This window comes from Macrobrachium nipponense, chromosome 42 (assembly GCF_015104395.2).
Source record: "Macrobrachium nipponense isolate FS-2020 chromosome 42, ASM1510439v2, whole genome shotgun sequence".
In the NCBI taxonomy this organism is placed as follows: domain Eukaryota; kingdom Metazoa; phylum Arthropoda; class Malacostraca; order Decapoda; family Palaemonidae; genus Macrobrachium; species Macrobrachium nipponense.
In genome coordinates this window covers 30,102,437-30,165,716 of record NC_061103.1, presented here as the reverse complement: position 1 = coordinate 30,165,716, position 63,280 = coordinate 30,102,437, and the positions used below count along the sequence as shown (strand labels likewise).

The 63,280-nt window shown below is 37.1% G+C and overlaps 1 protein-coding gene across 1 annotated transcript; it reads left to right on the top strand.

Moving 5' to 3' along the window:
• The first annotated feature begins 8,069 nt into the window (after window positions 1-8,069).
• LOC135213426 (techylectin-5B-like) lies at window positions 8,070-42,862 on the top strand. The gene is made up of 9 exons (XM_064247385.1): window positions 8,070-8,560; window positions 27,849-28,041; window positions 29,823-29,980; window positions 32,156-32,249; window positions 35,504-35,680; window positions 37,072-37,178; window positions 39,251-39,396; window positions 40,945-41,053; window positions 41,190-42,862. The coding sequence occupies exons 1-9, from the start codon at window positions 8,501-8,503 to the stop codon at window positions 41,265-41,267; spliced, it is 1,122 nt and encodes a 373-aa protein (XP_064103455.1). The 5' UTR covers window positions 8,070-8,500; the 3' UTR covers window positions 41,268-42,862.
• The last annotated feature ends 20,418 nt before the right edge of the window (window positions 42,863-63,280 follow it).

Below are 63,280 nucleotides of genomic sequence, written 5' to 3'. Positions count from 1 at the left end.
GATGATTCGGCAATGATGTGAGGTTCTAGTAGAAAACACGAAGTATAAAAAATACTTATATTCTCTGAGATTACATGTTGAAGTTCAGAGGAAATTTGTACAGGTCTTCTAATGACGATGGCTTGATCGCTTCTGCCAACGATGATGGCTAATTCCACTCTGTTCCCACTACCATCTCGGTTACAAGTCATAAAGGAAGCAGACAGTAGCTCGAACATACGAACATACATACAAATGAGACACATTACTAATCACGTAGGCCGTTTGAATTATAGGTCGCGGTAGTTGTCTCAAGCAGGGAGCTTGGACTAATGTTTCAAAGCAAATGAATGACCACAGGTGACGGCACATCACCTTAGCCTACTTTATTGTATACGTCATCTTAGCGTCTCTGGTCTGATCACATTCCTGCAAGCAATCTGGTTGACCTCTTTAGTTTTAGTCTTTTATATATATGGAATAACACTCCATATTTTTATTATGTAACTCTTACACATATCCGACACGGTGTGGCATGGTGCATGTGCAACAATCATGCAGCGTTCCATGTCGTCTCGTGCACATGTGCGTGGCTTCTGCAACAACACCACAAGCCACCCGCAACACACCGCTACACTGAGTAACAAAGCCGCAAGAGGGTGTGCCATGGCATATGAACCTGCACCATAAAACTGCACAACGCTGTAACACTGCGCCAGACACCTCAAAAACACGCCGTAACATGCCCTAACACACTGCACGGGTCTGCGGCACGCCACCCATAACGGCCATTTTGACTCACACCATGTCAATTTTCTGGCGGTTTTTCTTGTGGACCCACTCCACTAACTGCCTGTAACACAAAAGTGCGTAGGTGTAAACCCACCTTAAGTTTTTCGTGACTACGAGAATATCACTTCTGTAAATTTCATGACTACGAGAATCTTCACTGCAGTAAGTTTCCTGACTACGAGAATCACACTGTTGTAGTTTTCGTGGATATGAGAATCAGCACTGCTGTAAGTTTGTGATTATGAGAATCTTCACTGTTGTAATTTGTTTTTGTGATTACGAGAATTACGAGAATCATCACTGCTGTAAGTTTCGTGATTACGAGAATCATCACTGTTGCATGTTTCGTGATTACGAGAATTATCACTGTTATAAGTCTCGGGATTACGAGAATCGTCACTTTTATTTTTCGTGATTACGAGAATCTTCACTGTTATAATGTGATGGTAAAAATAGTTTCTAGCAGAAAAAAAATAGGCAGTAAGATGTATGACGGAAAGAGAATGTTATAAAGACGCAACGAAACGCCTTCAATACAATAGGGTGGGTAGGAGAAAAAATGGTCTATATTGGAACCCGGTTTATTTCTCAATGGTTTCGAAATGTGTAAGAAACTGAGTCTGTAAGGGCCAGTCCATTCAGCGTGTAGGTACCCAGAATCTCGTATTTTGAAGTAGACTTTGTATTTCCGTTTTGTTCTATGGATAATTCTGAAATTAGCACATAATGCCGCCGTGCAAATCTTTTATTGTTATTATTATTATTTGTTTAAGCAGCCATTTCCGACTAAGTCCAATCGGCTGCTTAATGCAGATAAAATCTGTTAATATTATATATTAAATAAATAAATATATTTTTAGTCATTTAGTTTTTAAAAAAAATAAATAAATTGATAAAACATTTGTATGATAAATTTTTACATATATTTTAATATAATCTGTATCTAATAAATTATTTATATATGCTTTATCTGTTGAAAATTTTAAAATCTTGCAAATATTTGAGTCGTCATCTCCTAGAATGTCCTGCATTCTAGCAGATGAGCCAAAGTATTTAAGTCTAATATGTGAATACTTAGAGCATTCAATTAAAATGTGTTTTACAGTTACTCTGGTTTGACAGGTATCACATTCTGGAGGTGGCTAATTAGACATAAGAAAGCCGAGTTAACCTTGTGTGTCCATTACGCAGCCTGCACAAAGCGACCTCATGGTTTTTCTCTGCTTCTGTAAAGAATTTTTAAAGGAATGATAGTGGTCTTTACCACTCTAAGTTTGTTATTTTCAAGTGATAACCATTGGTCTTCCCAGATTTTTTCTAAAATAAATTTAAAATAATTTTTAGAGTCTTTATAATATGTTTTGTACATTTTATATCTATCATTTAATGCTGCTCCTTGCATTTTTATCTGCAATTTCATTGCCCTCCATTTTCCAACATGACCTGGTGTCCAGCACAAGGATATCTTGATATTTTGAAGGCTTAAAAAATGAATATTTTCTTGTATTGCTCTAATAGCAGGGTGGTGATGATTAAAAGGATCTATTGCTTGAATAGCACTTTTTGAATCACTAATATAGTGTAATGTTTGCTGGAGTTTCTAGGGATTTTATACAGAGCCAATGAAATTCCTGCCAATTCAGCGAATATATGGAGCTATAAATTGGCATTCTTCCATGATAGTATTTGTCGTCTGTAATAACTGCGAACCCCACAGCAGCATCAGTTTTTGAGCCATCTTTATAAATGGAGAGAGTATTTGCATGGATTTCTTGGTGTTCCAAAAAGATTTGTTTGACAGCTTAACTTGGAATTTCATCTTTTTTTAAATTGAATAACTCATGGCATACATGAGGCTTATTCCATTTCCAAAAAGGTGTTGAATTTGGTAAATGGTTCAGGAATTTTAATGGTGGAATATTATATTTCTCTATGTATATTTTCAGTCGTATAACAAATGGGTAAAATGATCGTGGTCCAATTCTTTTCGGATGATGGTATTATTTATAATTCTACTCATTTTGATGGGTATCTAATGTCCGCGAATAGAAGTTTAAACTATATTCAATTCAATTCTCTGATCAAGTAAGACACACACCTGTTTCACTATACAGAGAAATAACAGGTGTAGATTTAAATCACCCGTAGCATATCTCAAACCTGCATTATGAAAGAGGATCTAATTTTTCCAATGTACTGGCAGATGCAGAAGCGTATAGATGCGACCCATAATCAATTTTACTCAGTATCAAAGTCTTGTGTAAATAGAGTAATGTCTTCTATCTGAGCCCCACTTAGTATGTGACAAGTATGTGACAATTTCTTCTATAGATGAAGTACTTACTACAGCTTTGCACGTAGGTAATTCATGTGAAATTTCCAAGTCATCTGTTGGTCAAAATACCAACCCAAGAAATTTCGTATGCGTAACAAATTAACTGGTTTATCATACAGTAGCAATTTCATTTTCGGTACATTTTTTCTTATTTGATAAAGTAGTGGCTACAGTTTTACTTGCCGATATAGTGAATCCATGTGCAGTAGTCCACGATACAATAAGATAAAGAGATTTTTGTTGTATGATTTTCCTGTATAAATATCAGAGTGGATGATCCAAATGGCAAAATCATCTACATATAATGAACTCTGTACACCAGTTTGGTAGTTGTTTTGTAACTATCATTAATAGCCATGATAAAAAGGGTGGTGCTCAAAAACACTACTGTGGAACTCCTTCATATTGTGGATACTCCTTAGATAAAACACCATTTATCTTTAACTTCAAAGTTCTCTCCTTTAAAATTGTACTATGTTTGAGGGTAAAAATCTTCTCATCCAGAATAATGCATTTCTTTTAAAATCTGATGATTTCCATGTCTTGTCATAGGCCTTCTCCATATCAAAGAAGATAAACTGTGGCATAGCTGTTGAAGCAAATGCTTTCCCGTGTCAAGTAAAGCTAAAGGATCTAGGGTAGATCTTCGTTTCCTATATCCATATTGTGAAACGGAAAAGTATCCTGTTTTTTCAAGATACCAGATTAACCTGTTGTTTAATCATTTTCTCAAACAATTTACATAAACAGCTTGTTAATGCTATTGGTCTGTAGCTATCTGTGTCATAAGGATCTTTGCCTGGCTTCAAGATGGAAGTCCAGTCGCTTTCCGCCAATCTTGTGGGAAATATATTCAATCCATATTTTTGTTATATAGCTTTAATAATATTATTGTAAACTGTTTTTATAATCTTATGTAATCTGAATCGTTTCTTCTCGACTTCTTAAATTTTCTTTGGGCTTTACTACGGGCCTTCTTTGCTTTTTTTAACACTCCTCGTTCCACCAAGGAACTGGACATTTAATCTTACTTGTGCTACAAATGGTATAGATGACCTCTGCAGCATCAATTACCAGAACTAAAAACATAACCAGAATAGTTTCTATGTCCAAATTATTATCCCATAATGGAACATTCTTCGTGCATTCACTAAAAATCTCCCAATTGGCTTTATGAACATTAAATTTATTAATTGATATCTCTTCAGTGAAACTTTTAGAATACTAATTAAAACAGGAAAATGATCGCTACCACACAAATCATCATAAAGTATTCCAAAATATTTGTCTTGCTAGATTCTTGTGAGCACGAGGACAAATCTTATGTGAGAGTAAATTTTTGTTTGTTGGTCAAAATGAGTTGGTTTGTCTTTATCTAATATATGGAGTTGATTTTCTATAACAAAATCAAGTATGATGTTGCCTCTGGAGTTTGATTTTACATCGCCATGATAAATGTCTTGCGTTGATATCTCCTAGAAAGTAGCATTGGTTGGGGAAGCTTCTTGACCAAGTCTATTCAACTTTTCTAAATCTTATATTATTATTATTTGGACTTAGATATACCGAGCAAATCGTTATAATTTCCTCTAGTTGTATCTGAACTGCTAAGGCATTTAATTTCAGATGAAGATCATTATTGTGAAAGGTACATCTTTTCTAATGAGAATCATATTACCTTGCTGATTAGCAGAATGAGGTTGATAACATGTGTAAAATTTATTTGTAAAACTGGAGGAAATAGGTAAAAATGTTTCATTGAGGCAGATACAAATTGGGCTATATTCATCAATTAATTCAAGTAACTCTAACTGTTTTGTTAATGCTTCGAAATGCTCCATTGCAATATGAATGAGGGAGTGTCCTTATTATTTGTAGAAGTGAATTTTACTTATTTTCGTCGGTCTTACGAACCTGAGCTGAAAGAACTGTGTCCACTTTAGTTTTTAAATTGGAACTTTTGGTAATATTTTTGTTGCTGTACATAGGAATTTTGCTTCTAGCACCTTTTCTATAATCTGGTGGCATAGCATAGTCTCGTACTAGTGACTTATATTGTTTGGTGTTTGGTTTTCTTATTGTTTCTTTAGATTTCTGTAAAGCTATTTCGGAGGAGTAATTTTCTGAAGGTTCTTTACTATCGATGGTATAAACAATGGTTTCTTTTGAGCTGGTAGTTTTTCAAACACTTTACTATTTAGACTGTGAAGATTTTTCTCGTTCTTAGGTGAGGATGGTTCACTGTATGTTCTAGGTCTCTTTCATCTCTGCTGGTCCATCTAGTTCTCTCAATATTTCCTCAATTTCTTTAGTATTTGTAGTGTGTTTTTTTTAGTTACGAATATCCTTGGAGATATATTTTCTTCTTTCTTTTTGCATTTGTTAACAGTGATATCCTCTCTCTGTTCATCAAGACGATCATCTACTGCAATGTTGGTCAGTGCTTTGAACTTATTACTTATCTCGATAGTATTGTTTTTATCTGATTTTTCTACAGTTATTTGATTTCTGGTATTAGAAGATTGGGTAGCTTGTGAAATATCGCTGGATATGATTTTGCTTTGGTGTTTGAGCGTATCTGCAAATGTTTTCCGGGGAAGCTGTATTCCTTCTTCTTTCATGTCTTCCTTAGCCTCCTTTACTGTTATACCAAATTTTCTTGATCTGGTAAGGGCTTCTTGGAAATATCTGAAATATACACATTCCCTTACATAAGCATGGTGTAAACCATTACAGTTAAAGCATTTTTTAGGGTTGGTGCACTCTTCACTACTATGCTCCAAGGAGCCACATAAGCATCTAGGCGAGCCCAAAGACTTGCACGTTTTTGCGGTATTGGTTCAAATTTCAAGCAAATCTTACATTGCATAGGTTTTGGGATGTTCTTCTTTAATTGCTATCTTTTGTTTGTTTCCTATTTTGTTCACATGTTGGTTGGAATTGTTTTTCTGTGAAAAAATAATTTTTAGCTATTTTTAGACTTTCTTCCAGTTTTAGCACTTTTCCTCTCATAAACAATTTGATTTAGCGTTATGTTTTTTGATCTTCCAGGACTTCTTTTAACGTTTTCACGCACAGATGCATTGGTGTGTCATTTTCAATTCTAAGTTTTATCGAGCAACAGTTTTCCAATTCTAGTGTTATAATGGGCCTCGTCAGAAGCATTTACATGGTGAATTCCAAGTTTTGTAGTTTCAAAGTAGTTTCTTCGATTCTGTTCAATATTTTAGCCTTTACCGATGATTTTGTTTTTTTCGGCTGAGAATCGGGGATTGTCACAACCAAGAATTTTCTTCAGTGAACGGTATATAACCAAGTCACTTAGAGGGGTTACTTCTTCGTTAATTTTGAGTGTGATATACTGAGACCACTGGAGGAGAAAAAATATCTTCCATGGTTATTCTTTTAAATGTTCTTCTCTTTTGAGACAGTGTTTTGGTATGTATGGCTCTAAAGTAGCCATACTAGAGTTTTGGAGGGATTCCACGGACAAGTCCTTTGAAGGAAGCATAGGGTCGTCAACAGAAATAGGGGGGGTTCCAAAACCATATAATGTGAAAAACTTATTTCATCCAGATATTCCCCATACCCACCATGGAGTCACACTTAGAGGACGGGTCATCCCTTTAATGAGGGTCGTCTTAGGGGTATTTACCAGATATACACCCTATCTCCAGTGCTTAGGCGTCGTGATGTCCGTCGAGATCAGACCCGGCACTGAGGAGAGGGTTTGACATTAAACTTTCCCCTCGTTTTTCGGACCATGGTCAGGTACTCGAGTTCAATGGGAGAGGTGGCATGCTGTCCATCCTCACCCTCCTTCAAATCCCAAGAATAATCCTAAATCATGTCCAAAACCAAGCCGAAAGTCATCAATATAAAATCCATATCTTATAGGGGGAGGAAGCAGAAAGATGAAAAGTTTTTAGTATAAGGAAAAGGGCTGACTTATTTAGTTGGATCAACAGCTGGGCACCAAGGCCCAGCGAGAAAGCAGTTCCTACCGGGCATCAGTACCCAGCTGCTGAACCCTAAGCCCCCCATCCTCGACGAGGCTTCAGCATCTGGGGGGCCGTCTTGCACAGCTAATGTAATATAACGTAAATTCTTGGCATAGAAAATAGTGAAGCTGTGAGTGAAGATTGTATAAATGCTGATCAGAGTCGCCATAGCAGGGCCGTTTTTAGCTTTGTGGGGGCCCTAGATAGATGGGTAGGTGGGTATTTCATTTATCCCCGAGGGGTTTGTCAAACTGTGATGAAAGGATTTCTAGCCATTTAGATGGTCTACTAAGTTGCAAGAAACTATTACACTTCACATTAATTCATTTCACATCTATTTTAAAGCACAAAGATAATAAAAAAACCAACACTTAAAATAATGCTTAATTAACATCACAGCCACACACTTACCAGAAAAACAACTAATAATTCACATTATTTCAACTTTTCTTCGGGAGCCCCAGGGAGCTTGGGAAATTTAAATTTTCCAAGCTACCCTGGGGGCACCCGGTGGCTTGGGGACCCCAGGCAATCGCCTTGTCCGCCTATAGGTAGAAATGGCTGCGCCATATTGATACTGGGCATGAATTAAAACTAATTTGCAGTACTAGAAGTTTTAGTAAATAAAAAATGTTTAAAATCTGTCTATAAAAAAAGAGACCAGAGCAAAATTTATGAGAAGCAGAATTCCTGAGATTTAGAATATGACTTTGATAAGCACGGAGGTTCAGTCGTCTGAAGAATTTGCGCGATTCAGGTAATGCCTCTTCTGGCGCTGCAGTACCTAAATGCATCAAAATCTTATTACTGGGATTTTATTTTATTTCTTATTTATTTATTTATTTTTTTGTTCCTGGCTGGCAGCAACTGAGAATGGCAACTGAACGACAGATGAGGGAGGTAAAAGTGACCCTTCCGGCGATTTCACGCTAGAATACAACACTGTCTTGTTTACATTTTCTCCAGCGCGACGTGCGCCTCTCAGCAAGACCATCCTCCCAGCCACTGGGTGTGTTCAGCTGCTCACTCGAGAAGATTTATTTCCCTCATCTGCCAGGGAATGAAAACGAGAGTGGCGGCCTCAATGTTCCGCAGGTGAAACGTGTGAGTGGCGGTGGAGTGCTCAAAGGCGTGACGAGGCCGATTTCGCCCGAGTCGAGAAGTTCGGGCGGGAGTCGATCTCCTGACACGGGAGGCCGAAGGTATAAGATCGCTCTTCCACGGCCGAGAACTTTGCAATTGGATAAAACACTGATGTTTGTGGGAATGTGAAGTGTGCCAGGACGCTGTGGAATTGTCATATTGAATTGCGTAATCTATAGGCGATAGAACTCCAAAGCAAGAGAGATATATAAACAAAATTAAACGATCTTCAGAAGGACTAGACTTAGAAATGCTCTTCGGGACGTTTTTTCTGGTTGTCTCTTCTGTTGCAGTACAAGCTATTCGACATGTAAGTATACTGATAAGTGCATTGTTGTGTTAGCATATATATATTAAGCCACAAAATTGTTCTTTAATATCCAATTTGCTCTACCTCGAAATTAATATATTTTCAAATATGTGTTAACCGAAGGGGGATTTTTTAGTTGGCAATAATTTCGTCCCCTCGACTAGAAAATGACCCCTTCGGTCAACATATATGAAAATATATCGATTGCGAGGTAAAGCGAATTGGATATTATATTAGAGGCCAATTGTAGGTTAGTGGATGTATATAAATCATGATGAGATAAAAATTCATATATATATATATATATATATAAGTAAAACTGGTTAATGGTGCTTACAACTGTTACAGAATAATATATAAATGGTCTAGGTACATAGTTCGCCCAACAGACAATGAGGCTAAATAGGTAATTAAGTGAAACACAAGTCAATATAGACCATAATTTGTACTAATTTTTCATGATATGTAGACGACATATTTGGAAACTTCACTTGGACATAGAACTTATTAGCACATTTGAATGGATTTGTACCTTCGATGCAATTGACTATTGAGAATTAAGAAAATAAGCGTATAGCTTTCTTGAATATTAAAGTCGTTAGAAATAACATTAAAGTTTGAAGTACATCGACAAGGTAGCAACAATAATCTGATTATCAATGCGAGATATATCCAGGAATAAGATCGATGTTTTTAAGAGCTCTTCATCCAGTCAGACCTGAATTCCTTGATGACGAGATAGAATATTCATATATGGATTAGGTCTTAAGCACAATTTTACTCTACATGATAACAATGAGTGTTTCTTGCCAAAAAAATCTTAGTTATTCTACTAGTGGAAAAAGTTATTTTAATAGCACCATACTGTGGTTGCCATATCTGCCATCTTTCGATCATATTACCCACCCACTTACATTACTAAATGTGAATTTTGTATGTTCATGTCGCAATGACATTGACGGAACATTAATAAGAAACAGTCCTACATACGACAGCGGGATAATATACACAATTCCTTGTAGTTGCAATCATTTTTATAAAGGACAATCAGCAAAAACTGTTGAGAAACGGATTGCACAACATAGGTCTAGTATCACTACTGATCAGAGAAACGGTGCGATGAGTTAACGGGTTAGAGAGTTATTTTTATCCACTTCACTTCAGTGGTCTTAAGCAAGAATCTTGTTCAGAAATAATAATTTTATTGCGCGGTTGAAATCTAACAAACGGTCAAAAGTCTAAACGAAACAACATGTATTCGATATAGCGAGAACAATAACTTGAATGGCCGTACTAAAGGTTTATTCAAGACAGACCCGCTCTTTGTACATATCATGAAAAATCATTATAAATGATGTAATATATTGACTTCGTGAGACTGTTAACCTTTTCTGTTGGGCGGATTATGACGAGACCATTTATATTTCATATTACCCTGTAACAGTTGTAAGCACCGCTAACCATTTTTGCTTGTTTGTGTTTTATGGAAATCTTGAAGCCAAATGTAAACGTAAGTCTGGCGTATGTTTTTCTTTTTCTGAAATTGATTAGTCAATAAAGTTTTACACACACACACACACACACACACACACACACACACACACACACACACACATATATATATCTGATATATATATATATATATATATATATATATATATATATATTATAATCACACAGTTTTACTACGTTATGTCAGAATTTCACGTAACCAATCATGGGAAATTGACCACAGGAATCCATTACAATCTTCCCCGGTGAAATACTGAAGAAATTCGGCGCACTGTAAGACGAATGACACCTTATTACTAGATGTTAGACTACACAAAAAATAATAATGATTATAATAAAATAAAATAAATAAATATACAAAAAAGCCAAATTGCGCGGGCACATGACCACTTGATATTCATCGTACAGTGCAGCTTCTCTCTCTCTCTCTCTCTCTCTCTCTCTCTCTCTCTGTTTACCTTCGTTAAAAACTGTTTGTTCGTGCATATATTGTCTTTTGCGGCTTCGTCTGATTTCATATTCTTGTTGATTTCGTTATTTGTTACTTCCCGTGCTCTTAATATCCTGGTATTTCCATTTTATGTATAGAAGATTTTCTGCCAAGATATTTTTCTTTCGCTATATGTTGTGTACGTCACATCACCTCGTAATGATGATGGTAATACTAAGGAACTTGCAGGGACTATTCCCGAATGCAGTATTTTCGAGAGAGAGAGAGAGAGAGAGAGAGAGAGAGAGGAATCAGCGCTCTCGCCTGAATAGCTGAGATAGGAAACGTAAGCTGACGCAATTGTATCAATTGTTAGTTCAGGCCTTCGGCTGTCCTTACAGTTTTGAGATGACAATATTTGGACATTTTTCATTAAATGGTTTATTAGAAGACCTTTTTTTTTTCGACTACAAATCAGTCGAGACGACTGTTTTTCATCTTTTAGAGGCGTGTTTTGTCCACATGAGAATTCGTGGGATAGATTCCAGGGCATGGTGGCCTGTTTCCTGCCAGATCGGGCTGTACAGGAATGATCAAATACGCAGTAATCCTCAGGCATGTCTTCCTCTGTCAGTGTTGCTGCAGAGAATAATTATCATCGGAGAAAATGGTTGGACCAAGTGGCTATAAAGTTTTCACTCGTAAATCATTAACAGCATCAGTTCATTCATGTGCTGCGCACTGAGTAGGACTAGTGTTGCGTCTAACCATTCTGACCCACTTTGTTGCCAAAGTAGTAATGATTTCTAAAAGCTTGTGGAGCCGATTACATCTACTATATCTCTGGGTTTTTATACATGAAAGCATTTAAGTAGTCTTTCGCAGCCATTTTAGATACGTTACGGAAACGACGAGGACCTTCCATCTTCTCTGGAAATTGATGTGCTTGGCTCACTAACATCTCAAATTCCACGTGAATCAGTGAGCCTAAGACGTTCAAGTAGAGTTTTGAAAGGAATGCCATGTCCTCTGATGTCGATTCTCGCAGGTTGAATTCCCTGAGAGCATTTTCCACAGAAGGCCAAGCCGTTTTCTTCTAATGATGATGTGGCATTATAAAACTGCTATATCAGACCAAACAACATTATCAAAGTGTCAGCTATTCTCATTAAAAGAAAATTGGGCCTAAAGTCTACCGTACCAGTGGAGTGGAAAGCTTAGCGCAGAGCATTGTAGTACCATAGAAACCAAAGGACCTTTGAACCTGCAGTCCTTGTTTAAATGAACAAACGGGGCTTCTATGAATATGTAAATAAAAACCAACTTTAAACATATATTCAAGACCACAAAGTTTCAGTATTATTTTCCTAGAACAACTTTCACTTATGTCACTTAGTATGTGATACTTAGCTCCTTAAATAATGTGATTACTGGCCACAAATACTATACTTAGAAGAGCTTGCCTCTCCAACCCTATCCTACCTGTCGGAAATAGCGTCAAGGACAGCCGTTTTCTCACTGTAGACCTATATTCACGAAAGTACGATGCCTTGATATTTAGGTAGTATTAATTAACTGGCAGCTGCCCTTCACACCGACATATAATCTCATTCAACTTAGTGGCGGATTTAAGGAGTTGCCAATCATCAAACGTAGCAAAAAAATGGTTTAGTTAATGATTACTCCAACAACAAATACAATAACAACAACTACTGCTACTATGTGTACTATATATTTGAGTGTGCATACATTATATAAATACTGATATGTACCGTATGTGCGTACACGTTTTATATATTATGTATGTAATCATATGTGATATATACGTATATATATATATATATATAATATAATATATATAATATATATAATATATATATATGTATATATACGTATATATATAATATATATATATATATATATATATATATATATATAAAATACTCCTAGATGGCCCCGCCCCACCCACAATGAAAGGTTTGTGGATCAGCCAGTGGATTTTGACGGTATCTTTTGGTGGTCTTCACTCTTCAGTATTGTTTGAGTAGGGTTAAAACTCCAGTTTTAATTGACTCATATTTCGCTTGACACTGACAAGTTGCGCGATTAGAGTAGTATATGGCGGGAGATCAAGACACGGTTCATCATGCGCTGATTCACATCGATGTTATACTTCCTTTGGGGAACTGCTGGTTTAACGCTTGGCTGGAATCACATGTAAGTTCACGCACGCACTACGAGAGAGAGAGAGAGAGAGAGGGAGAGATTCATCACAATTACGGAAATAGCGACTTTGAAACAAACAATAATTTGTTGAACCACACAAAATCCATTACAGGCCCAGTTCAACTTGCTAATTTGTAACACTGGTCATTAGGCCTACATGTGGTTTGGAAGTCCTTATTCAGTAATGACATGACTTGACAGGGTACGGTTACAAATCAATTTAAGACCCTAATTGTCCTCCGGAAGGAAAGGTAAGGCTTGGAAGGGGATAAACAAAGGAGGGTTGTGATAGGAAGGTATTAGGGGAAGGGAAAAAGAATGGGGCAGATATTTGTCTTTTAATAAACAATTTAGTGAGTGTTTTGTAGTTGTTCTGTAGTTTCAGGTTACTAATGTGTAGGTAAGGGACGGCATAGGGCACGCAAAACTAGGCTGAACATCGTATATTCACTGATATTATTCGTTTAATTTTATCTATGATGATTTTACTTATCTTACCACATTTCATTCTTTTTCGTGGAGACGCGATGACCAAGTAAATTGTATTTCATACAAAAATGCCAAGTTTCATGAATTATAAACATTAGAATGGCTGGCAGCCGTCATTATTGTGGCATTACTTTTGTTCTTTCTTCTTGTTTCTGCGGTATAAACATCCTATTTGATGATAATTATAGTCTCAGTATTGTACCCTCACTGTTGACTCCAATCTGTCAACTGCTCTATCAGGATTAGTAGATTTAATCCTGTAGTAGTCTCCATACCTTAGGAATGGTGGCGCCAGAAGTTCCTCACGGGAAAATGAAAATAATACACGGATGAGCACTGTATTTTATGCGGTAAGATATACTTTATATCTATAACTGCTTCCTGTAGAGTGTTATATTTCTGTAGCTTTGTTTTTATGTGCTGTATTATGGCTATCAAGGTCGTGAGATCTTCGATTTGAATTTGATGTTTTGAAAAAATAGTCTCACAACCGATTACTTGTGTGTGTGTGAGTGTGTGAACGCGCTATAAAGGACAGACACTTTGCTGAGACCCTTTGAATTTATCTCGGGTTGAAATTGCGAGACGAACACGTAGTTACTATAGAGCTCTTCAATTTGTGCCTCGACTTTCAAACTGTGAGGTAATAATCTTGCACCTTTCAGGATGCTGATGCCCTTAGCTCTAACGCTTCTGTCACATGCACTTTGCATTTCATAGATGTCCTTTCGTTCAAAATATTATTGTTAATAATCAAAAGGTCCTAGGTTATTACTATATAGGGACTTTCTTATAGATGGCTCATTCCTGCTCGTCACCTTTTTATCGCTATAGTAGTACATGTTACCCAAAGAAAAACCGAGAGGCGGATGTAGTACCATTCAGATGGTAAGACCATGGCTGAAATTATAGTCGACAACATTGACGTTGGTCCTGTTTGGAGTGTTTTTAAATGCTTGTGATTTTTTACGAAAATATCTTATAATTTTATATAAATACTCTTATGTCTTTTTTAAATCTTATATTTGGCAGTTTTAATTCCATTAGAAATAAAATTCTAAAATTTTACCCAATTTAACATTGACCTTTAGGATGTCTGTAATAAACTCACTGATTATATTACTCCCATTTTCATTCATTCTCATCATGGCGCTGAATGACCCTCTGGGTACCAGCTGCTTGGCTTTATGCCTAATGCACCCTCGGAGGAATATTATTTCTACAAGAATGCACCCATTCCATTCCATTCCATTCATGCCTTATGCGCTGCTGCCAGAACATTAACGTCTGATCATTCGACTTCATTCATTTTTATCTTCTCCCTCAACATGCTTGTTTATCCACCACTGACCTCATCTCTGAAGAATAACTGGAAACTTTTTCCTGGCCTTTGACATGTTCTGTTAAAAAAGCTCACTTTACACTTCGGCCACACTTCCCTTCGAACTCGTTTCGAATTACGATCGGCTGTGTGCTACATTGGGTTCGTTCAATGACCTCTTTCATACTCCACAATGTCCTCTTCAAGGTCTATATAATATTCTATAGAAGGTCCTTTCCTTCTCAAGTTCTCAGTCGTCTTTCTGAGTTCCTCAGCGTCGAACACTCAGTCTTGTGGGGCGCTGTTATTTACGCATGGTTAATATCTGCTAGAGATCTCGACTAACTACGAAACTTGACTACTACTAATTTCATGATCTAGTTCTCTCCTTCGTTCCAGTAATATATTCAATAACCTGATAACTGAACTCTTCTATCATGCTTTTCGGATAAGAAGTAATAATAAGAATTTTTTGGAAGGATCACATTGTACTCTTTAGGCCTGGTGCTTATTACTCACTCCTGGCTTGGTCCTTCTGATATATATGTGGAAGGATCACATCAGATGAGACCCTGGAACCTGGGTATACTTTTTAGGTCTAGTGCTTATTACTCATTTCTGGCTTGGTCCTTCTGATATATATGTGGAATATTGCTCTAATGTCTGAGAGGCGCTCTTCACATTGCTTGTAGATTTCGGCAGATTCAAGTGAAAGGCTTTCCCATGGTGACTCATCCGTCTTTACCTCCAAGGGCTGCTTCTCTGTAGATACTTTTGGTAATGGTCTTGAATATTTCTTTCTGCAATATAAACATCAAGCTTTTCTTTTTCATATATGTCGCTTATGAGCAGGGAAGGTCGTGAGAGTTTGTATTTTGATCAGTTTATCAGTTTATTACACAGTAAATATCTGATTTTCTCTGTTTTCGGCATCGATAGGCCTATAATCATGTTTTTTTTAAATGTTTCAGTTTGTGCAAGAGACGAATCGCATACCTTCATTTCACATGCGCTGACTTTATTTCTGTGATAAAGAAGGCTAGCTACTTTATGCTTACTTGCAGTTTTCCGTAGAGAGAGAGAGAGAGAGAGAGAGAGAGAGAGAGAGAGAGAGAGAGAGAGAGAGTTTCTCTTCATATAAAAGTAAGTATAGCCTAGACCTAGTCATCATAACTCTGTGGAGAGAAGCGACCCAGTTGCTCTTGGGCCTTCATAGTGTCTCTTTCCCCAAAGTGAACCAATTGAATGTCAGTATACTAATCCACGATCATTTCAAATTGAATATTTAATTACTTCTAGTATTCCTGCATGTTTTGGTTATGGAGTTACCCTGCGCTGTTATTGGTCATGTAGGACTTCAAGGTTAACGTCCTTTTACCTTTTTTGTGTACATAATATATAGCTATATATATATATATTAATATATATATAGTATATATTATATATATCTATATATATTATATCTATATATATATATATATATATATGTGTGTGTGTGTGTGTGTGTGTGTGTGTGGTGTGTATGCATGCATAGCTGTAATTGATTATCAAGATTCTCTCTCTTTCTCGGTGCCTGCATTGGTGTATTACATGAACATTCTCCTTCAACATTGCATATCGAGTTCAAATCGTATTACAGTTGGTATTTGATGAGTGCAGGAGGCAATGAATATGCCTGGAAGTGAATAAGGACAGGTAGTTGCCGGGACTCACAACACACAAACAAACTAAGAGAAAGGCAAGAATAGAGAGAGGAGAGAGAGAGAGAGAGAGAGAGAAGGAGAGGGAGAGAGAGAGAGAGAGAGAGAGAAGCATATCCTTCTTCCTCCACCGATACCAACGTTACCATAGAAGTTTGCCTACAGAGGCTCTCAGGATGAGTAGTATATATACTGTATTTAGTCATTTGGTTGTGTAATTTTTGCATATCGAATAAGAACATTTAGAATTCTGTGACGTGAAACCAGATTTTGAAACTGATCTTTGAACATCATAGTTCACCTTTTCATTCTCATGATCCATTTTGTAATATTCTCAAACAGCGGTACTGACAAATTTTTCTTATAGTCTATTGTTGCAAAGTAACTGACTGTTCTCCCGTTGAAAGGAGGGGCGTCTCTATGTAGGTGTGTGGTCTCTGTCGTCGCTGATCCCAAATAGAAAAATAGTTACAAAAATTGCAAAAGATTAAGGAAAAATTTCCCGTAAGTTTTGCTGTCAGTGACCAAAGCTAACTCATTAGTAGCATAGATCCAATTCCTAGTCAGAAGATCGTAAAAGTGATAATGTTTGGAATGAGCACAAATTTGCGACTGTTCAGGTGCAAGACTTTTTTTTTTTCTTTTTTTTTTTAGATAGTGGGGGGGGGGAGTTAACGGAAATGCACACTCAATTGTACACTAGTTCGTTGTCTAGGACTAATATTTCTAGGTGTCATTATCTTTATGATATTTAGTCGTCTTTATGTTTACACACACACACACACACACACACACACACACCACACACACATATATATATATTGATATATATATATATATATAATATATATATATATATATAATATAAATTTGGTGTGGTAGTGTTGTGGAAAAGTGTGAAAAAAGAGCAAGAATTTGAGAAGTTAAGAGGGCATTGTGGCTATTACAATATATGTATATATATATAGTATATATATATATATATAATATATATATATACTATATATATATATATATATATATATATGTGTGTGTATTGTGTGTGTGTGTCTGTCTGTCTGTGTCTGTGTGGGGGGTGGGTGGGTTGTTTATACGTATGCTTGTATATTAATGATCTCTACCACATTCACACTTCAACTGGTGATTTAAGATTAATCTCATATGCAGAAAACCTCCACAATATTAACGGCTGTAAGGTCTTCGGTTGCAAACCTCATAACCCCAGCCATTTGGTGACTGTCACCCCACGAAGGGTACTTGGCGACAATTTGCCAGAATTTCACAGACACGAGAAAATAACTGCTATTGGCCTGATGTGGAAAGGCTATACACTGCCATTTGACACTATTTCCTTCCAACAAGGAATCCACAATCCTTCAAGAGGCGCACCACCAGTCACCGCTGCCTTGGTACAGTATAACTGTAATCCAGCGCTGTAGCATTTCTCATCAAAGGGACCGATGTGACATCGTCGGAAATCAGCTCATTCACCATTTATGTGGTATTTCCTTCCCCAAGGGATTTACCTAGAACTTACATACATACAAATGTATGTTTGTAAGTAAGTATGTGTAGCGAGTTGTGTGATTGTTGTTTGACATATGAACTTCACAAGGACCATGTCCATAAGTAGGCCTGCAGAGTAACAAGAGAACCATCTCGGTCTCTCTCAATGACAAGTAGGTGGACCTCTGCAGGATAATGATTTCGAGTTAGCACGAAGTCTTGTTTTCTATTCGAAGTACAAGTAAACACCCTGTCATAGTTTGATATCCTTAAAAATACTCCTTTGTGAGTCTGTCACCTTAAACTGCCACTGAATACTTGCAGCTTACCATCCAAAAGTCACGCATCTCTTATTTGCGGAGGAAGCGCTGCTTTCTGTAGACGGGTTATCAGCTCGACTTTCCTTTCTGCGGCGTCGAAATCGACGGTCATTGGCGCCTCTGGCGGGAGGCTTGGACAAGCTGCGTGGAGAAATCTCGATTTGGGATGGAGGCCGCCTGCGAAGCATATGTGGCTGAGGTTTTGTAGAAATCAGCTCAGTGTGTTCAGGCTCAACATATCTCTCGTTCTTAATTGGGCCAGGGCCTAGTTATCTTCTCTTTTCTTGGACGTGCGCATGGGGATTATTATTATTATTATTATTATTATTATTATTATTATTATTATTATTATTATTATTATACCATCCTATTCGGCTGGGTAGTATTTATAGTGCGGGGGTCCGGGTTGCATCCTGCAACCTTAGGAGTCCATCACGTGTCTCGCTATGTGCGCTGTTTCTAGTCATACTCTCTGCATGAGTACTACTACTACTACTACTACTACTACTACTACTACTACTACTACTTACCTATTATATTATTATTATTATTATTATTATTATTATTATTATTATTATTGTACACATATCAGAGGGTGGAGGGGCATATAGGCTTTTGGACAAAGCAAAATTTGAATGCCTTGTCACATGACAATTCTAGCTGAAACTGTAAAATTAATTCAAGTCTAGGCCTTGTTGAGTGATATCATGATAATAATGATTATTCTCGCACTTCATAACAAATAATATCTCAAGGCGTTACAACTACTATTATTTTGTTTTAGTATCGATTCATTTTTCAAACGGGTTGTAACAACAATTTTTTTTTTTGTTTGTTTTATCTTACAAGATCTGAGATGTTCATTGGTATGTATGTGTGATATGTTATTGGTTGATAATGTAATTCTCTCTCTCTCTCTCTCTCTCTCTCTTCTCATATGATGTGGGTTACGGATGATGCTGCCATTAGTAAGGCTAAGATTGCAGTCATATTTTAGACTTAGGGATTAAAATGGAATTCCTGTAGGCATTACTTAAGGTTCTTTGCAACGTGCCCTAGCTGTAACCCCAACCTCTCTCGTTCCTTTTACTGTACCTCCTTTCCTATTCTCTTTCTTCCATCTTCCTTTCCACCCTCTCCTAACAACTCATTCATAGTGCAACTGCTTTTAGGTTTTCCTCCTGTTACACCTTTCAGAGCCTTTAGTGTCAATTTCCGTTTCAGCGCTGCATGACCTCATAGGTCCCAGTGCTTTGGTCTTTGGCCTAAATTCCATATTTAATTCAACGGCAATTTAACTTAATGATGATGGTTCAATTTTGTGCCTAAAATGATAATTAAATCTTTGATTCCTTTGTCAGGTTGTATCGACTCGGCTAGGAACAGAAAGTCAGTTAAGACTCTTTCTCTTTCTCTCTGTTTTTTGCTCATGATTTCTGACCAGCAGGAGCTTACAAATATTCTGTCTATATAGTATCAAGACTAGCTGTTAAAAATTCTTATTTATCTATATCCACGAATTTGTTTTTCCATGTGTGAAGGTATCAACAATGGCCATTACACAGATAAGCGTGTCATGTGTGTGTGTGTGTGTGTGTGTGCATGTGAAAGTGTGTGTGTTTTCAACTGAGAGCTCTGTCAAATAGTGAAAACAAATCCAATAATGGCCGTCTTTCCCTTTCTCTTGTAAATATCAGGAGAGGGCTCCTATGGTGTCTGGTAAACCGCAACAACTTTCTTCCGTTTCTATGGCGCTCAGTACAGTCCGCTTTTCGACCCGATGTATTAGGCCCTACACTTAAAAAAAATAGTCTGTTAATTATTAGTAGTGTAGGGGGATCTTTACATATAATGAACCAATTCTCTCAACCCTGTGTTGCTATGTGTGCTAAGTGTGTCCTTGCGTGCAAGTTAGTGACAGAAAGGCATTCATTCCGCATTTTGAGAAATCGTTGAACAGTATACGCAGAAAGACCCACAAAACACTAGGAAATTTGGTACAGTTGATTTAATTGCTGGAAACAGGAAACAGTTTTTGTTGAGAGAAACATTGTTTAAAAAAAAAACACACACCCACACAAAACAAATGTCAGCTGTGGTGTCAAAATGTTTTCCGTGAGCAGTTGCACAACGACGTACGTAGACGGTCTAGGCAACTTCCAGTCGTCACCGAAGTTGATGGAACAGTAAACCTCACAGGGTAAAATCCATTGCGTTAAGAGCTGGACTTTTCGTTAGGTTCAGTGAAGTCAAGGAGGATTGGCTCTGTGCCAGGCAACAGCGTGTAAAATATACAATGTTAATTTAATTAGGGGGGGGGTTATTTTTTTTTTTACCCTGTAGAAAGCCACCCTGTAAACAGCAGTAAACATGCAGTGCTTTCTGGTTTTCCCATTTCGCTGCGGAAACTATTAGCATTGCATGGCAATGAAGAGGATTCACGCAACTCAAATGTGAAGTTTCTATTTGTTCACCGACCATATGCAGCAGCACGAACCCTCGCAAGTACGCACGAGAACATCCACGTTCTCTCTCCCTCCTGTATCTTGCGACCAAACTTGGTCAAATATCAAGACTACTGATGATAAAGTGACTTTAGTGCCAATATTCAGGAGGCAAATTAATTTCTCTCGTTTCAGGAATCCTTTTGAACTCCGTCACAAGCCTTGGAAACATCAAAAGTGATCCCGTCTTCAGTTGTGTGGTTTATGCAAGATTTTGTTATGTTTCTGATTTTGTTAGCAGTTTTTCCTGCTTATTTCCTGCAATGATCTGTTCTGTGTATATAATACCGATCACAGCAGCTGCTGCCATTTCAGGATATTTCTTCAGCAGTTTCGTATTTTTTCCTGCGTCATATTATCTAGCTTTCTGCTTCGTTCCCCATACATGAAGCGTCCAAGTATATATGAATGAACACAAATCAGCCGGTTCTAAAATAGTTACACGCTTCGTACCCTACGTATGTTATCGGAGTAAAAATAAACAGATGCAGTTCAAGTTATTCCGTAAAATTCGAACTTTGAAGTCAGACGTAATTTGACGCAACTTATGAACGCAGCTTTTGATTGATAGAAAATACGAATAAAACAGAGGTTTAATGAAACAAAATTGATCGAATGGGCATAATATATCTTTCCGACAAATCATTTGCAACTTAGGTAAACTTATTCCTCCAACCTAGGCCTAGACCTTGCCTCAAGACGTTGGCTGCAGCAGCCAGACCTCTTCTGAGAAAGATGATAAGAGAGAGCCGAGAAAGAGCCATTAAAGTAAAAGAGAGACACTTTCCTCCGTTCTCGGCTTTCACTTCCTTTGCCTCAGGGGAGGGTCTATTACTCCATACGGTGCGAGGGAGGAAGGAATCATTGGAAAGGAAGGCGGCCATGCGCGCAGATCGTATGCGGTGGGAGGGAACTGTAGTACTACGAGTAGAAAATGGCAAGACGAAGAGAACTGCGATTGGTCTTGGGGGAGGAAGCATGACGGCTTAAAAATCAGAGAGGTGTTTAAGCTTAAACAGGTCGTTGCTCCTCTATGTGCTACATTTGACGGGGCGGGATGCAGGAATTAGGCGATGTCTCTTTTTCTCATTGTAATGGTTTAAGTGACCTGGAATTGCTTGCGTTATGTAATGAACGCGCGGATAACACGCCCATCAGCAAGTTGACACACACTATATATATATATATATATATATATATATATATATATATATATATATATCTATATATACACACACATATACGTATATATAAATTATATATATATATATATATATATATATATATATACTATATATATACACATATAAGTATATATATATTATATATATATGAATATATATACACAAATATATGTATATAAAGACAAAATATTGAGCCAAAAATTTGGTTTCATATCGAATTAATTATACTTGGGACTAACGTACACCCAAGAGAAATTATATTCGATAAGTATCTGCGCTGGCCTGGAATTCGAACTGTGGCAGTGGTTTCGAAATGACAGTACCTTTATCAATACAGTTCGAGAATTATTAATTATAATTCCTCGTCTGTAAGTTATTCCCAAGGTATGATGAATTCCGTATCAATTATTCCAAATAAAGTTTCTCTCTAGAAAAGAAGAAAACAACACACAGATCTTTCAAGTACTAAATCATCAGCATATATATATATATATATATATATATATATATATATTATATATATATACTATATATATATATATATATAATATATATATATATATATATATATATATATATATATATATATATATATATATCTATGCGCACTCGCAAATATACTATTAAGAAAAAACAGCAATATGCAGTATAGATACTGCTTGGTTTTTGTCTGTAGTTTTTGTAATGAGAGTTTTGTATTATACATAGACTTGGGTCACAGTAAAAAATCCTCTCTTTCTTTGGATGGTTTGTTGTGCACTGGTTTCAGTCTGTCTACATTTCAAGTTATATTAATTTACATTTAAAAAAACAAAAAATATTTTCCTTTCTCTCGACTTTATTTTGAAATTGTTTTTTGTCAATTCTAATGGAACCTTTATGTTGTAATTTGCAGGTTGAGATGCACACAGCACCTGTGCAAAACTCTTCTTGTGAATCAATGATGGTCTTTTTGGTGTGTTTGTTTGGACTCAGCTATATATATATATTATATATTATATATATATATATATATATATATATATTATTATATATATAATATAATATATATATATATTATATATATATATATATATATATATATATACGTATGGTATACTTAGAAATTCGCTGTAGATTCACGTGACTTCATTATATATGACAGGCATTGTCGAGCGCAAAAAAAAAAAAAAAAAAAAAAAAAAGCCTCAGTAAAAAAGGCGAAAGCGCTTGGTACAGACTTTCTGCCTGTCATTTTCCTGTGATATTCAAACACACACATACACACACACACACACACACACATATATATATATCTATATATATATTATATATGTATAAATATATATATATATATATATATATATATATATCTAGTATATATATATATATATTTTTTTTTTTTTCTTTAAATGCAGGGATGGAGTTTATACAGTCCTTAGCTGATATTCACATTCATACAGAGCTTTTTCTTTTAAGAAACTACTTTGATGGATATTTATCCCCCAAATAAAAATAATATTTGAATGAAAAAATGACTTTTTTAGTCCTCGGTCCAGTTTACCTGGATGAATTTTTCACTAACGTGAAAAGCAAATGGCTTAGTTCTCGTTTAACATATCATTAACGTTTTTTCTGATGCCGCTCCATTTTCTTTCTAAAGATGTTCTAGTTTTGACCAATATAAAAGTTATCATGACTTATTCATGGGATTCGATATGAAGAATTTTTTATTTATATTTCTCTATTGTTTTTGAATACCACATGAACTACAGTCGCTAAAGCAAATGGGGAATGTCTTTGAAAATTAATATCGTGATAGAAGGAGCAGTTTCTTATTTTTGATTTGTACCTCTCTGTTATCAGAAAAAGTCCTTTTTTGTCACTCAGTCTTTTGCTAAAGCCGAATGATATATTTTGATTTCTGGCCAGTATTCCTCATTACATATTCCCCCGTCAACATACTCGGCGCTGCTTAAATGTAATGCTCGTTCAAACACGAATGTGAGACTTTTTGGTAGGTTTTCTGTCAACATATCTAAACCTATTCATTACTGATCCCGTGCATTAGCGATCCATCTAATTTATCAAAACAAGTGCTTACATTCCTTGCCAAATTACACATAAGGCCGTCATACCTGACTCAAAACTGGACTGCTGCGCTTTTTTTTCTTTAACCCTTAAAACGCCCGACTGGACGTATTTTTTACGTCGACAATTTTCATCTCGGGTGCCGACTGGACGTATTTTAACGTCGACATACAAAAGTTTTTTAAAAATTCGCAAAAAAGGAAAATACTTTTAGGCCTACCAGCCGAAAACTCTTGAATCACGCGCCTTGGGGGATGCTGGGAGTTCACGGATCAAGGTGTTGTTTTGTTTACAATCGTTACGCAGGCGCGCAAGCGCGAATTTCTTTCTTGCCGCACTAAAAAGTATCTGTGACACATCTCTGAAATTATTTCGTCACTTTGACATAATTTTTGTACCGTTTTAAAAATTAGCCGTTACATAGAGTATTATATATGAAATGTGCGCATTTTTTATGTAGAATACAACAAAAAAATATTCATGATTGTAGCTTTTATCAGTTTTTAAGATATTTTCATATAAATAACGATAAGTGCCAAAATTTCAACCTTCGGTCAACTTTGACTCTACCGAAATGGTCGAAAAACGCAATTGTAAGCTAAAACTCCTTATATTTTAGTATATTCATCATTTAAACTTTAATTTTTGCAACTAATTGGAAGTCTCTAGCACAATATTTCGATTTATGGTGAATTTATGAAAAACTTTCCTTACGTCCGCGGCGGTAACTCTTCCGAAAATAATCATACATGCGATTGTGGTAATGTTTGCACCATTTTAAATTAGCCGTTACATAAAGTTTTTATATATGAAAATGTGCGCAATTTCATGCACAATACAACTAAAACAACCCATGGTTGTAGCTTTTATCAATTTTGAAATATTTTCATATAAAAAACATGATAAGTGACAAATTTTCAACCTTCGGTCAATTTTGACTCTACCGAAATGGTCGAAAAAAAAAACGCAATTGTAAGCTAAAACGCCTATATTCTAGTAATATTCAAGCATTTACCTTCATTTTGCAACAAATTGGAAGTCTCTAGCACAATATTTCGATTTATGGTGAATTTATGAAAAAATAACATTTCTTTACGTCCGCGCGGTAACTCTTCCGAAAAGAAAAAATCATACGTGCGATTGTGGTAATGTTTGCACCATTTTAAATTAGCCGTTACATAACGTTTTATATATGAATGTGCGCAATTTCATGTATAATACAACAATAAATAGTTGAAGGTTGTAGCTATTCTCCATTTTCGAATATTTTTTGCATATAAATCACGATAAATAAAAAAAAACCACGTTCGGGTCAAATTTGACTACCGAAATGGTCGAAAACGCAATTGTAAGCTATAAAACTCTTACAGTCTATTTAATATTTTCAGTCATTTATCTTCATCGTGAAACAAATTCGAAGTCTCTAGCACAATATTAAATTTTATGGTGAATTTAAAAAAAACTTTCCTTCCCTCCGCGCGCGGATTCTCCGCCACAAATCTCCGAAATGCGTAAGTCCCATTCTCGGAATATTTGCTCCGTTTCATATTAGGCATTTCATAGAGTTTTATATATGAAAATGTGCACAATTTCATGTAGAATAAAACGAAAAAATATTTGAAAGTTGTAGCTTTTCTTATTTCCGAAATAATTGCATATAAAAAAATAAAATATATTATAAAAAATTCGACATTCGGTCAACTTTAGCTCGTCATATATGTCGAAAACTGCATTTTTAAGCTAATATTCTTACAGTATAGTAATATTCAATCATTTGTCTTCATTCTGAAACATATTGGAAGTCTCTAGGACAATATTTAGATTTATGTGATTTTTGAAATGGAAAAAAAATATGTGTTTACCGTAAGCGCGTTACGAATTCATGCATTATTTTGTTTGATAATTTTTCTCTGTGTTGCTTTTATCGTTTTACAATGTGGTTATATATCAAAATGATCGCAATTTAGTGCACATTACACGAAAAAAAAGTAACTTGTTACCTTTCACCGTTTTGCGCACAGCGCTATTTGAATACAATTAATATATGAAATTTAGTTTTTGCGCTATCATATATCGCATTATTTATATGTGATAAGATAATTTTTTTGTTTTTTCATTTCTGATGGTTGCATACTAAACTTCAAGCAATGACAAAAAAAGGAGCCAAAAATGATCTCTTAATCTTGAAAACTAAGCGCGCTGTGTTTTTTTGAAAAAATATTTTTTCTGCTTACGCGCTCACTCTCAAACCCCTCCGGCATACGGGAGTCATTTTTTTATTTACCGCTCCGGCGTTTAAGGGTTAATAGCCTGCTTTCAAAAACTCAATTGAGAGCAAATTATCCCGTTGAATTCAAATATAAACTCTTTTATACACATTTTAATCAAATGTGGTTTTGGAGTAACTTGCATCCAGTTTCTGCTCTCTAAGTTATCAGTTAAAATGATACCACATCAAAACTCACAAGCCTGGACTTTTTAATTTGCATAATATATATTAAACTTATTCATTCAACCCACCTTGGTCTTTATATTGCCATCACAGATAGTACCAACCTGTGGGTTTCGCTGGCGGGAGAATTTAGTCTTTGCGATTTTTTTCTTTTTATTTAACTTTACAAATGTTGATGCATTCTTCTAACATTGCATTTACTTTTCAAGCAGTTCATCTAAACAACTACAGCAGTTTTCCCTTCATCCATACATTATATAAATGTATACGTATATTATAAAGCGAAAGATATCATTAAGCACTGCTTAGGCTCATTCTCAAGGTTACAATGCAATCGTACGCGTGACACCCAGACGTAGGAAAACATAATATGGATGTAGTTTTTGTGTCTGTCTGATCCAGAATGCTCTACCTCCCATGTACAAAATTGTAGTTGTTGTAGTGTGTTTTACAATTGACACTGATGATTCCACTGCATCGATGATTGACGTCGGGGAAACAGGAGGGGAAAAAACAAAGCTGCATAAATGGTACTCCCATGAGGTACTTGTGGTCGTGTAAAGGGGCGGGAAAACTTTCACTCGTTAAAAATTGCGGCGAATAACCGTGATACCGGGAGAAAGCGGTAAACACCACTGCTGCTGTTTTTCAAGAGACATAATGTACTACATTGAGAGAGTACACGCGACTTCTGTTTACACGTGAGAAACAGTGTCGTAGATTGCATTTACAAGATGTTAAAACCGTTCGCTTTTTTTTTCTCTCTTTGACTGTTTCGTTTGATCACAAAATAATTTAGTTTAGCTAATATACAGTCTTAAGAGTATCAAATTCTCTTTCAGCGTTTAGTCACCAAGTGTTCTCGTCAATCAACATTATTGCCATTTTTTTTTTTTTTTTTATTTAACCGTGACCCGGTGAACATTATGTTGTTCTCAGACCACAATCTTGATTTTCAAGAACCATAATCTCAAAATTATATAAAAATCCCTTATTTCTTGGCAAGAGAAGACGACATTTCTCAGAGTTGCTCTCGAAGGATTCATCACAATTTTTGTCAGTACATTTTGAAAACCTCTACAAGAAGCCAACCAAAGACCCGATCTGAAGTCGTGAATAAATGGCTCTTGTTAAAGATCTAGGTTAGCAGTGTCTTGGAAAAGGAGGTTGGCTTAATCTGCTGATTTCTTCGCAATTAAAAAGAGTTCTTGGCATCATACGTCCGGGTTCCTTGTTTCATACATGCGAGGAACTATTTAGATCAAATTTCTGTTCCGTGCTGAAGTAGAGGAACAACGGGCAAATCTGAAATGATAACTTTTTTCGAAATTCAGACATAAATGATTACTCACTGCGTATCAGAAATAGTTCGAAAGGTAGACCAACCCCACACTATTTGGGCATAGCTATTGAGAACCACGAAATAACTTATCATAGTACCACTAGCATCAGAATTTGTTATACAACCGAGCCATAAAGCTTTTATTAAAGCGTACGATTGCATATATGTCCTTCTCAGTTGATTCTTCCAAGATTCTCATGAAGTTTTACCATTGCTGATTTTTCGTAACCAGGACGGACTTGGAACTGACGCTTTCGGGATGGATGGCGCCACTGGAGTTGCCAGAGACGATATGGCGACTGCCATGGACCCGGTGGTGATGTCTCAGCTCCGACGGACCGTGAAGCAGATCATATCCGAACAGAGCGATGTCAGGCCTGCCAACTCCTCAGGGTCCAGGACCAGAGAAGTCTACGATTTCACGAGTGAGTTGAAAGGCGACAGGTGGGAAATTCTCTCTCTCTCTCTCTCTCTCTCTCTCTCTCTCTCTCTCTCTCTCTCTCTCTCTCTCTCTCTCTCTGAGAAGAAACCAACTGTTTTAATCAAGGTATTCGGTTTCGTATTAATATTCTGTTACAAATATCAGCATGTTCAACGTCGTTGAAAATATTTAAGGCATTCAACAAAAGCCAGTCATGTTATGTCACGAAATAAGAGGAGATTTGATGAGTGGTGAGTTCATGGTCTAGACAAGGTACCTTGGTCTAAGAAGGCCTTCATTAGGCCATGGATGAGGTCATGACGAATAATTCAGTATTCATATGCGTGTGTACTATACGTGAGCGCGTATGCGTCTCTGTGATCATTCATAGTCATACATGCTTCTCATTCGTTGAATGATGTACTACAGCATTCGAAGTTCGTGAACCATTAAAAGTGGGTTTTTAATCATCAAAAAGTCGATTTATTTTTATTTGAAGTCTCACTTGCTTTCAGTTTCTTGGACGAAACTAAAATAAAGTAAGACTTCAAAATAAGTCGATTTTTTTTAAATACATCATACAAAGAATGAGAAACATGTATGACTATGAATGATCACAGAGATGCATACGCGCTCACGTATACATGCATATGAATTGGAAATATAACTTATAAGATTTTCGCTCGGGGTGAGCTAAGTTTAATAATGAAGAGGACAGCGAGAAGACTGATAAATAGAATTTATTTTTTACAATATTAAAAACTATGCTAAAATAAGCTAATAATTATGAGAAATATAGTTTTGTCATTAAGCTAAAAGAAAATTGGAAATATTCACCATGACGATTTGCTCAGCAGTTTTCTGGACTCCTCACCCAATGACGCCCCTGACACCAGGAGAGTTCGCATTATCTCCATCTTTTGAAAATTTCACGTTCTAGCAACAGATTTAATTTTATTTAGACAGCTTAGATTTCTTTAGGAAAACTTGGAGTTGAAAATAAATAACTGATCAGACATATACATTTATACACACACTCACACACACACACACACACACACACACACACACACACACACACATATATATATATATATATATATATATATATATATATATATATATATATGTATGTGATGTGTGTGTGTGAGTGTGTGTGTGTGTATATAGGGCCGGTGCTAGGAATTGCAGGGTCCAATTGGAAAATTATAGATGACGAATTTTTTGTAATGTCTAATGTAAGAATGACTTTCCAAGTTCAAATTTTCTGTTAATAAAGCATACATAATAATGAGAGGAATGTTAAAAAATCCACAATTATATATTAAAATAATATATTTCTATGTAAAAATAGAACAAAGACTTTCGAACACATGAACGGTGTTCCTTATCAGTGTAACGTTAAAAAGTAAATGGAAAGGATAGTTTCCTCCCGAAGAGCGTTCATATGTCCGAAAGTCTTTGTTCTATTTTTACGTAGAAATATATTTTTTAATATATAATTGTGGATTTTTTAACAATTTGTTTTCACGAGACTGCGAGTTTCTCAACAATGAGAGGAATAATATATACGTCCTCATTCATCATTTCATGTAGCGGTTTATTCCTCTTAGAAAACAGAAAAGGCTTCAAACAGTAACTGGCGCGGGGCCCAGTTTGATCGATCAAATTGGTAAAAAAAAAAAAAAAAAAAAAACTTGAAACCAGCGCTGTACAGAGGGACAATCTTCTGATTTGTAACACGCTGACGTATTCACTTGCAATCCTCTTTTTCTCCCGCCGGAGGATCGTTCCACGTGGGGACGAGTTGCCACGACATCCGGGCGACGCAGGGAGCGACGCGCAGCGGCGTCTACCTCATCCATCCGCCCAACCTCGTCCAGGGTCCCTGGAAAGTCTTCTGCGACATGGAGAACGAGCAGGGAGGCTGGACCGTTTTCCAGGTGAGCACAATTCATTATTCTCGTGGTCTCGGCTTCTGGTGACTTTGCGGTTGTTAGTGATTGCCAGTTTTATCATACCCGTATTTGCTATATTTAGCAGCCAGTGGCAGATTTAGACATCTTTCATTGCGGGGTGGGGGCACTTTGGGTTATCAAATGTATGATATATATGTGTGTGTGTGTGTGTAAATAACTGTGATGCCTCCTTGTTTTTCAAAATGTATTGTCCTCTGACTAAATCATCTGTTGACCACGTGTGGGTGGCTGCTTTAAAATCTCTAATCTTGCCCATGGGCGTTTTTTCGTTTCTTTAGAGTGAATTGGACCTTATGCTAATCCTGTAATGTCAGTTTGGATACTAAGCTTACTTGTACTATGTTTTTACTCTGTTCTGATCAGTTGTGCCTCAAGTTAAAGGGTCGTGTAGGCCGAAAGATCTTGGCAATTCTCTTCTTTTCATTTTCCTCTGTGGCATCACCTTTATCTATACATTGCATCACGTTTTATGTATTTCGTGATCAAGTTATTCACATATATATGTGTGTGGGGGGTAAGAATTTTTATCACTTCATTTGTTGGCTGAGTCGATAACATCACTGAAGTCCTGATTACTCCTCTGTCCGCTGGGCACTGGTTCGAACCCACGAGAGGACGAAATTATTATCAATCAAAAATTCCCCTTTGGTTAACATATATGAAAATATGCAATTCCGAGGTAGAGTGAATTGGATATTGAAGATTATTTGTAGCTTAATGCACATATATATGTGTGTGTGTAAAATGTACACACATACAGTGCATATATATCAATATTTATATATGTATGTACAAGCATCAACACACAGTATTAGCTGCAGTTGTTATTGTTTTTGTTGTACAGTTGTTGTTGAAATAAGCTTGATCTAAGCACATTTTGCTACAAATAACTATTTCTTGAAAGAAAACAATGTTCTATTATTCACATCTGTGGGGCTGGGGGTAACCCCCCCCCCCCCCCATCCCTTAAATCCGCCACTGTTTGCTGGTGAGTTTTCTTCTGACTAACATAGGAGCGAGTGACGTATGACAGATGTCTCGTGATAAAGTAACTTAATACTAGAAATCTGGGAATAAACAGGACTGATGTAAAGGTCAACTAGTATTCCGTAAGCGTGGAAGGCCCAGAAAATAAAGGATTATCATTCAACTGGGATAAAGTACACAAAGGTATAGATACCTTGGTGTACACGTCCCATGGTATATCATTCGTAGAGCAGACCTCGAAGAGCTTCAGAAAAACAGCATGAAAGACACAGCTGAATCACTATAGTAGATTCACATCAACCGTGCATTTGATGTCTAAGCCAGTCCCTTACGACGCACCTGATTGGCTGTTGATAAGCCAATCACAGGGCTGGAAACTCTCAGTCTCTCTCAAGAATTCACATGGGTAGGATCTATGTTCCACATCTCCTGAGGGATACGTCTGTCATAAGTATCCCTCAGGAGAGGTGGGACTTACCTCCTGCCTATGTAAACTCTCGAGAGAGATTCAAAGAGTTTCCAGCCCTGTGATTGACTTATCAACAGCCAATCAGGAACGTCGTAAGGGACTGGCCTAGACATCAAATGCACGGTTGATGTGAATCTACTATAGTCAGAGGGATTCTATTAGATAAGGAGTCCAGTGAATGGAGAAGATGAGATCGAGAAATTGAAGACCCAGCAATTCGAAATAAGTTACGTTATGGAGGAAAGAAAATAGTAACCTTGACATTCGGGGGCGTCATATGATCAGAGGTTTGGTTACAGTTTTCTGATTCAATATTCCAAGGATCATTCAAGCGCAATGTTAAACCAGAAATGTTTTCGAATACTTAGGCCAGTGCTAAACCACCTTATGTAACGCAGAATTATTTATGTTGGAATGGAATATAGAATGTTGACCAAAAGGCCAAGCGCTGGGACCTATGAAGTCATTCAGCGCTGAAATGGAATGTGGTACAAAGATTTGAAAGGCGTAACGGGCGGGAAACTTCGCAGTTGCACTGTGAAATACTTGTTAGGAGAGGGAGGGTGGAAAGTAAGAGGGAACAAAGAGAATATGAACGGAGGTAGAGTAAAAGGAATGAAAGGGACTTTGCGAAGACCCTAAAGCACAGCTCCAGTTCATCTGTATATTATTTTACTCCGTAGGTTCGAGACGACGTGGAGCCGCACGAAAACTTCATGAGAGGCTGGGAAGATTATAAAGTTGGCTTCGGAGACTTCGACAGGGAATTCTGGCTGGGTGAGTCATACCAATAGACCTACAATCTTTCTTTCTTTCTTTCTTTCTTTCTTTTTTTTTTTTTTTGATCCCCTATGCTTATCGATCGAACAATATCTGTTTCATCAAGTTTGTTTCCTAGAATATCATGTGCATTTTCCTCTCTTGCCACTAAAGAAATCATCAAGTCACACATGAATGTCCCTCGTAGACAGGAATTATCATCTCGCAATTGGAGCTTGGTCACTAGTTATTTACAGACATAAGTAACAAGGTATTGCAATTCGTAGAACTGGCCACGAATTATCTTGCTAGAAACAGGACGTGGTAAATTAGATCCCAATACCGTGCGCTAAACAGAAATTTTATGACCAGCAGTGGTAGGTGGATATTTGTAACCTCCTTAGTGAGAAACTTTAGTTATTGTTGTTACTCTGAGGCAAGAGAAAGTCGTAGGATAAACAAATGTGAAAAAGACTTTCTCCGGGACACCTGTTTACCCAACCGCAAACAGTGCTAAGGAAGGTGTGTGTCTCAGTGAGCGGTTTCGGTCAGTGATTTGTCGACGAGGTTGTCAACTCAGTTTGAGTGTTAAAGTAACAAGTCGACCACAAAGAAGTTCTTCGCCTAAAATTTACCTTGAAAGCCCCGAAATAATTGTTTAAGCAGTGATAAAATGAGTGACAATGCTTCTATTAGTCAGTATGATGCGTGTGTACATTTGTAAACATTATGCATGGTTATACTCTCTCTCTCTCTCTCTCTCTCTCTCTCTCTCTCTCTCTCACAATTTCGTTTCATTCTGGAAAGTTTTTGACATGATAATTACTCTGCAACGCTTTCTCAAACAGCCATTAATGTAAGAAATTCGAATGCCTTTGATATCGACCGGTGTCAGCACCAGGGGACATCTAGATTTTGAAGATGGCGTGGTTCCTTCTCATCATCTTATGAATTCATGCTGTCATTGCTCATTCGCATCTCTTTGAGATTTCGCTGCCATTTTTCTGTCTATTCCTTGAGATAGTGTTTCACAAGCACATCTGAAAATATCGTGGGACAATTGAAGTCGAAGTGATACTACGCGAGCACGAACTTTTCAATGCTTGGGGCAAACTTTGTCATAGTTGTTACCTGTTAGTGTCATCGGTACTGGCTACAGCTATAGGTGAGATTTTTGTCATGGTAACTGGATCTAGATGCAAACTTTTTCGTGATAACCTCCATATATATCGGTTACTTGGTGAAGACTTCTTGACCTCCGAGTTTGGTGTTGACAAGTTGAAAGATGCCACAATAGATGCTCTCTCCCGGTGGTCACTCTCACGATCACTTCACTGATCATGCTTTCTCTTTTTAGCCAAAATGACCGACCGTTCACATTTCTATTTCCCGTGCTTACGCATTTAATTTATAACTTTCTTCCTGGCATAGGCTGATATCTTATCTGAGATAACTAGACCCATGCAATACTGTTTTTCATAAACAACTTTTAAACGGACGTATGGATTTCCATGCTACTAAAGCACCGATTGTTTCTATCATTGTCCTGATTTATGGTAGTACGTACACTGAATTGACTGATATGCTTAAATAAAAGAAGAAGAAGAATTAGAACAACGTCTTGCCTTTTCTCAGACCGTTTCGAACGAATGGTGCTTTTTGATATTGTGACGCATAACCATCTATCTCCCTCACCTAATTGTTTATAAAAATTATATCATCATAGAATATATTGATTTGCTTTAAGAAAGTCGTATGGCCGAGGACAGGTAAAATGACATTTAACCACAGGTCAAACAGCCAATTGATAAGGTATATATTGGAGCGTGATTGGACCATACGCTGTATACCGGATGGCTGTGTTGCTAAGCGCAAGTTCGCAACCTTAGCTTCATTTTCTCAAGTAAAAAAGTTCATGGAACACATATGGCGATGCACAGTGCTTCCGAAAAATTTGGACGAAGTTTGAAGCACCCAGTGCTTTAGTGGCATGGAATTCCATAAGTCGGTATAAAAGTTGTTATCGAATGCATAGTAATAGACATCAACATGAACGGAGTCGCCTGTATGTGAAGAAACACGGCAGCACAGGTTTACATTGTTACTTCTTACATCATATTTTCTCCCGTTACAGCTGAAGCAAATCTGTAATGACACTTCCCTTTCTTGATACAAAGCGTAAAATATAGTTTCATATTCTCGTGTGCTATGTGGATTTGGAGTAATAAATTTATGAATTTTTTTTTTATGTCTGCAGGGATCGAAAATAGACTGCGGCCATAGCGACAGGACTAATATTTACGCTTGTGTGAAAACTAGTAAACAAGTCATGAATCTGAAGTCCTCCGAAAAAATAAGAAAGAGGAAGCCTTCAGAAAGAGAATTGTGAGCTTTCTAGTGTGCGAATTCGTGGAAATGACTTAATTAGTGATAGTAGCTACACGTCATCCATCAAACAGTTAGCCACAATCCCTTAAGGTGCTTTGATTAGAGCGGGTAAGGGGGAGAAAGCCATTAGGTTATTCGGCAGAATGGCTGTGAGATTGTTGTCGAGACAAACAGAGAAAGCGCACTATGACAGTTTTTGAAAGTGACAACAAATTACTGCCGAGAGAGAATTGCTTCATTTACTTTCTTTTCGGTGAAGTCTGTATTTCTTGTGAGAGGAGGTGTCGTACTATCTATAAATTGATGTCATGAACCTGCACAGAAATATTGTTGTCGACAACAATGGTCTTAATACGACCAATGAATTATATATTCCTAACTCTAGGAGGGATGTGAATCAAGAATTTTTATCTGTTAAATACAATTATTCGTCGTTTTATGATACATAAGCCCTTCAGTTAGCAGGACCCAGTAACCTATTTAGGAATTGTCTACGAGGGACGTGATTCAGATACTGCATGTGACTGTTAATATATTTTTTGTTAAAAAAATAGGCTTACTGGAATATAATTTTTTTTCATTTGATCTAATCATGTTTCCTTTTGTTTAGTCCTAATTTCTTTCGATAAATATGGTGATGAAGAGTATTGTGCAGTAATGTTACGGTTGTGTGTGCAATCTTTTGCTGAAAGCAGAACACTTTCTCTTCACTTCCAGTAATCCTGGACTATTCCCAGCTTCCGCTGTTCACCCTCCAACCTCCAGTCATTTGACACAGGACCAGATTCTTGAAATAAAACTCTGTCTACCTCTTGCTCCTCTGCCACCTTGTTCTTCCAACTTCAACTTTGACTCGAGACCGACATCAAACCAACTGTTTTTAGGCAACATCCTCCTGTGGGCTCTCACGAACGTCGACAACGAGACCAGCTACGAACTCCACATCGAACTGGAGGACTGGTCTGGCAACAGGAGATTTGCACGGTATCGCGGCTTCAGGATTGGGTCCGAGCGAGACGCCTACAGGCTCTACCATGCCAACGTGTACTTTGGAAACGCAGGTGAGTTAATGTCTATTCAAAATTTTGCTTAGGAGACGCGAGATCATTCAAATTCACTCACTCGGCTAGTGCACTTGGAAATGTATGTTGATTTAAAGAACATCCACTGCCAGTTGTCAAAAAGATTAACTCACTCACATTTTACCTTTTATTTTCCTTTCACTGAGTTAGTCATCGAATATAACTATCATACATGTATACTGTATGTATATATATATAATATATATATAATATAATATTATTTATTATATAATAATATATATTATTTATATATATATATGTATAATATATCTATAGATATATTTATAATATTAGAGAGAGAGAGAGAGAGAGAGAGAGAGAGAGAGAGAGAGAGAGAGAGAGAGATAATGTGTGTGTGGGTAGCACAGGGTTTACACCATCTTTTGGGCATAATTTAGTGGGTGGGCAATTTATTTTTGTAGGTGGGTAACAAGCCCACCCAGCTAAAATGTTACATTTATGCTGAGACGTTTGTTAACCATCTTATTTGAGGATATTCAAGTTTTCACTGCGAGGTGTCGGATTAGTCAAGGAATAGTGCCTTGACTTAGACAGAATTACTGTTGGCCAAGACCGGCACAGTTTCGTGTCTATTTCTAGAGTTGGACGGCGATAATGATATGCGCCTAGCAAACTTATTTACGCCAACCTTTCTGTTAGAAGCTGAAGCCTGAGGGACACTTTCAGAGTCAACAATTCCTGAAAATTTCTCTCCATCAAATTCTACAACCTTTTGTGGGTAGATCTCATGGACAGATTCTTTGCGATTGATTGTGGAGTGATGTGAATAGCAGCATCGTGGGAAATGCCACGGTTCCCCTCCTCAAATGCCACTTTTAATGGAGCCAGCGAAAACTTGACTCTTTTGTCATTTAGATGTATATTGTTTTATGATAAAAGAAAAGTTAGCCCATTGAATTTCCGTCTCAAAATATTTTCTGATTATGACGACACTACTGTCACTCTTAAGAGTGAGTAATATCCAGCGCTTTCAGAAACTGATTTCAGCCAGGAACTCTGTTCGTAATGCAACGCTGGGTTAAGTTACGGATAAGCCTGAGAGAGAGAGAGAGAGAGAGAGAGAGAGAGAGAGAGAGAGAGAGAGAGAGAGAGAGAGAGAGAGAGAGTGTTAACTGACTGTTTCTAGCCGAGTCGGTAAAACCTGACTAAGGAATCATAGGTTTAATTTAGGCCTAAAGTTGAACCATCATCATTAAGCTAAATTGTCGTTGAATTGAAAATGGAATTTAGGCATATGTTCATTAAATGGTATCTCAATTTCTTATAACTCGTCTCTTTAGGAGACAAGACTTAAAAGGCTTGTGTTTATCAGATGGCATCTTGTTTTATTATGATTCCTCTCTTCTCAGGAGACTCAATGTACTCGCACAATGGACTGCCGTTTTCAACCTTCGACGTCGATAACGACAACAGAGACGGAGATTTCGTCGAAAGAAGTTGCGCTCGACTGTACAAGGTAACCCAGATCACAGAATTGGTGTAAATAACAGCAAGAACAGACGCACAAAGTTAACGGATATGAAACTAGCGTAGGACTAGGTCTAGAGCAGGGGTTTCTTAATCTTTTGATGACTCCAGACCCCCAATGAATTGCCCAATATGGTTCCATACTCATGGGCTCCCACAGCATATTTCCCAAGAGGGGGCAAATTATATATATATATATATATATATATATATATATATATATATATATATATGGGATATATATATATATATATATATATATATATATATATATATATATGTAACATAAAAAGGGGGAATTGCTATGATATATTTTAAATGATATATGATGTGATATGCTATGACATTTCTTAGAATGTAGAGAATCAGCAATTTAACTTCCCTGGAGACAGAGTGTTCGAGTGACAGCTTAGGAATGCTAACACATCTTTCTTTGGGTGGTGTGATCAAAACTGCTGTCTTAGCAAATCAGTGCCTCGTCCTGTTGCTATGAGAGCTTGATGTAGAGGTGACTTTGAAACTGGTCTTGAGCAGTTTATGGGCGTGAACATTGAGTGTGGGTTCGTACGTATGTGTGCACTTATCCCCCCTACATAATGAAATGTAGGCTTATCATGTGCTGGAGACTACTACAGAGAGGAGGCAGAGCCATGATGCCTTCTGCCAAAGTGTTTGTTGATTAGTGATAGTGCAACTGTGCTGAAATGGGTAAGCCTTTTCTTATTTTGGCCAAAATGTGGCTGGATTGTATTTGAATATTTATTTCAGAGATGTTCTGTTTATATGATCTTTGATTATGCTCTTATGCTTACCGGGGTGGCTAAACTAATGTTGGTGTTTGATTAATTACCGAGGGTTATCTGAGTTATTTGGACTTTGAGTTTAACATTTCATTTAATCATTCTGTTAAGAATCTGAGTTATTCAGCTAATACTTTGCTTTTAAGTAAATGCATATTTTTGTAATTCACGACTCTGATTTGATGACCTTAGATAATGGAGGGGGAAGGTATATTGAGAGAGAGAGAAAAAGATGATGGAGAGAGAGAGAGAGAGAGTCGTCGGGAATCTCGAGAGAGAGAGAGAGAGAGAGAGAGAGAGAGAGACGAGATGAGAGAGAGAGAGAGAGAGAGATGTGTTTGCCAATTACCAGTTGCCTGCCGCTCTTGTCCATCGCTACCTTTTAGAATAACGAGAAAATGACCATCTCGTTATTATATATATATATATATAGATATATATATATATATATTATATATATAATATGCAGTAGTACTGCGATGCCAATAATTCAAGCGAAGCAAGATGCGATAAAGAAAAAATGCAATGTTACATTGACTTTTTTCCAATAGTTCCATATACTGATCAACTGAATTCAAATATCTGGAAAAAACAATGCAGTTATATACTGTATACAAATATTATACAATACATAATTATACCTTTAATACTTAAACTGAAAGAATATATTGTAAAATGGAAGGAAAACAAAGTGATGTAGTTAAATGTAATAAATGTACTATATAAATTTTTTCCAGGATTTCAGGGAGGGTAGTGCCCCCTCTTACCCCTATGTGCGGGCGCCCATGTCCATACCCCTTATACATAAGTCCACTTAAGCCCTACTTGTTGACAATAAAACTTAATACACTTAGTTTAATACATACTTTAGGTATATATGAATAGCTTGGAATAGAACATACAAGAAAATCAAAAGTATGTATAGTTATATACAGTTATTTATTTACAAAATGTGCCCACGTCTACATTGACACGTTAAAATCAAATATTTACAAAAATATCCAGAGATCAAGTCACATAACCCGGGCATGTGGTTCTCATACCTCCAAGGGGTATAAATACCCACTGTTAAGAACCCCTACTCTAGAGCTTGGCTTAGGATACATTATAAAAAAAACTCGAATTTTATGTCACTCGATGGATTATGGAAATATTTAACTGAATGGAGTATGATTTCAGGAGTGCGCAAAGATATAGCATTATAATTAGCGTTGTATCCAGTGAATACGTACAGACAACTGATTGATTTGTGTGCCACCAGGGAGCGTGGTGGTATGGAAACTGTCACGACGCTAATCTGAACGGTTGGTACCTTGGGGGCCCTCATCGCTCCTTCGCTGATGGAGTCAACTGGTATACGTGGACGGGATATAACTATTCTCTCAAGAGAACAATCATGAAATTCAGGTGAGTCGTGTTCATTGAAAGTAGTGGAGATCCCTAGTACTACAGTAGATTCACATCAACCGTGCATTTGACGTCTAGGCCAGTCCCTTACGACACTCCTGATTGGCTGTTGATAAGCCAATCGCAGGGCTGGAAACTCCATCTCTCTCGAGAGTTCACATAGGCAGGGAGTATATTCCACCTCTTCTGATACGTCTTTCAAAAGAGGTGGAACATACATCCTGCCTATGTGAACTCTCGAGAGAAACTGAGAGTTTCCAGCCCCGTGATTGGTTTATCAACAGCCAATCAGGAGCGTCGTAAGGGACTGTCTTAGACATCAAATGCACCGTTAATGTTAATCTACTGTAGTACTTCATAGAAATTCGGGTGGGAAATCTGAATGTGCTCTTCCGTGTCTGATGAGAGAGGCTATTCGAAACTGCTCAGTTGTAAAGGTTGTGGAAAATCTTTAGATAGCTTTGAAGATACTGAAGAAAAGACTTTGGAAAACACTGAAACGGTGATATGTTCTGACCAGGCATTGCAACTTCTTGGAGTAAACGAATGGCACTAGGTTACCTAGTGGAGGACTTCCTAGGAGACTGCATTGCAGTTACTGTGTATAATTGCTGGAAGATTCATGAAGCCTCCTCAATTTGGAAACTATTTATATGCAAGCCTTTGTGCATTATGTTACCTTACAAGAACTGGGAAGACACCTGGATGACCAAGGATGCGATATTCTTTATGTTCTTTTGAAACTGATATTTGCCTTCCTGCAAAATATTCGTAATGTTTATATAAAGTGTTTGTGGGAAAATATAAGAACTAAACAGTAACCAAGCCAAATTGGTATATTTATTATGAAGAAAACTCAATTCTATATTGTTTTTACTGTAATGGATTATTTTTGAGATGAGGTACAAGGTTCGATTGATGATTTCCAAATCGGTTTGCTTTTGTAACTTTGAACATGAGCAGTCTAGTGGTTGTTCGATGAGGCCTGCTTCAATACAAGGTCAGTACAGCGAGCTCGACTCTATTTACTAATGATTTCGTGCTTTGGATGTGTCTTCGTCTGTAAACTATAGATTCCAAGGCCCTTTGTCGATGGGTCTCGAGTCCTCACAAATGACGGCCACGTCCAACAGTGCTGTCTGTGCTGTTCACAAGTGTTTGACTTTTCTTGGCTACTTTTACCGTCTTATGGCAACAGGGGAATCTTTTTGATTTCTAAATCCTTTGGTGTTCATTTTCTGTTTCAGGTTCCGGATAAAAGGATAAACTTTGATTTAAAAGTCTCCTCTCTTTTACCTCATCTGGTTTCCTTTTATGATTTTGTAAATGCTGATCGAATTTTATTTTTGAATAGATTCAAGTTTTTCAGTTCCACCACTTGTGTTATTTGGTTGTATTTTATTGAAGTAAGCATTGCAAAATATAAATGTACGGTTGTGAAGCAGGGTATGCTTAGGCATTATGTGCCTCATTGTAGGGTGCGTTCTTTGAAGAATCGACTATGATGTATGTACTTGACGCTCTAAGTCTCTCTCTCTCTTGACACAGGCCGCAGCCTACTGGACCAATACCTGTAGGATTCGATACCTTTATAGTAGCCAACAGGCGCCGTCGCATGGACGAATCCGCGTTCGTTACAACGACGACCACCAAAAAGGTATGGGATGCCTTCCTAATTATTCCTGAACAAGAATATATTTTTTCATCCATCCTTGCAATGACACCTAGCTGGATTTTTCTTATTATCATTAATTCATAACATCATTGATTCCAGTTTGTTTCTTTCTTTTCAGCATAGTACCATTGATGGCAAATACGATGTACCTGAGTTGATGTCTTCGAGAAACACGCTCTCCAAGCATGAGTTGTGATTGGACGTTGGGATCGAAACGAACCGTGATTGGCTGATGGAATCGTAGAGCGGAGTTCAGTGACGACAAGATGCAGTTGGTCAGTAAGACCCCTCGAAGCACGTCTTACCTTTATGCTTTTGTTGTACATGTAGCCTTAGACATAATGGCACTTATTTATTTGACCTGATACAGGTGTTGTACAAAGTATTTATTGGACAGTTTGTTCACTGACATAAGCAAATACACAGACTGACTTACTTAACTGACTTTTATGACTTAACTGATGAATGCCTCACCTTTGGGACTTATTTCGACCTGTCTCCTTTCCTGTCGACGTGACTCTTGCAACTGACATTGATCGGTCTGACATTCTGACACTAGATGACACCAAACGTCTTATCGAATGCTAAAACATCAGTCACCGCTTTCCATCACGAATTTGATCTCTAAAACGCTTCACGTTCAATTGGCTGAAAAGTCCTGATACCTGGAATGAACTCGACTAACTGGTGTTATAAATTGTACTGTATAGACTGACTACTAGACTCGTCTTTCTACCATTACATGTTAAAGACTCCCTTCAGAACCAGCATGAAAAGTCATCATGACTGAAGAGGCTACAATGACAAAATGGTGCGACATCACAGTGACCAATACATAAATTGACCCTCCAGGTATCCTCAGGAGCTGGCTTTGATTTTCGGCTTAAAGACTCTATGTGACTTTTCGATGACACACATGATAAAATGCTATATTAGGAGACGGCACTTTCGTTGCTATGTCTAACAACAAGTGAATGAATGAATGCCGTTCTGACTGACAATCTGCGAACACTCGGTAGGAGACAGGACAAAAGTCCACTGTGGTAAGAAGTTTTTACAGACAAGAATTTAATAGGGAAGACAATAGAGAGAAGGGACTTCCTTGGGACTTCCTAGGAATGGTGGGGAACTTTACAGGTGATGGGCAGGACCAGGACTCATGTTGTTACGTTGCTGAATCGAACGATACATTATATTAGTGACTAGCTCGATTAACTTCAACACAGTACTTGACTAACGTATGATTTACTGAATACCGATTTGATTTTTTACATATCGAACTACTGTACTGAGATTAAGGACTCTTGTTTATGTCATTGGCCCAAGTAACGTAGCCCTGCACAAATAGCAAAGTAGGTGTTCACTTGTAAAAGGTTTCGTGACTTCCAACATGCTGATGATTCACAATGCATGTTCCTGTGGCAGTCATGAGTGGATGGAAACCTACCAATTCAAAAGTGCTTTATAAATATTCTGGTCTAATTTACCGAAGAAATGAACTTTATCCTTTATTTCATAAGATATGAAATGTGTGATTCTGAAGTTCTGGTTTGTGAACTATAACATAACTTAATAACGGGGTCACACAATGGTTACAACTACGTATTTAAAGTTTCAGTAGTAGTAATGTATATGACATAAGACAAAATGACCACATTTGGCAACACTATTTCTCCAGCCTCCAAAAAGATGACACATTAAGACGCAGTGACCACATATAACAACACTATTTCTGCAACCTTCAAAAAATATGACACAGTGTGACAATGACCACATATAGCGACACTATTTCTCCAGCCGTCAGAAAGATGACACAGGTGACGACAATGACCACATTATAGCACACTATTTCTCCAGCCGTCAAAAAGATGACACAGTGTGACACAATGACCACATATAGCAACACTATTTCTCCAGCCTCCAAAAAGATGACACAGTGTGACACAATGACCACATATAGCAACACTATTTCTCCAGCCGTCAAAAGATGGACACAGTGTGACAACATGACCACATTATAGCAACCACTATTTCTTCCAGCCTCCAAAAAGATGACACAGTGTGACACAATGACCACATATAGCAACACTATTTCTCCAGCCGTCAAAAAGATGACACAGTGTGACACAATGACCACATATAGCAACACTATTTCTCCAGCCTCCAAAAAGAGACCACATGTGACACAATACACATATAGCAACACTATTTCTCCAGCCGTCAAAAAGATGACACAGTGTGACACAATGACCACATATAGCAACACTATTTCTCCAGCCTCCAAAAAGATGACACAGTGTGACACAATGACCACATATAGCAACACTATTTCTCCAGCCGTCAAAAAGATGACACAGTGTGACACAATGACCACATATAGCAACACTATTTCTCCAGCCTGTCAAAAAGATGACACAGTGTGACACAATGACCACATATAGCAACACTATTTCTCCAGCCGTCAAAAAGATGACACAGTGTGACACAATGACCACATTAGAACACTATTTCTCCGCCTTCAAAAAGATGACACAGTGACACAATGACATATAGAACACTATTTCTCCCGCCTTTCAAAAAGATGACACAGGTGGACACAATGACCACAATAGCAACACTAATTTCAGCCTTCAGATGACCAGTGGACACAATGACCAATATTAGGAACAACTTTTCTCCCAGCCTCCAAAAAGATGGCATCATAATTTCCCTCGAAATGGCATCGCTTAATATTACGTTGACAATGTGTCCACGGAGATATAGAAATTCCGCCGACTGGTTTGACTGACAGTATTGCCAAGCAAGTCTGTCACTAAAGGTGTTGTTGTTCCTGACTCGATTCTGGTCTGTATATTGTGGTGCAGTTGCATCTAACTGACAACACTCAGTGTATAGTGAAAATTCAGATATAAATTTCGACATTTCCTAAAAAAAGAGTACCTGAATTATCGGGACAATATTCAGCTTCTCCTTTCTGTGGATATCTAAGCACCATAAAACTTACCTTGCATTTGATGTTGAGCATCTGTTCAAGCAAATCACATTTTTAGTTACATTGCGTTACCATACCTGATTGAATTTTACACTTTTATTTTAATTTTATCCCTAATATCTTTAATTAAATACCGATCAATATTTACAGCTCCTGTATACATCTCCTTTTAACATGGTAGTCGTTACCACTTTGAGACTAATATAGTCATGAAAATATGACACCGTTACACGATTGTGTTATTTTATGTTACCATTCACTTAGTCATAAGAACACTTTATGACCTAATGACTATTTGACTAATGTCTTATGACGGCATGTCTTTGAAGCTTGTGCAGGATAAGACTAAGTCAAATAACATACCTTGCAAAACTATAAGACGACAGGGAGAACATTCGTGCAATGAAATAAAGTGAGTCTGATGTCACTGAGTAGGATGTCTAGAGACGGAACCGAGTACATTAATTAATATGGCGTGTGTAAGTGACTCCACGCCGCTCTTTATGGTATGATCAACTTGAACTGGGGACTTGTTCAACCATCTGAACGAATGAGTTATGGATTTTAATATGATGAGGAAAATTACTTTGAGACACTAATTAACTGACGTAGAAACTTCCTTGTAACAGGACTTTGAGTACTGTTGGCTGGCTTCTGGGAGCAAGTTATAACAGTAGAGAATGACGCGAGGAGTTACCTATGACAAAACTACGTGATGTCAAGACAAATAAGTGTAGTGCTGGAGTGGCTTGTTTTTTGTTTTTTTCTATTGAATGAACTAAATACATTGTAAACTTACATTTAATAAACCAGCACTTTGAGACTTCTTGATATATAAAGTGATTAGATGGTGGAAGAACGTGCAGACTAAGTAGCTGACTAACGCAAACAAGAAAGAATGTGTTTCGTGCAACCGAGCAGCCGTCATTTTGGATTTGGATTTTATTACATTTACTATAAATAAGATATGTTGATAACTTTATATTCTTATAGATACTACGAATGATGACCGAGAACTAATGTTCTGCGTCATTCTTTGTCATATTGATTCATGCTTGGTGGTATAATTACCAAATAATTGCGCGATTATAAGACAGCTTCCAGATTTTCCCCTGAGAAGAACGACAACTCGCAAACCTATTCATATAATGATAAAGTAGTAGACAACTTGAGATTCAGTTTGAATGAACTGAGTCACGGAAGGACATTTGAGTAAATACTAAATGAGTTATTTATCTTTATTCAAAGCTTTATTCAAAGTTTCTAAATAGCCAATAGAAGTCAGGCACGTATATGCAGCAATGCTGGAGAGATTATAAATTTCTGAGGTGACTTTGCGGCTAGATGGCCAAACCTTTAGGGCACCTACACAGTAGATAGCCAGACAGTAGATGAAGTGTATTATTTCATATAACTTCACAGGTTCATTAATTTCGCCTGATGAGCCTCTGTTTCTTGAGGTCAGTCTTTTCCTGAGGGCTGAATTGATGTAACGACTGAATATCAAAGGATGTCATATCTAGACTAGATCAATTGAAAGCCTTCAAACAACATTGTACTAGCATACTCCAGATGCTTCTCGTATCGCCGCCAACCGAGCACTTGTTTGAGATCGCTGGGTATTTGCAGTGGCAAAAGAATGATATTGCTTGTAAGCAATGGTTGTCGAAACGTCTTGAATGACTGGAAGATTCACATTTAAAAATTAAAAGGAGGCAGCTCCAAGAACCTATGCATAGTATTTCTAAACGACCCAGTGCCACATGATAATCAATTTCGATGAAGGCACCTCAGTGGCGTGGTCGGCTTGGTCCTGGCCTGCCACCTCGGTGGCCGCGAGTTCAATTCTCTGGCATTCCATTGAGGGGTCAGAGATGTGTATTTCCGGTGATAGAAGTTCACTCTCGACGTGGTTCGTAAGTCACGTAAAGCCGTTGGTCCCGTTGCTGAATAACCACTGGTCCCATGCAACGTAAAAACACCATACAAACAATGAATTTCGATGAGTAATTTTGTTTTTATTTTACTTTCATTCAAATTAGTGAATTATCAATTGTAGGACTTACCATTAATAACAATAGTTTTCAACTCTATGATTAAGACCAGATGGATTTATAGATTCACCATAATATCGTATAATATTGAAATTACATAGTGGCTACATAATTTAGTAACAAATAGAGTGCGGGCGGCCTGACGTTTGATAATTAGATTACTGAAAAGACACTTTTCATTATACATAACTATAGAAACAATGAACTTGTTTCTGGCATCGCTAGCTAAGTCGGGGAAGATGCAAGGTAACTCAGAACACCATATTTGGTACCAACGAGTGATTTTGGTTTCCCGGCTAAACTCTGCTTAGGAACTTCTCATTTATGATCAGTTTGGGCGAGTTATTCTTTAGATGGTTATGGACTTTATATACATACTTGTTTGAATACATAAGTTGCCTTATGAGTTTTTTTTGTGTATATCTCTACTAGGTCACTTGCCCGAGCTCATTAAAAGACGCGAAATGTTCAAAAGCATTGAATAATTGGATGACTTTTCACAATCATTGAATGATTTCTTAACTTTCTTTCCAAAATGATGGCATACTTTTTAAAGTATAATTAGGTACTTAATGTGAGTTCATTAACTATCTTGTGAAGCTCTTTGTAATGCTTGAATAACTTGGTGACGTCATCAAATGGCTCGCATGACCAGCTGATAATTGTGAACTTTTTTGCAACTAAATTAATTATAAACTTTTGCATAATTAGATGATTTATTAACTTTCTTCATAAACTATGGATTGAGGATTTAGAAACTTCTAACATGAAGCGACTCAGGGATTTTAAACGTCTTCATTTCTTTTATACTTTATATTGAACAAATGACGAACAGAATTTGACTATGACCAAAGAGCTTTCAAGACCTCATTACGTGACTTGTGAACCTTTCATAGTCTTTTAAAGAATGATGGTTTTATTGTAGTGTCTAGACACCTAAGTATTGCTGTGAATTGACTACATGACTTATAGCCTCATTTCTTACTCAGGGAGTAAGCCTACAAACTATTTTCTTGTTATTGTTGTTCTTGAGGCAGTAGGAAAGGTCTATGGAAAATCCTAAAAAGGTCTGAGAAAGCTGTTTTGCGTTGAGTTAAAGTTACAGGAATTTATGATAGAATATTTACGATTTATTAATTAGAATTGAAATGTAATAAATAAATAATGTGCATGTTAAACAGTACAGAAAAATGATTTCTTATAAAATATAGCATATTTATTTTAATTTTCGCTGGTGAATGAAGGCTCTTTGACCGTAGATTTTAGCAAGTTTTAATTTGCGTTAAAAGAGAGGAATAAAATGCTAACAACTTATGTGTGAGAGGAAAGTCTTGCATGCATCCCGAGTAAGCTTGTAGGTAGGATCACACCTTATTTTTATAAAGACCAGTTGATCTCCTGAGTAGTTTGACAGTGGCCAGAAGACTTTCGCCATTTTTTATGTCCAAACAATGCAAAATCATAAAATGACTTTTAGAATTTTGGCAGCAAACAGACAACTTAGGAATTTGTACTATGCTCAAATGACTGAGGAACCTTTATGAGTTTATAAAATGAATCGTGGACTTTTTCCAGTGGCCAACTTATTTAGGGACTTGCAGGGGTTCTTGATCACTCAAGGAGAACTCTTATTATAATCAAATGACTCTTTGACCTTGACCAATGAATGAATGAACAAAAATGTTCGGAGTCTGACAAACACCAGATGCTAAATGGACTTTGATGGTGACTAAATGATTGAAGAAATCGCATGACTTCATTGAAGGACTCAGTTTAAATACCTCATGTCAACCGCCCTGTGCCCACCCGTTTGGCAATGCTCAAATGTCTCAATGGGCATTTATTGTGACTGGTAAAAGGGACTAAATGTCTCTGGAACTTTTGTGAAGTATTAAATGGCTTAGTGACTATGGGCCCTTTATAAAGATCAAATGTGTCGTGAACATTTCATAATTACAATGTGTCATGTAATTTTTTACAAAGACCAAACGACTTAGAGAGTTTTGCAAATCTATTGCTGTAGTAAAGACTTTTCACATCTGCAAAGCAATTAACCCTTAAACGCCTAAGCGGTATTTCAGAAATCGTCTCCCGTATGCCAGCGGCGTTCGGGAGTGAGCGCCAAAGCGGAAAAAAAGTTTTTTTCAAAAAATCACAGCACGCTTAGTTTTCAAGATTAAGAGTTCATTTTTGGCTCCTTTTTTTGTCATTGCCTGAAGTTTAGTATGCAATCATCAGAAATGAAAAAAACATATCATTATCATATATAAATATTAGAATATATGGCCGCGCAAAAAAAATTTTCATACATAATTATATACAAATCGCGCTGTGAGCAAAACGGTTAAAGCTAACGAGTAAATTTTTTTCGTTGTATTGTACACTAAATTGCAATAATTTTGGTATATAACACATTGTAAAACGATCAAAGCAACACAGAAAAAATATTATCACAAAATGATGCATGAATTCGTGACGCGAGGACATAAAATTTTTTTTTTTTCAAAATTTCCAATTTGTTTCAAAATGAAGATAAATGATTGAATGTTACTAGACTGCAAGAGTTTTAGCTTACAATTGCATTTTTCGACCATTTCAGTCGAGTTAAAGTTGACCGAATGTCGATTTTTTTTTATTTATCGTGATTTATATGCAAATAATTCGAAAATTATAAAAGCTACGACCATGAATTATTTTTTGTTGTATTCTACATGAAACTGCGCACATTTTTATATATAAAACTCTATGTAACGGCTAATATGAAACGGGGCAAATATTACGACAATGTGACGTAAGCTTTTCGGAGATTTGCGGCGGAGATTCCGCGGGCGGAGGGAAGGAAAAAGTTTTTTTTTTTTTTTAATTCACCATAAATCGAAATATTGTGCTAGAGACTTCCAATTTGTTTCAAAACGAAGGTAAATGATTGAATATTACTAGGATGTTAGACTTTTTGCTTTCCCAAAAATACCATTATTATATATATATATATATATATATATATATATATATATATATATATATATATATATATATATATACATTTTTTTATTTGGTACGAATACATCACTAAAAGGAATGCAGGTGAAAAACTTTTCTTTTTGCATAAAATAAAATAACATAAAATGCATCAATAAATACAGATATATAAAAACTTGTAATAAATATAAAACTAAATATAAAATCAATGCAGAATACTCACTCGTAATCCTGACTCTTCGTTCTATTCTTGTCTCCCTCCTCCATTCAAGAGTCTTGCATTTTTTTCGTCTCGCCATGACTAGGTACAGGTGGAGGAGGGAGACGCGGGCCCTTACTGCTGATGGGCCGCCGCCCTTCAGCGGCCCTCTGTGCCCTCCGTTGTCCCTAGGGCAGGTGCACTCCAATATATGACCGCAGTGTGGTACTTGCGGTCACACTCCCCGAACCTGCAAAGAGCTATATTGCAGGTGCGACAAAAGAACCGGGTGTCTCTCCTTCTGTCATTCATACGGCACACCCGGCACCGTTTCTGCCTGAGCCCTTTTAGGAGCTCCAGTGTGTGATCCCATGGCTGCAACTGACACACAGGGTCCACTATCCGACGAGAAGTCGGAATCTGAGCGCGGGCAGGATCATCAAGGGCGGCGGCAGCAGCGGCAGGAGCAGGACGACCGAAGTTGGCCCTCCTAACATCTGTCCTTTCCTCTAGGGGCAGATCTGGATCTTGGGGCAGGGGGGCGGTGATGGAAGGCCACTCTTCAGGATTAAAGTTGATGAGGGCATTCCCGGCTACCTCGAGAAACTGGATGTGGAACAACCTCCAGAGGTCTGAATTATAGTACCCACAGTTGAGGATGTAGGCGTTCTGGAGGGCCAACTGAAGAATGTATTTGAGGAGCTTCTATTTCCACCTCCTGGTTCTCCTGGCGAAGGGATGAGTTGATCAAAGAGATCAACTCCTCCCATGTGCCTATTGTAGTGCCCAATGATGGTAGGCTGCTCGACACGAAACTCCTCATACGTAACTCGGCCCTGCCGACGTGTCTTCTTCCGCTGGACGACCTCTTCTTGGATGGGCTCATGACTCCTCGTAATCACGGGGCAGACAAGTCGGACCCCCTTCCAACAGATGACAAAGACAGCTCCCTTCCGCCACCACTCTGTCTCTCCTCTTGCCAGATGTTGCGGCTGGCTAGCAAACCTCTTGAGGACATTCGGGGCCCCATGCACCAACCGAAGGGTACCACTGACGTGCACACCTGCTTCATACAGTTCCTGGGCCAGGGATACCGAGTTATAATAATTATCCATAAACTGGTGGTATCCCTGGTTATGGAAACGATCCCTAAGACCGAACACAGTGTCACGCAGCTTTGAGAAGACCCTGGAATACACAGAGAAGTCCACGACGTATCTAGTGTTGGACTCCGTAATAAAGAATAATTTCACACCATATTTCTTTGGTTTCTTGGGGTTGTACACTTTTATGCTCAGACGTCCTTTGTAAGGCATCATCCCCTCATCCAAAGAAAGGTTCTTGCCAGGAACCACAAGAAACTGGCACCGTTCACGAATGTACTCCAACACTGGGCGGACTAGGCGATTGGGGTTATTCTGGGGTATGGCCCTTCGGTTGAAGGCGCTGAAATACCTGTCCAATACCAGGAAATTATCACGGGACATAATGCCAGGCACATTGGGCGTACTTGAAAAAAAATTCCGCCTCCAATATTGCCTGACGTCGACAGCAGGCATCATTCCAAAAAAAATGTGAGGTTGCAGCCCCACCAGCGATACGACAACGTCGTCCGTAGTTCATCACGGCAGTACCGAGCGTAGTCCGCCATCTCTTCTACCAGGTATTCCAGCAATTCCCGCGTAAGGAACAGCTGAGTGAACCCTAGAGCAGTGAGAGGAACAGGTACGGTGAGCCCAGGGGCTGCCGTGAATGGGTGCATGTTAGGTGGGGTGGGGTCCTCCGATCACCCCTCGTCGCTCTCGGACGACCGGCCTTCACCTTGGCTGGCGCGATGCTCCGACCTTCTACGTGCCCATGCACGTGCACGCGCACGTGCTCGGGCATGGTTTCGCACTCGAAATCCGCCACTGGCCCATCTCCCTAACTTAAGCCCTTGCTTTCTGTGTCGTCATTGACAACAAAACTAGACGACGACAACTCCTCCTCCTCCTCAGATTCCCCCTCATAAGCACTAAAACTGCTGAACCCAACTCACTTTCAGCCTGTGACCCTTGTACGGACCTTGGGGGCAAATATTCATCATCACTAACATCGGGAGTGATGTCCTCGTCACTAGATCACCAACTGCCATCAAAATGAGGACTTGCGACATGCTCCCGATCAAGCTCCAACAAGTAATCATCCATGTCCTCTGGTTCGAGGCCTCCCAAATGCCTACGAATGCCCCTCAGGACACCCCAATGCTTCCTAGGGGTTATAAAAGGCACACGCAACACACGATGTGGTGCTTGAACACTTTCGGCCACACGAGGCTGCACGGAACAGCATTGAGGAGCGAGGTCATCTTGGGTGCTTGGTCCTTCGCCAGCATCCAAGTCCAAAATACGTCTCACACGATCTCTCCCGAGGGGCAAAACGTGCCTTTCATGCTCCATTCGTCGTTCAGACATCTCTACGTACGTCTTGTACCACCACAAATACTCAAACTCTCGCAAAAGTTTGGCAAAACACGATTGCGGCAAAAGATCGCTCTCGGACAATGCGTCGCTGATGCTTGCTGGTGCGAGAAGAAAGTATTTCACGCATGCGCACCTGAGTAACACTTGTAAACAAAACAACAGCTTGATCCGTGAGCTCCCAGCATCCCTCAAGGCACGTGATTCAAAAGTTTTCGCCTAGTAGGCTTATAACTATTTTTCCGCGAATTTTTAAAAAAACTATTTTGCATTGACATACCATACGTCGGTTAGGCACCCGACAGACAATTTTCGTCCATGTTTAATATGTCCAATCGGCGTTTAAGGGTTAACTTCATGTCCCTTTTCGTAGTGACCAAGTGATTTGTAAACTCTATATAATGACCTCGATACTTAAAGGGGTTATTTTTTCCCATAGGAGGCCATACGAGTTCTAAACGCTTCACTGCCTCTCTTAATAATTAGAACTAATTTTTAGTACACCATTATGAATATTAGTCCCTTTTTTGCGAATTAAAAAAATGGTTTAAAAATTGATGAAATCCAGAATGGGGTAAGAAAATATGTGTATTCTATAAGGAAATACTCAAATCATAAAATGATTTTTGAATTAGGACAATCGGATGAGAATTATGGGCCGTGAAACATTTGGAGTCCCGAAAAACTTGGTTCCCAGAATATCGCGTTTGAAGTTTTTCAAATTTTGCCCCTAAATAACTCCAAGAAAATTTATATGAATGTAATGAAATTTTGACACAATCTTCCTTTCTACATAAACTGCACACTGAAGTATATAATATTGTAGTAATATCATATCCATTACCTAATTTGTTGGCCTAAATATAAAACCCTTACCTCGTTTGTTGGCCTTCTTAGAACTGATATCTGAAATATTTTTATATTTTTGGCCTTCATATGTATTGACGAATACTTATAAGCATATATATATATTACATATATGCACATATATATGTATATACATATTTATTTTTATTTATTTTGCATAAGAGCGAGTGAATTCGCGATTAAATATAATTTTTCTTAAGTTTTTCCGAGGAGTCTCGGTGAGTATCGAACACAGAAAACTGAATTGGAGGGCAGACAATGATAAATTGACCCCTTTCTTCCTGGCTACTGATATGCGAATAACGAGGCGCCTCCAGGCATAAGCCCCGCGCACCCTAAATAATCATATAAAAGTGTTAAAATAAGAGCTAAATACTGTTTTATTCTTATTTTTAGTACCAACGTATGAAAATATAGGCTTCAAAGGACTGAAAACAGTAGTTAACTCAATTTTTTTCCTGGACCCCCTCCCCTCGGAAATAGCCTCCTGAAGAAATTGTGGGAATTGATTAAATATATTGGAATCTTTAAGCATAGCTCGAATGACTGGAATTATTTGATTTCAGTATTTGACTGGAACACTCCGGAACCATGACCAAGTGACTGACGGACTTTTCAGAAGGACCAAATGACCATGAAATTCATATTGATGAATGAATAGTGACTTAAGGACTTATTTAATACTATTGCATGGCAGAACTGATCATAATGATGCACCTCTTATAATGATAGAGGAAAATTTATTATGATTGCTGAATAATTTATGGACCTAATGTTATGACCAAATGACTTACAGACTTGATGTTAGGAACAAATAACTTATGGACTTAATAGGGAAAAACTCTCTATCACGAGAGTATATATCATGTTCTAAAGGGTCCACAATAATACAAAGTGTAAAAAGTCCTTGTATAATTTTGAAGACTTTACAGAAAGCTTTCGAACCCTTCCCTGGGTTCATCTTCAGTCCAATTGGACTGAAGATGAACCCAGGGAAGGGTTCGAAAGCTTTCTGGAAAGTCTTCAAAATTATACAAGGACTTTTTACACTTTGTATTATTGTGGACCCTTTAGAATATGGACTTAATGTTATGACCAAATGACTTAGGGACCTAATTCCATGACCACATGACTTATGGACTTAATTCCATGACCAAATAACTTAGGGACTTAATATGACCAAATGACTTAGGGACTTGTGTTAGAAACAAATGACTTATGGACCTATTGTTATGACCAAATGACGTATGGACTTCATGTTATGACCACTTCGACCACTTCATATTTGACCAAATGACTTATGGACTTCACGTTATGACCAAATGACTTATGGATTTCATGTTATGACTAAATGACTTAGGGACTTAATTTTATGACCAAATGACTTATGGACTTAATGTTATGACCACATGGCTTATGGACCTATTGTTATGACCAAATGACTTAGAAACTGGAAGAATTAATTATTGGACTTAGAGACGAGTTAATTAGAAACTGTATTAATTAATGATTGGAATCAAGTGCGGGTTAAGGAATTATCTGAATGAATTATTGGACTTAGACATGTAGATTATAGATTGTATGAATCGATTAGGGACTTAGAGATGAGTTGATTAGAAATTGTAAGAATTAATTATTGAACTTAGAGACGAGTCAACGAGAAACTGTGTGAATTATAATTATGGGACTTAGAGACTGAGTTAATTAGAAACTATATGAATTAATGAAGGGACTTAGAGATGTTTTAATTGGAAACTATGAATTAATTATTGGACTTAGAGACGAGTTAGTTAGAAATTATGTGTATTAATTATTGGACTTATTGACGAGTTCATTCAAATTGTTTGATTCAATTAAGTAACTTATAGACGAGTTAATTAGAATCTGTAGGAATTAATTATTAGACTTAGTGAAGAGTTAATTAGAAACTGTATTAATTATTTATTGAACTTAGAGACAAGTTAATTAGAAATTATATACATTAATAATTGGACGTTGAGACGACTTAATTAGAAACTGTATGAATTAATGATTTGATTTCAGTGACGAGCTAATTAAAAACGATCTGAATTAATTATATGATTTAGAGACGAGTTAACTAGAAATTGTATGAATTGATTATGGGACTTTGAGACGAGGTAATTAGAAACTTTATAAATTAATCATTGGACTAAGATGCAAGATAACTAGAAGCTTTGTGAATTAATGATTGAACTTGGAGACGAGTTAGTCAGAAACTGTATGAATTAAATCATGGTTCTTAGGGACGAGTTAATTAGAAATTTATACGTTAATCATGGGACTTTGATACGAGTTAATTGGAAATTTTATAAACTGATTATGGGAATTAGAGGCGAGTTGATTAGAAATTTTATAAATTAATCATTGGACTTATAGACGAGTTAATTAGAAACTGTATGAATTAATTATGGGACTTAGAGACGAGTTCATTAGAAACTGTATGAATTATTAAACTTAGGGACGAATTAATTACCTCGACTGTATGGATGAATCATGGTATTTAGAGACTTATTAATTATAAATTGTATACATTAGTTATTGGACTCTGAGACGAATTAATTAGAAAAAATGAATTAATTTATGGGACTTAGAGAAGAGTTAGTTAGAAATATGAATTAATTATTGGAGTTAGAGAAGAGTTAATTAGAAATATGAATTAATTATTTGACTTGGGGATGAGTTAATTAGAAATAATGAATTAATTTGTGACTTAGAGACGAATTCATTAGAAATTGTGTGAATGTTTATGGGACTTAGATGCGAGCTAATTAGAACCTGTATGAATTAATTATGGTATTTAGGGGTAGTTAATTAGAAATTGTGAATTAATTATAGTATTTAGGGGTAGTTAATTAGAAATTGTATATATTAATTATTGGAATTGAGACGAGTTGATTATAAAAATTAATTCATTCATGGGACTTAAAGACGAGTTAATTAGAAATAATATGAATTAAATATGGGATTTGTAGATGAGTTTGTTATTAGAAAGTATGAATTAATTATTGGACTCTGTTAATGGTACAGTTGCACGAACTTGCATATCACCGTACTAAATAAATTCTTTAAATTACTTTTGAGACCTAATCAAATGATCATAATTTTTGTACTCATTATTGATGGAAATTTGAATATTTTAACAGTGTTTTGAGTTTTGTTAGACATGACTAGGTGACATTAGGCACTTACTTCATATGTGTTGATTCATGTACCCACGTCCTCTAACTTTTGCGTTATTTACATCTGACCTTGCTTTCAAAATGTTTATGGTCCTTAAAGGAACTAAAATATGTTGAGGAAATACTTAGATGTTTTAGAAATGAATCATCCGATTGACGCAAGATTTATTCCTTTATGTCCTCTGATGATCGGCTGTTATGTGCAATGATTACGTGGCATTAAGATTGGTGCAAAAGAAATGAAGTGCTTACATCCTAAAGTATAACTTTTTAAGCTTTTAGTAAGGTTTTGGGGTTCATACACTTGACTATTTAGCTGAAGGATTCTGTGTACTGACTGAATTACTTAAGCTGTTTATGATTTTAGCTTTTGTATAACAACATTGCTAGAGCAGTCATCAACTGGGAGAACTCGAGTAGTACAGTACTACTAAAAAATCGACGAACTTTGACCATGAGTCTGAAGGACTTCAACAATAACACGTAAGGGGTACTGGTCTTGCAACTCTTGTATGATACATAATAGATAGAGCATCGGTTTCATTAATAAAGGACTGAATCACTCAAAGACTTTCGTCTGATACGATAGGTTAAGCCAAAATCTTTTGTCAGTCACTGCAGAAGGACAATATGATTGGACTTGTGAACCGCGATTCTGGGCCGTGATACCTACTGCACAACAAAAGAACTTGGGAGCTAATCTAAGGCTTGAAACAGGAGCTCTGGAACTTACATTTGACATCACTGCGTCCATGACTGAATGACTTGGACATTATTGAAAAAAAGCCTGAGTTGCTTGGAAACGTGTGTTGTGGCTTGACAGCGAACCTGTGACACTAATATGATGAAAGGACTTTGGAGGTTAAGTAACTGAATAACTTGACTAGACATACGGACAAAACATTCTGTAGCATAGCTTGATGATTTGTTGAATTTATAGGACACATGACTAAAAGTATGTGTTAGTTTTACTAGACCACTGAGCTGATTAACAGCTCTCCTAGGGCTGGCCCGAAGGATTAGATCATTTTACGTGGCTAGGAACCAATTGGTTACCTAGCAACGGGACCTACAGCTTATTGTGGGATCCGAACCACATCGAGAAATGAATTTCTCTCACCAGAAATAAATTCCTCTGATTCCGCGTTGGCAAAGCAGAGAATTGAACCCGGAACCTGAGATCGGTAGTCAAACACGTAACCAACTCTTCTAACGGGGAACTAAGACACATGACTAAAACCCCAAAGTTTGCATATGCCTGAAGAATAGAATGGGTAATAAATCTAAGAGTAAAATCACTGCCCTTTTTGGGATTACTGTAGATTTTGAGCTTCTTGGTCTCATGGGTACACGCTGAACTTCTAATGACTAGAGGATTTTGAGACCTACTTCAAGACATTTAATAACTTTTGAATAGTCTGATAAGACTCTGCAAATGATTCACCATCTTATTAAAAAAAGTTGTCATTAGGAACTTCCTCTAGGAGAAACAAATGACTTAGGACATTATCGATACAAACGAACTGCTTAAATGTAACTGTACATGGCATTCAGTTATTACGGGCTGCTGAAGAGCAAGAGCCCGTGCCAGCATAAGGCTGGCTTCATCTATCATCAGTGGCTCAGATATATGTATAATGACGATTTTACGGCTTGATCAAAGGAAGGCCGACTTAGATGACTCCTAGAAAGTAATATTGTAACGAAATAACTTATGAATCGATGCATAAAGTAGATAATTAACGTATGTAAATTACCCTGGGAAGTGATAATGACTTATGGAACTCTATAGACAACGGACGTGTAGCCTTAGACTTATCCAGTAGTTCACGACTGATACATTTGAGAGTAGTCGTAGTGTAAGCAAAGTGAGACTTCCTGCCTCACTTTGGATCCCTCCTAGTTAACCGCACTTCAATATTTTCAAGATTCATAAATAACTTATCTAGACGACTTTGACGTTTATAGATGATACCAAGAAAACACAAATGGTTTGGTACGTTGACATAATAAAATGACGTGAACCGAAAATTTTCTAATACTTGCTTAGCAGCTTGGAAACTATGGTGAAAAGAGTAAATTAACATGAATATAAGATAATCACAGGGTAGGCAAATGTTCAGATGACAAAAACTACTTGATATGAAGTGATGATTTTTTTTCTTTTTTTGGCCCATGCACCCTTCATATGTCAGAATGTCATTTCCCCCTTTTCCAAAATTGTCTGCCTCTAAATGCGCAACAAAATACCAACACACAAGCTAGTGGAGACTGCACTTATTTCATGTAAAAGTTCTTGCTTTTAATAAACAATATAAGGCAAACATCCTTTGAAACTATTGTAAATATGTCAAATGACTTGACTGCATAATATATATATATAATATATCTATATATATATATATATATAATAATATATATACTATATATAATAATATATATATATATCTATATCTCTATATATATATCTATATATATAGATATATATATATATTATATTATATATATATATATAATATATATATATATATATATATTATCTATATATATATATATATATATATATATATATATAAAACAGGAAGCAATACTACAGACTCGAGTGGTTGTTTAGGTTTGTTACGATTTCTTAAAGTACACATCTCGTTCGCACTACCAGTGTTTAACATACATTTTTTACTTACGTCTTTTTCTTCAAATTTAATTGATCAAAGTCGTTAAGTCGTTAATGAATTTGTGAAAAATACACGACTGGCTCATAAAGTTCCTCTTTAGTCCTAGCTTAGTTGTTCCTGTATTTGCTTCATGCTGATCTCAAACTGCATTTGTTTCATGCTGATATCAATACTAACTTTCCATATATTGCTTGTGATATGAAAAGAACCAGAAATCACGTCATAACAATAAAACGGGTTACCTATAGCCTATTGTGCTCTGGGAGGGTAGGGTAGGGTAGGGTAGGCCTAGAGCTACAGTAGCTATTTAAAATTCCTGAGGGGAGAACATTAGAGAACTGGCTATTAACAAAGCCAGGCTGTATTTGATGGAAACCATGAGTTTTATCGGTGTAAAAAATATATTGCAAAAAGACGGACTTAAAATGAAACAATATGTATTATCAATGTGCCTATCCTATATGACCCTTATGAAGCCAAGCATTTAAAATCCAGTGACGCAGAAAGAAACACCTTCTAACGGGATTTTTGAAATACGTTTCTGCCTTTTATCACATTCAGCAATTTATTGGCTACTGTTGTAAATTTCACCTCACATAGGCCTGTGCTGCTTTTACCTCACATAGGCCTACGCTGATTTTATCTCACCCAGCCTTGCCCACTCAAAATGTCTATCATTATCAATAAAATCGAAGTCGGAACCTGACAATCTTTATGAAGTTTTCTGGGTTAGTTACTTCCACTGAATGCGCTCTGCTAAAAAAGTAAATAGTAAAGGAAGGGCTGTTAAGTGCCAGAAAGTCTAAAGGATTAATAAATTGCTTCGTAAATCTGAGTATATGCATAAATTCTAGAAAAAGGAAATTTTAGGCAAGTTCAATCGGCCTAAAAGGGACTCGGAAATTAATGGCAACTTTAGTGAGGCCAAGAACTTCAGGTTAAAAATGCAGACAGACCTAATTTTGACCCGATATTCTATTACGCTTATGTACTAATTATGTAAATCATATAAAACTGTTCGGGCTAATCCTATGCACAATTAATTCTCGTAAATGCTGATATTACAACAGCCTCATTACGTTAACACCTCTAGAAGTTAAATAAAGTTCAGGAAAAGTTATTTACTAATTGAATTAAAGACTTAGATATGGCATGACTGAATGACTAGGGCTTTTGCAAACTTCGACTAATTGACTTTAAGACTTAGATATGGCATGACTGAATGACTAGGGCTTTAGCAAACTTCGACTAATTGAATTAAAGACTTAGATATGTCATGACTGAATGATTAGGGCTTTTGCAAACTTCGACTAATTGACTTTAAGACTTAGATATGGCATGACTGAATGACTAGGGCTTTTGCAAACTTCGACTAATTGACTTTAAGACTTAGATATGGCGTGACTGAATGACTAGGGCTTTTGCAAACTTTACTAATTAAATTAAAGACTTAGATATGGCATGACTGAATGACTAGGGCTTTTGCAAACTTCGACTTATTGACTTTAAGACTTAGATATGGCGTGACTGAATGACTAGGGCTTTTGCAAACTTTACTAATTAAATTAAAGACTTAGATATGGCATGACTGAATGACTAGGGCTTTTGCAAACTTCGACTAATTAAATATAAGACTTAGATATGGCGTGACTGAATGACTAGGGCTTTTGCAAACTTCGACTAATTAAATTTAAGACTTAGATATGGCAATGGACTGAATGGACTAGGGCCTTTTTTTCGCATAAACTTACTAATTAAATTTAAGACTTAGATATGGCATGACTGTGTGACTAGGGCCTTTGCAAACTTCACTAAGTGACTGAATGACTAGGCGTTACGCAAACCTTTCTAATGGATTTGAATACTTAGATTTGGCTTGACTGAATTTTTTAGTGATTTAATGTAAGTATTGATTTATCAACTTTGAAACTCATGTATGTAAGTACTCTTAAGACCTATGCATTACTTAATATATAACGCTTTGGCAATTAACTTAAAGACTTTATGTATAATGATTGGATGGGTAAGACTTATGCATAGGGTATTTGGTTAACTTAAAGAGTTACAGAGCATGGCTGTAGATTTAAGACCTATGTATTACATGGTTAAATTATTTATTTTTGGCTGGCGTGGCTAGAAGACATGAGAAGTTAAAATAGGTTAGTTGATTTAAGACTTGGGTTATTTACATGGCTAAATAACCTAAGATTATCTAAGGCTTGATTGACTTTCTTATAGAACTAAGTGCACTGTAACTCAATAATCGTATAAAAGTGACTTTTGTATGTATGATTACGGCTAAATATCTTGAAGAATTTCCCTTGTCTTGACTATCTGGCTTGAAGAATTGAGAGTGGTGTGACTAGCTGATTTGATTCAATTTACAAGAATAATGTATTTACTCAGTGATTTCATAACTAATAGTTGACATTAGGACTTTTGCCTTACCAAAATAAGTACCATGGACTATGGTATTGTATTACCAAAATAACGACTTCAAACCTTAAATCATAGCTTAAATAACCTACTTAAATACTTACAAGCCCCAAGTTTCTTAATCATTATCCAAGTAGGTCTGAGTCTTCCAGCTCTGCTAATACACAGTAGAGTCCAGCTGACACGATCTTGCACTATTCTCCGTGGACTGTTGTAACGGACAAATCCAAGCCATCTTCACCTTCCCCTCATTAATAACCCCTATACATATGAAACTTTCGTCTCTTCTCTCGTGGATTATTTAATTCTATCCCGACAAAAACCTCCTAAATATGGCTCCTCGTCATGCTATGACTCATGTCCATACAACAATTTAAACTGTACCAGACTAATTTATAAGCTTATTTTCATGTGCAGTTTCAGTCTACTTGATTTACAGATCTTATTTAGTCTGTACCTATAATGTTATTTCTTCCATTTGTCCTTACTCTGTCCTCATTGCTTCAGTTTTTTAGATTAACCTTGGATCCCTTATATCTAGATAGAAGATGCTTTATCTAAATGCTTTGCCGATTACAATAGTCGTATCTGCGTATTCTAAGTGCCATATTAACCTTTTATCAGTTCTCCAATCTAAGCCTTCTCTCCCACTTCCAGCCACTTTTCCATTACGATATTTATGAGGAGGTCACAACTTACCCTGTGGCACCCAGCTAACTACTGCAAATTTCAGTTAGCTTTGAATATTCGATAAAAGTACTGCAACGATGCAAAGCCTTCCTTGATATTAGTGTGTGAACGCCATAAAATGCCTTCTCACAGGTAACAATGGCCATAAGAAGGGTATTTTTAAACTAGACAAGCTGCTGCACAATATTTGATCTGTACAATTCACGCCTTTCTAAAACTGGCTTGAGCATCTTTTAAGTATGTTTTCTTTTCCCCAGTCTTGAGGATAAGAATATTGAATATTTTCTCCACAATCATTGCAAGAATAATTCTTCCATAGTTACCACATTCAGGCAGATCACTTTTCTCTTGTCCCTTTGCTCTGATTTCCAATTCCCAGTCATCAGGCTTTGTTTCTCTCCATTTTCTGCAAAATAGTCTAATTACAATGCGAGGTGTCATTTCATTACCAGCTAAAATCTTCAATGCAGTGATTCGATCTTTGTCCAGTGCTTTCTATTCCCTAAGCTTCTTCAGTAACTATGCCTATTAAAGAACCGTTAATTGGTTCATTAGTACATTAGGGCCTTCTTAATTTTTTGGTACTGCTACCTACATGGTGTTTAGAAATTAGAGGCGCGCCCCCGCCCCCCCTCTCCTCTACAGTATAAACTAAAATTGATATGGACAAAAACAAAAGTAATTCAGAACAGGTATTTATATAAGGTTTTCTCTGAGTATTTAATATTTTGTGTGGCCTCCATCTGCCTGTGCCACAACCTGCATTCTTGAGGGGTATGAATTCAGCAAATCGCTAAAAAGCTGAGGCTCAAACTCCATTTCCCTGAGCACTTCGGTCACCTCTCTTCACAGGTCGTCGAGGCTTGATTTACCATTATAGTTCACTGTGCGCGCTTCAACACGATCCTTTAAGATACTAACAATGTTTTCACACATTAAGGTCAGGGGAGCTACCTGGAAATTCACTTGACGAGAAGAAATCGATACCACTGTTTCGATGTAGCTCCTTTGTCTGAAGAGCCTTGAAACATGGTGCCTTATCATGCAAAAATGTAACTTCTTCAACAGATAACACACTCTCAGAATCTTTGAGGAAAGGAAATACTCCACCAGAGAGCACAGTTTCTCTGAAGTATTTGCCATTCCATGACTGTCCTTTTTCTTTTATGATCCACATTAACCATTTGGATGTGAAACAGAGAAAACTTCCCAAACATTCAGGAAATTTCACAACTTGGCAGTAGCGCACGTCATCGCTGATGTCATCCAACTTTGCAGCCCAAATAATGTCATATTTATGATTTGGCTTCCTGACCGTGTAAATGAAGAATTCATCTGATGCAGCAACATGGAGAAAGTCAGCTTCATCCCAATCTTTAAGAAATGAACCACAAAACCATGCATGGTCTTCTCTCTGTTGCAGAGTGATGTTGGGCTTGCTGATAACATGAAATGGCTTGATACCAGATACTTTCAACTCACGATATGCAGCACTATAACTTCTCTTCTTTCCCCTTTTTGTTTCTAGTTCAAGAGCCAATTTACGTAAAGACTTTCTTGGTCTTTCCACTGCCTCAGCTATGATGTCTTTTGACTCCTGAGAAAGGAATTTAGGCCTTCCAAGATTCTCACTCTTTTTGCGATGACAGTCATATAGA

Coding starts and splice junctions, on each gene's coding strand:
- LOC135213426 (XM_064247385.1), top strand. CDS start 8,501: ATGCTCTTCGGGACGTTTTTTCTGGTTGTCTCTTCTGTTGCAGTACAA. Junction 8,561..27,848: donor CAGTACAAGCTATTCGACAT/GTAAGTATACTG, acceptor TTTCGTAACCAG/GACGGACTTGGAACTGACGC. Junction 28,042..29,822: donor AGAAGTCTACGATTTCACGA/GTGAGTTGAAAG, acceptor CTCCCGCCGGAG/GATCGTTCCACGTGGGGACG.